Source organism: Hemitrygon akajei, unplaced genomic scaffold (assembly GCF_048418815.1).
Source record: "Hemitrygon akajei unplaced genomic scaffold, sHemAka1.3 Scf000163, whole genome shotgun sequence".
Taxonomy (NCBI): domain Eukaryota; kingdom Metazoa; phylum Chordata; class Chondrichthyes; order Myliobatiformes; family Dasyatidae; genus Hemitrygon; species Hemitrygon akajei.
Window position 1 is genome coordinate 991,158 of NW_027332049.1, and position 72,089 is coordinate 1,063,246.

Consider the following 72,089-nt stretch of genomic DNA (forward strand, 5'->3'; position numbering starts at 1 on the left):
TAGTGTTGCTAGCTAAACAGATGTTCTGTAATTGCCACAGTATGCAGCTAAGAGAGTACAAAGTATCTAGTTAAAACAATACATAGCAAAATGTGTCTAGTAAAATAATACATAGTAATATTCAGTACATAGGAGTGATTACATAGTGATTACATAGTATAGTAAATAGCCAGTACATAGTGATTATATTTCAGGTATATATAGTGATTATGCCAGGTATATTTCTCAATATAATCCCCCCTTTGAGACCCACAGGGTCTCACACAGAAAGAGAACACTAGAGGCCGTGCACAAAAGCCAAAATAAAGTCCAGCATTTTAATCCCAAATCTGGGTCATCTACAATTTCCGTACTCGGAGCTCAAAATGATCTCTCTCTGTTACCCTAGGCTGCTGAGCCAAAAACCTGTCCCTCCGTAGCTGAGACAGGGAAAAAGACTCAGATACCTTTACAGACTAGTGTCCACATCATTAACACCCTCCAGTCCATTTGATGCGTCGCGCAGACTGTAACAGTACATCATTGGTTTTTCTCCTCGTCTGGGGTCAGATGCAACAATTCCCAGGAGCATCAGGAATCGTTTTGCTGTCGCACGCACTATCAAAGTCTTGAGACATGGACGAACACAACACAGAATAAGTGCACAACATATCAGCACAATACCTGCAGTCATTGCCATTTTCGTCAGCCGCACACCCCATCCCCCTTTTTGTTGCTGTCGAATATCTGTCCTCATGTTCCATCTCTTCTCTACCTCCTTATTCTGAGTCTCAACGAAAATTACAGTGCAATGTAACTCAGATTTGGGCGCTACAGCCTCAGGTAATATGGCCTGCACGCCCTGTTTCTACTTTCCCCAGGTATCCCAGATCTGATCTTCTATGTCCCCTATCCAGAAAAATATTGGCTCTCTTGTCTTCTCGCACTATCAATTGAGCCCCTGCTCTTTCCACACTTAACCCATTTCTGGTGCATTCTAATTTTATATTCCAGTTTCAATAGAGCATCTCTGCCTAACAAATTAACCGGAGTTCCTTTAGATACTAGTACTGGCAAAAGAATTTCTTTATTTCCCATTCTCAAATGCACTGAAGCCATGCACTTTGTCAACTGTGTTTTCCCCGAGAACCCTAACTTCTTAATAAACTTTCATGACATGGGAAGGTGAAGGGCATACTGTGGCTCTACGCAAGTGTACGTGGCTCCAGTATCTATCAACATTGGTGTCAGTTGCCCTTCTAACATAACCTGGAACATAGGTTCCTCCTCTGCCTCCCTCGTTACCATTGGGTAATGTCCCTTCCCACTCGAGTTCTCGGGGCACCCCTAATATCTTGCATAGGGGTTCACAGGTCCGCTCGGACCCCCAGGAGCCGGCATGTGGCCAAACAGTGGCTCCCTTGCCATCGGCTCCTGCTGATACGAGACGGGCCATGGTTTAAATGGGCAGTCTCCCTTCATGTGTCCAGGCTGGCTGCATCCCCAGCACAATCTTTCTGCCTCTCTTTCCCCCTGTCTCCTCTCTAACGCTCTTTGCCCACAACTCCTCTGCCCCCCTCCTTGGGACTTCCAGTCCTGTCTGGGCTGTTGCTTAAATCTACTCTGTCCCTGATAGGGCATCTGTGGAAATGCTCCTCCGAAAATATTCATTAGTGGCATGGGGTTTTCTGGCCCTTGACTGACAGAATGACCGGTTCCTCCATCTAGTGGTGCTTCATTCACTTTAGTGGCTGTACTCACACTGGTGGTGGCTGGCAGCATCTTTGTGCTTTTTTCTTTTTCCTTCTTTTTCAGTTCTTCAAGCTGCATTTGCAATAGCTTTCGCAGCACCTCTTCTTGCTGCTCAGCCAGCTTTCGTTTGTCTCTCCGATATTTCTCCACCACGTGGACTACGTAATCGCTGAATGCTCGTGGAGTCAGCGACGACAGCCCAACCACCTCCTCCAATTTAGACTTGACCGGTGGAGGCATTGCATCCAGAATGCTTTGTCGGAACAGTGAGTTCAGAAACAAGCTATTTTCCACCTCTTGCTCAGTCTCCAGTCTCCACTTTTTCAACTGGTTTTCTACAAAGGCTGCTGGGTTTTCAGTGTCTCCCAGTGGTTCCCCATTTAAGGCTTTGGGGTCCACTCTGGGTGGATAAAGCTTCCTGAGGGCCTGCCATACCCTCTGCCTCACTGGATCAAAATTGGCCCCATCAGTCTGTGGGCTGTCCACATTCTGTAAGCCAGCCATTTCCATCAGTTCTTTTAGCTTGGAAGTTTCCATCAAACTTATCAGCAGTACCTTCAAATCTCCCATAGCCAACAATCATCCCGTTGTTTCCTGCTCGAAGACTCTAATCCACTTTCCTGCCCCCTCGTGCAGACTAGGCAGAGTAGTTTCCTGCTCTTCCAGGTCTTGGGATCCCCAGGGGATATACTGTACTTGTCCTGATCCTTTTACCAGCAATGGCAGCATTTCCTTTTCCCCGTTCCATGTAATCAAGCTTCCTTCCTCACTTGGTTCTTCATCTATTTCTGGCCCTAATACTGCTGGTTGCCACTCATACCTTCCTGGGGTATACCTTCTTCCTTGCTCCTTCTCCACTCTAGTCCCCTCTTCCATCTCCAATATCTGCCTCTCCGTCCTCTCTCGTGCTTCCTCCAAATTCTCGTCTCCTACCTTCCTCCAACTTCCTCTCAACTCAGTCCGTTCTTGCCGTCTAGATGATCCCTGTTCTCTTCTAGTCTGTCTCTCTCTACAGTATAACCGATACTCCTCATAATCCCTCTTCTCTCTCTCTCAGCTGCTGTAGCCTTTCCACTTCTCTTACCATCTCCCTTCTTTCCTGTTCCAACCTCATCCTTTCTCCCTCTATCTCGTTGCTCAGCACCTCTCTCACCCTCTCATATTTCCTTCTTTCCTCCTCAGGGTTCCAGATCTCTACTTCCCCCTGCAGGCTTACTGTTCCTGATATCATGGGGCACTGCTTGGGTGTTCCCTGCTCATAATAGGGAGGGGGTCTTTCTACTTCTTTCAAATCCGGGTGTGGAGCTGAAGCCGGGTTTCTGTTAGTTTTTTCCTCTCCCCCACCCGACTGTTTTTCCTGTTCCCTTGCGTCTTTTTCGTTTATTATCAATATCCTGCCAGTCTTTCTCAATCTCTCTCCCTCCATCCTAAAAAGTTTCAATACTTCCATCTCCCGCTCTCTCCTTTCCTCCCTTTTCTTGGACATCGTTTGGTTTATGATTTTTAATTAGTGCTTCCATCTCTTCACACAAGCTTACATCGAATGTCCCTTCTTTTGGCCATTTCGTGCGCAGGTTTTTGGTTCTTTTTTCCCATTTCTCTGAAATTGCAATTATCTCACCTCTGCCTACCTGGAATTTCTTGCACAGTATGTTTACTGCTGTTCCTTTTTCTTCCGCCATGCTATTCTCTACTTCTCTTAGGTATTATTTCTTTTTTTAAAATCTCACAGTTCAAATACCTCCCCGATCCTATCTCCACGCCTGGCCCTACAGTTTATTCTACCAGTGTTCAAGCAAATTATCAAATTCTTCTTACCTTCTATTCCGTTCTGTCCAAGCAGCCCTCAACCTAAGGCAGTACTCACAGAAGTTTCTCTTCACTCTCCCCGCCCGTTCAGCCCGTTCAGTATCCACAGGGATTAACCAACACCACGTGGAATTTTCTTCACTCTCCCTGCCCGTTCAGCACTTCATTTCATACGAAGCGGTATCCACAGGGATTTTCTCTATTTTTCCTTTCCCTGCCCATTCAGCCCTTCGCTTTGTGCGAAGCGGTATCCACAGGGACTTACCAACACCATGTGGAATTTTCTTTACTCAACTTTTTATTACCTTATTCGTACTTACCCCCACTGCAGTGTTCTCGATCAATCCTCTGAGCCTCCTGTCAAACCCCCAATTCTGCCAGATTCTTTGGATTGGAGAGACCCTTCGGCAGTTGCTGCACACCTCTGAGTCCCCGAGACCCCCAAAACCAACAGAATTTTAGTCCAAATTGTCGCAAAAAGTGCTCATCTTTTTTCTGGGTACACCCGTAATTCTGTTAGCTCTGTGAGTGCTCCCGAGGAACTGGGTAGCGGCCCCTACCCGTCGAATCTTTTTCGCGGGTCTCTTTCCGATCCTGTTCGTGACGCCAATTTTGTCGTGGTGACTTGAAATGACCACGAGACGCAGACAATTACTCGAGAAATTTAAACCTTTATTTGCAAACAAAGGCTGAGGCAATCAATGAACCTATCACCGAAAGCCCACCGAGCTCCAGTGTACAGCATTTTTTATAATAATTTTATCTCAGTTACATTTTCGGTTTCATTAGCATACCCAATCAATTTTTAGTTGCATATAATCTAATCATTGATTAGCCATTTGGTTGTACTTTTGTAAGTAATCAGATTGAGTTCAACTGTTGCAGGATCCTGGAATGTGTTGGATTCTGTCTGGTTTCTCCTGGCATTTTCTGCATTTATTGCCTTGTTTGTTTGCATTGTATGTATTCCAACATCCGTAGATTTTCTCCTGTTTTTGATAAAAGCAAAAGCGGTGCCACATAATAGAGCAAGAAAATCGTGGTAAATTAGAGGACTGGAAAGCTTTTACACAACCAACAGAATAAAAAAAAACACACAGGAGAGACAAGATGAAAAATTAAGGTAAGTGAGTCAATAATATCAAGTATCAAAAGTTGTTCAGATATATAAAGAGTAAAAGTGAGGCAACAGTTGATGTACCGCTGGAAGATGATGCTGGCCAGTTAGTAATAGAGCAAAGAAATAGCCAACGTATGTAATAAGCATTTTGTGTCCATCTTCACTGTGTAAGACACGAGCAGTATAAGACCGTAAGACGTAGGAGCAGAATTAGGCCAATCAGCCCATCAACTCTGCTGCACCATTCTATCATGGCTGATCGTGGTTCTCACTCAACCCCATGCACCTGCCTCCTCGGCAGATCCTATAATGCCCTGACTGATCAACAAGCTATTAGCATCTGCCTTAAATGTGCCCACAGACTTGACCCCTGCCGCCATCGGTGTCAGAGAATTTCTCAGATTAACTGCTCTCTGAATAAATAAGATCCTGCTTAACTACTCTAAAAGGTCGCTCCTCAGTTTTGAGTCTGTGTCCTCTTTTATGCTTACCCCCAATATACGAAAAGTCCGCTCCTCATCCACACTATCTAGACCTTCCCACATTCGATGGGTTCAGTGAGATTTAACACCCCACCCACCCGCATTTATTAAGCATAAGTCAGTGCAGGAGTACAGAGTACATCGGATCTCACTAATGTCGAGGAGGCCACACCAGGAAAACTGGAAACAGTAGATGACCCCAACAGTCAGAATGTTGAAAAGATGCCTCATATGGAAGGACTGTTTGGGACCCTGACGAGTGGTGAGGAGAGCAGTTAGAGACAGATCGAGCACTTCATCCACTTGCAGAATTGGCTTCCAGCCCACTACACCCCTCCTTATAGCCGTAAACCTGTCCCTTTGGTGGACCACACTGTCACTTTGTTGTGATATGCCACAATAACAGGACCCCCTGATTTGTGGACTACATTGTCACCAGGTGGCACTCTGCTGCAATAATACTGAGAGACAGAAACGTGACACTGTAGTCTGCTGAAATGTTTATTCAAGATTCAAGGTTGTTTAATTCCATTTCCAGCAGACAAGTGTAAATGAGATCGAAATAATTATTACTTCGTCTCCAATGCAATACAAAACACAATAGTAAAAATGTATATCCACAGCTTCTATACTGTGCACGCATTGATTGTATGTCCATAAAGTGACACTCGTATAGGATGCCTGCGAAGACAGGAATTTATGAAATAGAGGTGTTTGGCAGTATGGAAGGGTGGGCTAGTGGGTAGAGATATTCATCGGCCTTACTGCTTGGGAGAAGTAGCTGTCCCAGAGGCTGGTAGTTCTGGTGAGGATGTTGCACAGTCTACCCCCTGACGGGAGTGGGACAAACAGTCCATGAGCGGGATGAGTGGAGGTAGATTATGAGAATCAGGTTGTTGCTTGATCTCGAGAGAGGGAGTTTAGAAATTATCAATGAGATGCTTTGAGAACAGCTTGTAATTGTGCCCACTACTGAAAAATTAATTCTGTATTGGGTGTTGTGCAAAGAAGCAAATTTGTTTAGGGAGCTTATGGTAAAGGAAACATGTTAACGCAGTGATCACAACAGATTAGAATTCACCCTGCACTTTGAGATGGGAAAGGCTCAACAAGTCATCATTATTAGTGGAGTGAGGGGGACTGCGGAGGTTGGGAGAACACTATCAGGGATGATGGTAGAATAGCAATGGCTGGAGTTGCTCAAATTGACAGCCTCAGGGTTGAAGAGAAACACATCAGATTCCACCTGCGCAGCTTCAACCTGAAGGTACGAATATCGATTTCTCCGTCCAGTAAAAAAAATCACTGCCCATCGCCTCTCCTACTCTCCACTCTGGCCATGCACCTTTAAAGTTATGTAAATGTGATGTCATCATTCATTACGAGAGGACTATTCATAAGGATACAATATTGAGTCACTATCAGGCATTGGTTAAATCACGGGGACTCGTGAGCAGTGTAAGGACTCATTTCAAGAAAAATGTGCTGGAATTGGACAGAGTCCGGGGAGGCTCATAAAAATGATTCCGAGACTGACAGGGTTAACACATGAGGAGCATTAGATATCTCTGGGACTGTATCCGATACCGTTCAGAACAAAAACTGAGGGAGGCTCTCGAATACTGAAAAGCTGAGATAGCGTGCAACAGAGATGATGGAAAGGAAAGGCAGGAGATGAGGCTTAATCACAGTCACTGCGATGAGTTACAGTGTTATAGAAGCGTGGTGCAGTCAAATCAGAAAGCAACAAATACTGTACTGAAAGTGTTGCATTTGAATGGACGAAATAAGAAATAAAATGGACGATCTTGAAATTCAGCTACAGGTTGGCAAGTATGACGATGTGGCCATCTCTGAAACTTGGCTAAATGATGGCTACCGTTGAGAGCTGAGCGCTCAAGGATATAAGGTGTATCGGAATGATAGGTTAGTAGGCGGGGTGGTGTAGCCTGTGTATAAGAAATTATGTTAAATCATTAGAAAGGGATGACATAGGATCGGAAGGTGTAGCGTCTCTATAGGTTGAGTTAAGAAATGGAAAGGGTAAAAGTATCCTAATGGAAGTTGTATACAGGCCTCCAAACAGCAGCCGGGATGTGGATTAAAAATTACAATAGGAGATAGAAAAGGTGTGTCAGAAGGGCAATGTCACGATAATCCTCATGTATTTTAACATGAAAGTGGATTGGGAAAACCAGGCCAATACTGGACCTGAAAAGAGAGAGTCTGTAGAATGTCTAAGGGATGGCTTTTTAGAACAGTTGAATCTACTAGGAGATCGGCTGTGCTAATTAGGTGTTGTGCAATGATCCTGAAGTGATAAGAGAGCTTAAGGTAAGGAACCATTAGGAAACAGTTATCACAATAGGATCGAGTTCACCTTGAAATTTGAGAAGGAGTAACAAACTATTTATGTGTCGGTATTTCAGTGGAATAAAGTAATGACAGCAGAGCAGCAAAGGCTGCAGTTTCCGTGAAAAAATGCGGTAAGTATAAGTCAGATATATTCGAAAAAAATACATTTTTGAATGGAAGACGGACTCTACTGTGGCTGACAAGGGAATTCAGAGCTAAAATAAAAGCAAAAGAGAGGGCAAATAAGTAAGGCAAATCTCGTGGAATATAGACGATTGGGAAGCTTCTAAAAACTTACAGATGCAAACTAAGAAGGTTTTTAGGAAGGAAACGATGAATTATTTAAGGAAGCCGGCGACTAATATCAAAGAAGATACCAAAACGTTCTTCCAACAATAGAATAATAGAGTTGAGGATAGGTATAGCACAAATAGAAAATGACACTGGAGATATTGTAATGAGAGTCGCAGAGATGGCAGAGGAACCGAATGCGTATTTTGCATCAGTCTTCACAGTGGAAGTCATCTACAGTGTAACAGACCTGAAGGAGTGTGTGAGAAGTGAAGTTTGTGCAGTGAAAATTACGACTGAGAAGGTGCTCAGGAAGCTTAATGGTCTGACTGTGAATAAATCTCCTCGAACTGATAGAATGCACCCTCGGGTTCTGAATGCAATAGCTGGAGAGATTGGGGAGGCATTAACAATGTTCGTTCAAGAATCGGTAGATTGTGACATTGTACTTGAAAATTGCAAATATTATGCCACTATTTAAGAAGGGTGGAGACAGCAGAAAGGAATCTATAGACCTGTTAGCCTGACATTAGTGGTTGAGAAGTTGTTTGAATCGATTTTTAGGGATGAGATTACATCCCGGGGCGTCATACAAGATAGGCTGAAGTCAGCACGGTTTCCTGAAGGGAAAATCCTGCCTGACTAACCTACTGCACTTTTTGGAGTAAATTACGAGCAAGGTAGACTAAGGAGATGCAGTAGATGTGGTGCACTTGGATTTTCAGAAGGTCTTTGACAAGGTTCCGCAAATGATTCTGCTTACCAAGATAAGAGCTCATAGAATTACAGGGGAGTTATTAGCACGGGTGGGGCATTAGGTGGTTGGCAGTAAACAAAGGGATACTATGCTGGCTGGCTACCGATTACCAGTGGAATTCCACAGAGGTTGGTATTGGGACCCCGTTTTACAATGTATATCAATAATTTGGACTATGGGATTATTGAATTTGTGGCTGAATCCGCTGATGATACAAAGGTGGAGGAGTGTGTCGTGTTGAGGAAACACAGAGCCTACAGGGAGACTTGGATAGTTTAATGGAATGGCAAAGAAGTGTCAACTTAAATAACATTTTGAGAATTGCATGGTGATGCACTTTAGTGGAAGAAATAAACAGGAAGGCTATTGTTTAGATCAGGAGAGTATTCAAAATGCAGAGATTCAAAGGGACTTGAAAGTCCTTACACAGGGTACCTTAAAGGTTAACCTCTAGATGCTGTTAACAACACTACCAATTCAGTGCATCTGCAAAACAATTGTCAGTGTTGGTACAAATGTAATGAATGCAGAGACTCTGACAGTTTAAGTAGTTGCACCAATGGAATTATTTACTTCTTATCGATGCAAACTTTGAGTGCACCTGGTTTATCACGTGACAGACTACAATCAGTTTTATGCTCACACAAAATGCTGGAGGAATTCATCAGCTCAGGGAGCATGAATCAAAATGAATAAACATTTGACGTTTCAAGATGGAATAAAACGAGGGAAGACGCCAAAATAAGAAAGTTGGGTGGAGCCGGGAAGAGCACAAACGGGAAGGTAGAAGCTGAAGTCAGATGCGTCGGATAGGGGGGTGATGTGTGGCTAGGGGTGATAATGGGACAACGTAAAGAGCTGGACAAGAAGGAATCTGATAGGATAGAGTGGATCACGAGAGAAAGGGAGGTAGCAGCGGACCGGAGGGCGGTGATAGGCAGGTGAAGAGAAGACTAGGGCGCCATGTGGTGAAATGAATAAGAGGGAAAGGGGTGAGGGAAAACACCGGAGAGCCGAGATGTCTCTGTTCATGTCATAAGATTGGAGGCTCCACAGAGGGAATATATATGCAGGTTACTCCTCCAACCTGAGGGTGCTAATGTGGCAGAAAAGGAGACAATGGGCCGACATTTCGGACTGGGAATGGGGATTGGAATTGAAATGGTTGGCCACTGGGAAATTCTGCTTTTTGTTGTTGGAGCTGAGGGACTCGACACAGTGTTAATTAACTTGAAGAAGGCATGTCTGTAGGAAACGTCGACAGTTTATTCATCTCCATAGATATTGGCTGAATCGTTCAGTTCTTTCAGCATGTTGTATGTGTTGTGATTATTGTGATTAACGGTTTTCGTGCGTTCATTATCTTCGTAAGTCTGGATGCGGTATCACTTCAAGGCTCCTCACTATATTACAGGAGCATACAAACAACATATATTTTTTTATATTTCTATTGAAAGATCGATAACTGAGACAATTTCCCAGAGCGGATCTATAATCGAGACAAAGTCTATGGAGTCTGGGAATGGACAAGATCAACAATAAGAATCATGAAACCGAGAGGTGAGACTGAGAGACTTTCACGGCAGCATTCACTGAATTCTCGATTCAGCATTTCTTCGTCTTTGGGATTTTGCAATTTCGTGTGAAGCTCTCCATACCTCATCATACTTGGGATTTTACCTGAATGAAATCATGTTTATTTTTACCCCAGCTGTTGGAAAACACGTCAGCCTTGTGTACAATTGAATACTCAGCGTGCTAGAGTGAGTATAAATGGATGACCGTGGAGATTCATCAGCTCAGAGTTTCTTCAGCGAGACTGCGGGCAGCTCGAATACAGGGTGAATCACACCCGGAATGCCTGAAACTATCTACAGTGTGAGAAAGATATATTACTTGATCGTTGCCGTTATTGGTGTCCCTGGTAGGAACAGACGCAAACTAATATTTGCAGTTTAATGTGCGCGGTCTTTGGACCCGTTCAGTCACCGACAGCGTTGTGATGCCGGTGTATTAGTGAGTGTAGTGCAGTCATTGTGACAGAACTCTTGTGTTCGGTCAGAAGGTTCCTTGCAGTTTAATCAGTAGACAAGGCTGAAAAGAAGAAACAAAAAAACAAACATTAACTGAAACAGATGTAGAGTGGAAGATCGGGGAGATGGATACATTTTGTGGACATGACAGGCAGCTTTGATTTATCAAGGTAAAACCGCTATCAAAGTAAACTCCAATTCTCCAGCGAGCTCGGCACCACCCAGGGCTACGGCGTTTTTTTTTCCCGCACCAATAGTTCAAGATGCTTTAATTTAAAATTGAACGTAATTGCGTTGTGTTTGAAAAAATGCTACAAGGTTGAGGAGAACGCGGAAAGCGAAACCCTGGTGAGATTCACTTGTGTGTTCAATCTCGGACCATCGGGAGTTTTGAAAATTCAAATCGTGTCGCTGTGCGTTTTCGTTTACAAGGGTTTGTTTCCACACCTTATTATCGGTGAAGAGGGGTTTCGCCAACCAGAGGTGTCTGTTAGGTGCCTGACGGGGTAATGTACATGCAATACTCTGGTCGGGAAAAATAAACATCGAACCATTTGGAATAATGCTTCTGTAATTTGGAGCAGGTCAGGAAGAATGTGCTAAAAAAAAAAGAAAATGGGAACTTCCTGATCTGATCCGTTGTCGTAGTTTGAAGGAACCGCATCCAAGTGTATTTGCAGAATTTAAAAACAGCGAGCCCAGCTGGGCCGGCGAGGGCAGGTGACAAACGGGAGTCGAAAAGGAGATGGACGCCTGCGAACAGAGGAAGTAAATGTGCTACGAACTTTGAACGTTGTAAATGGACAACCTCAGAGGCAGCGGGGCGTAGCGACATGCGATGAGTGCCAGGATATGAAGGAAGTGCCGAGGTATCCAAACTTTACACATCGGTCGTAAAGCTCCCTTGGCGATCAGTTGACAGTGCCTCATTCCCAAATCCTGCTCCTCTTGCAGTACCGAGTATGTAACCTTTCTCCCTGCTTGCGCACCATTGCTCAGACTGCGAAGCACGATTTACGCCTTTTAAACCTCCAGTATTGAGCTCCCGCCAGGTTTGATTGTTCTCTCTTTACAGCTTATCTCTGCACAGAGTCTCACAGAGCCTGAGAGAGTAATTCATTGATTCCTTCTGCTGTTACCTCCCCCCCCCCTCCCCCCAAATCAATTTAGTGGCGACTGTGATCCTGTCCCGGGGAATGTGCGGCCACTCCACCTGCACCACTCGCTACCTGGTGGCCATGACAGCGGTGGATCTATTGACCGTTGTCTTGGTGGTGATACTGTGGCCGCTCAGTTATTATTACTTCCCTGGGACTTTCCAGGCCATCACCCCCGTATGCAGTGTGATTGCTGCCCTGACAGAGACAGCCACAGACTCCTCTGTCTGGTCCACTGTCAGCTTTACCTTTAATCGGTTTGTCGTCATCTGTTTCCAGAGGTGGAGAGTAAAGTATTGTACCGGGAAAACTGCGTCTGTGGTTCTGATAACAACCAGTGTTCTGGTCTGTTTGAAACATGTGCCCTACTTCTTATATTGCAACCTGTGAAAGTGATTGACACTATACCCAGAGATTGCATTCCAAAGACGGGATACTATACGGATCCCGGGTGGGTGGGATATGACTGTTCTAACGTCATTATTCCCGTTCGTGTTAATACCATTGTTCAACAACCTGACAGTCAGACACATTTTGGTGACTAGTCATGTCCAAAAGGGTTGAAAGGTCAGGGCAAGGGGGAGAACTGCAGTGACCCGGAGATGGAGAGCAGGAGGATGTCTGTGATCTTACTTCTCACCATCTCCGGGAGCTTCATCATCCTGTGGTCAGTGGATGTTGCCCAATTGTTTATAACACCATTGCTGGACTGGATCAGAATTATTAGAATGATTTGGAATACATTTCTTCAACACACAGGATACATGCTGATCATATTAAGTGCAGCACAGACATGATTATTTATGGCAACTCATTCCAAGTTTAGAGAGCAGTTCGTCAGCGCAGTGAAATATCTGCACACGACAATTATTCAACAAAAATAAAAATATCTAACCTCTTCCGTGATTCCGTTGCCGTGATTTCCATCTGGACACTGCAGAATGGACGGTCACTGAAGAACATGGCAGCGGGGAGATTAAAACTGGTTTAGAGCCCGAGAGAGGACAACACAGGCAAACACACATTCACACCTTCAGCCCGCGACGTCCACCTCCTATCTCACCCTACCTTTTCTGTTTATTTGCCCAGCATATTCCGGCCCTGTCGCCGTCACAACCCTGTCGATAATGATAAAGCGGGAGAGCATTCAAGGGCATTCAAAACCTAATCAGCAAAATTGCATCTCATATGTTACTTAAGTCTTTTGCATCAGGATGAAATAAAAAATAAAGTCAACAGTCTAACGAGCTTACAGTAAACCTCGCACTTGTCCTTGGTATCAGGTAAAGCTGTTGTGGAGAAAGCTTTTGTATTTACTGCAGCACAATCGCATGTTTAATATTTTTAATTTTTTTCTCTCAGGTAAAACATGACACATGGACGTGTACAAAGAACCTATCTCTGAACTACGACGAATTGTCAAACTCTACCAGTGTTGTTCATTATTGTCCTGTAGGTCTAATTGTTTAATGTTAATGTGGAGACACTTGGGATGATACCAGCCGTATATATTACAACTGGGACAATGTATACCTTGTTCATGCATCGCAGACTTTCATTTTCCTCTTTCACATCAGCATATTTTAGGTTTTTTCAATTATTTATTTCAACGTGCTGTGTGTGTCGGAATGCCTGTATCTGTTCAGTAAATCTAATTTGCATGTTTATCCTGTGATATTATATCCGGACGGGATCATGTATTGCCCTATCTCTAATAACAGATCAGTAGTAATGCAATTGTTTGTCTCTGACTCTAAAACTGGATCAGGCTTGTATTTATAGTCATCTATAGTATCTTTCATGATCGTCTCTTAAAGTAAGAGTTTGGTGAATGATGCTTGCCACTTGATGGCGACTGTGTAAGCAATCAAACTGCATATTCTGCTTCAGAGCCCGAGAGAGGCACAACACTTCGTCTTGAGTTTGTTACTCTTTTAAAGTGCATTTTTGTTATTTTTGTGTCAACTGCTTGGTCCTCTGCTTACACAAGGAACCACTCAGCTTCTGAGAAGAGATCTCCAGTTTTGAGCCTGTCCTCAGACGCTTCACATTGACACCTTGTCTGCTCAGATGGTGGATCTCACCCGTGGACGGTTATGCTCATCCATTGGTTAACTCAATCCTCTTTAGCAGAGTTTCCCAACCTACTTTAGCCCCAGTGCCGCGAGTCGAGAACAGTCCAGTACCCCCGTCGCTAATTTATGCATCTGCAACAACATCTGCTAGGGTGGTAAGGTCGGACGAGATCGCCAAGTGTCAGACGCGTTGTGATGACGAATGGTCAAGGCCTGCAGATGCTTCTTCCTGTGTCCCAGCGCCACGACCTTTTTTGGAAGTGCCTGCTCTACTAATGGTCGGTCAGATCTGATGCCTTAAGTTAGAGGCGGCTTATCGCCCCACCAAGATTCTTTAATGTCAGCCTGGCGAGTGTTATTTGCTCCTAAAGCCATCTTAGGCCATGTAACCACCCCAGAGGGAATAACTGTTCTATTGTGATCATTTCTTCATCTTTCTGGTCTGAGCTTTCATTTCCTTCCTCTCTGCTCCTCTCCTCCGTCTTCTCACTCTCCCTTTCCTCCTCTCCCCTCTTATCCTAACACATCCTCTCCCACTTCCTCACCTCCCTCTCCTACTCCAGTCACCCCAACTTCCGCTCACTCTCACCTCTCTTCTCCCCTTTCTGTCTGCAAACCACACACCCACCCCGACACTGAATCTCAGCCCGTGCTCACTGCAGGATAGCAACCCGTCCCTTTCAATATGCGACAGTGACATCGACAAGATAAGTAGCCTTGGTGACATCGGAACATACTGGCGTTTGGAGTTGGATGAAGCAGAGGAGGGAGAGAAAGTGACTGAGAGATAGAGGAAGTGGGAGAGGGAGAGGTAGAGAAAGAGGGGGAGGGAGGGTTGGAGGGAGGAGAGAACAGGATGAGTGGTGGTTGTGAAAAAGAGGGAGAGAGAATCGAGAGACTGTAGGAGTGTTAGTGAGACAGACTGAGGAGAGCTGGCAGGGAAGTGTTATAGACAATAGGTGCAGAAGTAGACCATTCGGCCCTTCGAGCCTGCACCGCTATTTTGAGATCATGGATGATCAATTCCTATTAATACCCGGTTCCTGGCTTGTCCCCATATCCCTTGATTCCCCTATCCATAAGATACCTATCTAGCTCCTTCTTGAAAGCATCCAGAGAATTGGCCTCCACTACCTTCCGAGGCAGTGTATTCCAGACCCCCACAACTCTCTGGGAGAAGACGTTTTTCCTTAACTCTGTCCTAAATGACCTACCCCTTATTCTCAAACCATGCCCTCTGGTACTGGACTCTCCCAGCATCTGGAACATATTTCCTGCCTCTATCTTGTCCAATTCCTTAATAATCTTATATGTTTCAATCAGATCCCCGCTCAATCTCCTTAATTCCAGCATGTACAAGCCCAGTCTCACTAAATCTCTGCGTAAGACAGTCCAGACATCCCAGAAATTAACCTCGTGAATCTACGCTGCACTTCCTCTACAGCCAGGATGTCCTTCCTTAACCCTGGAGACCAATACTGTACACAATACTCCAGGTGTGGTCTCACCAGGGCTCTGTACAAATGCAAGAGGATTTCCTTGCTCTTATACTCAATTCCCTTTGTAATAAAGGCCAACATTCCATTAGCCTTCTTCACTGCCTGCTGCACTTGCTCATTCACCTTCAGTGACTGAAGAACAAGGACTCCGAGATCTCTTTGTATTACTCCCTTACCCAACTCTACACCGTTCAGATAATAATCTGCCATCCTGTTCTTACTCCCAAAGTGGATAACCTCACACTTATTCACATTAAACGCCATCTGCCAAGTATCTGCCCACTCACCCACCCTATCCAAGTCACCCTGAATTCTCCTAACATCCTCATCACATGTCACACTGCCACCCAGCTTAATATCATCAGCAAATTTGCTGATGTTATTTTCTATCCCTTCATCCAAATCGTTAACATAAATGATAAACAGCTGTGGTCCCAATACCGAGCCCTGTGGCACCCCACTAGTCACCACCTGCCATTCTGAGAAACACCAATTCACCGTTACCCTTTGCTTTCTATCTGCCAACCAGTTTTCTATCCATGTCAATGCCTTCCCCCCGATGCCCTGAGCTTTGATTTTACCCACCAGTCTTCTATGTGGGACCTTATCAAATGCCTTCTGAAAATCGAGGTACTCTACATCCACTGGATCTCCCCCGTCTAACTTCCTGGTTACATCCTCGAAAAACTCCAACAGATTAGTCAAGCATGATTTACCCTTGGTAAATCCATGCTGGCTCGGCCCAATCCTATCACTGCTATCTAGATATGCCACTATTTCATCCTTAATAATGGACTCCAGCACCTCTCCCACCACCGATGTCAGGCTGACAGGTCGATAGTTCTGTTTTCTCCCTCCCTCCTTTCTTAAAAAGTGGGATAACATTAGCCATTCTCCAATCCTCAGGAACTGATCCTGAATCCAAGGAACATTGGAAAATGATTACCAATGCATCCGCAATTTCCAGAGCCACCTTCTTAGTACCCTAGGGTGCAGACCATCTGGACCTGGGGATTTGTCAGCCTTCAGTCCCATCAGTCTTCTCATCACCATTTCCTTCCGAATGTCAATCTGTTTCATTTCCTCTGTTACCCTATGTCCTTGGCCCATCCATACATCTGGGAGATTGCTTGTGTCTTCCTTAGTGAAAACAGATCTAAAGTACTCATTAAATTCTTCTGCCATTTCTGTTTCCCATAACAATTTCACCCAATTCATTCTTCAAGGGCCCAATATTGTTCTTAACTATCTTCTTTCTCTTCACATACCTAAAAAAGCTTTTGCTGTCTTCCTTTATATTCCTGGCTAGCTTGCGTTCATACCTCATTTTTTCTCCCCGTATTGTCTTTTTAGTTAAGTTCTGTTGTTCCTTAAAACCTTCCCAATCAGCTGTCCTCCCACTCACCTTAGCTCTGTCATATTTCCTTTTTTTTAATGCTATGCAGTCTCTGACTTCCTTTGTCAACCACTGAGGCCACTTTCTCCCCTTTGAATCCTTCCTTCTCTGGGGGATGAACTGATTTTGCACCTTGTGCATTTGTCCCAAGAATACCTGCCATTGCTATTCCACTGTCTTTTCTGCTAGGCTATCCGTCCAGTCAACTTTGGCCAGCTCCTCCCTCATGGCTCCATAGTTTCCCCTGTTCATCTGCAACACTGACACCTCCGAGCTGCCCTTATCCTTCTCAAATTGCAGATAAAAGCTTATCATATTGTGATCACTACCTCCTAATGGCTCTTTTACTGCGAGATCGCTTATCAAATCCTGTTCATTACATAACACTAAATCCAGAATAGTCTTGCCCCTGGTCGGCTCTCGTACAAGCTGTTCCAAGAATGCATCCCGTAGGCACTCTACAAACTCCCTATCCTGTGGTCCAGCACCAACCTGATTCTCCCAGTTCACCTGCATGTTGAAATCACCCCATAACTACTGCGACATTACCTTTGCCACATGCCAATGTTAACTCCCTATTCAACTTGAACCCAATATCCATGCTACTGTTTGGTGGCCTGTAGACAACACCCATTTGGGTCCTTTTGCCCTTACTGTTCCTCAGTTCTATCCACACAGACTCTACTTCTCCTGACCCTATGTCCCCCCTTGCAAAGGACTGAATCTAATTCCTCACCAACAGGGCCACCCCACCCCCTCTGCCCACATTTCTGTCCCTACGATAGCACGTATACCCTTGTACATTCATTTCCCAGGTCTGATCTCCCTGCAGCCATGTCTCCGTTATCCCAACAACATCATAGTTACCCATTCGCACCTGGGCTTCAAGCTCATCCGCCTTATTCCTGACACTTCGTGCATTCAGATATAGAATTTTTAACCCATTTCTCCTCTCTCTGTTTGAATCGCTGCCTATTGTGCTTAACCCAGCTCCCCAAACTCCCATCGGGCTATACGCCCCTAGAATTTTGTTGTCCTTCCTACATTTACTTATTCTTTCAACACATCTAACTCCATGTTCCGTCAAACCATCCCTGTTTACACGAGTCCTCCTTATCACTTGTTCCGCCCCACCTTCCTCTACTACACACTTAATATTCCGGAACCGTGTAGTCCCCACCTGTCCTTTATTCTTCATCTCGCTATCCTCTCTCACATTCTGGATCCCCGCCCCCTACAAATTTAGTTTAAACCCCCCTCCCCGAAGCTCTAGCAAACTTCCCTGCAAGAATGTTAGTACCACTCCAGTTCAGGTGTAAACCGTCCCTTCGGAACAGATCCCACCTTCCCTGGAACAAGGCCCAATTATCTACAAACATATCTACAAATGTTGGAGGCGAGAAACAGAGGGGAGAGAGACGGTGGCAACAACCAGTGAGGGGAGAGAATGGCGGGAAGAGTGAGATGGATGTGGGTAAGAAATAAACGGGGAGCGAGTGAGGGGGCAGAAGGAGGCGTGGGAGAGAATGACGGAAGAGAGAGACTGGCGGGAATATGGGAGGGAAGTGAGATGGGGAGTTGAACTGGGATAGAAACCAGGGATTGAGAGGGGGGAGATATACAAGGGAAAGGGACATGATGATCAGTGAGAGAGCAACTGACAGGGATCAAAAAGGGCCACTCATTTTAAATGGAGACATATGGAAATTTCTAAAATTCTAAATCTTCCATGTAAATTCATTTAATATCAGTGAAGTGTCTATCGAGCTGAGTGTAGGCAGCTGACTGGGTACATTTGAGGTGGAGATAGAGAGGGATGGGCATAGAAGAATAGATCAGTCATGGCCATGTTGAATAAACATAATATCATAAGACTTCCTCCTCATCTTCCTTATGAATTGATTTCCCTGTAGTCTGAGGGTGTACCCCTAGTCCTGGGCTACGTACTATGGGAAACATCCTCTCCATATCCTCTCTATCTTGGCTTTACAGTATTCAGGAAATCCGCCCATAATTCGAAACTCCAGCGGGAACAGCACAGAGACATCAAATACCATGAGCTGGAGTCTTGTTAAGCAGTTTCAGCTGCAGCACCTTGTTCAGAACCATCTGAAAATCCAAATAAACAACACCCACCACTTTTCTTATTTCACCAAAGAATTCCCAGAGATCTGTCTGGGAAGATTTCTCCTGAGGCCAACTTTGGCTGTACAGGGGAGGATTTAAAAGGACTGTCATGGAACAGAATCACTGGCAGGGTCCAGCTGGCCAGAGTTGACTCTCTACTGTACACTAGGTGTGTTAGAAATTCAGTTAAGTACCAGAGACAGAGTTTAAAATAAACTGATTTATTTGTCTCAGATCCAGAATATTAAACACCAGTCCCATTAAAGGTGAAAGAAGAAACTCCTCCCACTCCCAGTGACCAGGGTGCAGAACTGGGTGTGGTGAGCAGTAGCAATAATTGCAGAGTCCAGCACCGACAGTCACTCTCGAAATTGCATTCAGCAACGGTGATGGACAAATATCCAGCATGCAGCTTATTGAAACTTTCTCCCCAGTGTGAACCCACCAGTGTGTCACAAGTGTAACATGCTGCAATGTTTCACTGCTCATGTAATGGCCTCTCTGTAATGTTTCACTGCTGAGGTAATAGTTTCTCTGCAGCAGCAATGTTTAGGTTAAGACTAGAGATAACAGGGTTTTGGAATGCGGGGCTATCCAACGAGAGAAACGTTCTTTCTTGTGAGTCTGGAAGAGAGAATTTATGGTCTTTCGCTAGGGATAGATGAGAAGACACGAATGGAGAGAGCGGGCCATTTTTCTTTGTTTACTTACCTAATCCTGTAGTCAAAGTCAGAATTATAAAGCTCAATCGTTTAATCGCATATTGTGTACTGTTTGTAATTTTGGGGAACTGATCTGTAACAGGTGACACATCACACAGCATCCACCCAAACAAGATTTCACAAGTTTGGCCGGGCTGTGGGGCTATCACCCCCTACATTAAGCTGCTAGCTGAAGCGAGAGTTACATAAGCCGAGATGACCGAGGGAATCGCTTCCCACAATCGCAGCAGGTGAACAGACTCTCCAGTTTGAAGTCAATGATGCACATTTGGCTGATTTGGCTGAGAGAATCTCTTCCCAAAGTCTGAGCAGGTGATTGGCCTCTACCCACTGTGAACTCGCTGGTGTCTCTGTAGTTGAGATGACCAAGTGAATCCCTTCCCGCATTCCGAGCAGGTGAACGGCTGCTCCCTGGTGTGAACTCGCTGATGTACCTTCAGTTGAGATGACTGAGTGAACCCCTTCCCACAGTCTGAGCAGGTGAACGGCCTCTCCCCAGTGTGAACTCTCTGATGTACCCTCAGTTGGGATGAGCAAGTGAATCCCTTCCCACAGTCTGAGCAGGTGAACGGCCTCTCTCCAGTGTGAACTCGCTGATGTACCTTCAGTTGGGATGAGCAAGTGAATCCCTTCCCACAGTCTGAGCAGGTGAACGGCCTCTCCCCAGTGTGAACTCGCTGATGTACCCTCAGTTGGGATGAGCAAGTGAATCCCTTCCCACAGTCTGAGCAGGTGAATGGCCTCTCGCCAGTGTGAACTCTCTGATGTACCTTCAGTTGAGATGAGCAAGTGAATCCCTTCCCACAGTTTGAGCAGGTGAATGGCCTCTCCCCAGTGTGAACTCGCTGATGTACCTTCAGTTCAGATGACTGAGTGAATCCCTTCCCACAGTCTGAGCAGGTGAACGGCCTCTCGCCAGTGTGACCTCGCTGATGTACCCTCAGTTGGGATGAGCAAGGGAATCCCTTCCCACAGTCTGAGCAGGTGAATGGCCTCTCCCCAGTGTGAACTCGCTGATGTATCTTCAGTTGAGATGAGCAAGGGAATCCCTTCCCACAGTCCGAGCAGGTGAACGGCCTCTCCCCAGTGTGAACTCGCTGATGTATCTTCAGTTGAGATGAGCAAGGGAATCTCTTCCCACAGTCTGAGCAGGTGAACGGCCTCTCCCTTGTGTGAACTCGTTGGTGAGCCATCAGGTAAGATGACCGAATGAATCCCTTCCCACAGTCTGAGCAGGTGAATGGCCTCTCTCCTGTGTGAACTTGCTGATGTGTCTTCAGGTTAGATGAGCAAATAAATCCCTTCCCACAGTCCGAGCAGGTGAACGGCCGCTCCCCGGTGTGAACTCGCTGGTGTTTCATTAGGGAGGATGACTGAGTGAATCCTGTCCCACAGTATGAGCAGGTGAATGGCCTCTCTCCAGTGTGAACTCTCTGATGTACCTTCAGTTGAGATGACCGAGTGAATCCCTTCCCACAGTCTAAGCAGGAGAACGGCCTCTCCCCAGTGTGAACTAGCTGGTGTACCATGAGGTCAGATGACCGAGTGAATCCCTTCCCACAGTCTGAGCAGGTGAACGGCCGCTCTCCAGTGTGAACTCGCTGATGTACCTTCAGGTTAGATGAGGAAGTGAATCCCCTCCCACAGTCTGAGCAGGTGAACGGCCTCTCCCCAGTGTGAACTCGCTGATGTACCGTCAGTTGCAATGAGCAAGGGAATCCCTTCCCACAGTCTGAGCAGATGAATGGCCTCTCCCCAGTGTGAACTCGCTGATGTACCTTCAGTTGAGACAACCGAGTGAATCCCTTCCCACAGTCAGAGCAGGTGAACGGCCTCTCCCCAGTGTGAACTCGCTGATGTACCATCAGTTCGGATGAGCAAGGGAATCCCTTCCCACAGTCCGAGCAAGTGAACGGCCTCTCCCCAGTGTGAACTCGCTGATGTACCATCAGTTCGGATGAGCAAGGGAATCCCTTCCCACAGTCCGAGCAAGTGAACGGCCTCTCCCCAGTGTGAACTCGCTGGTGTGCCATTAGGTCAGATGAGCAAGTGAATCCCTTCCCACAGTCTGAGCAGGTGAACGGCCTCTCCCCAGTGTGAACTCGCTGATGTATTTTCAGTTTAGATGAGCTAGTGAATCCCATCCCACAGTCTGAGCAGGTGAACGGCCGCTCACCAGTGTGAACTCGCTGATGTACCTTCAGTTGGGATGAGCAAGTGAATCCCTTCCCACAGTTTGAGCAGGTGAACGGCCTCTCCCCAGTGTGAACTCGCTGGTGTACCTTCAGATGGGATGACTGAGTGAATCCCCTCCCACAGTCTGAGCAGGAGAACGGCCTCTCCCCAGTGTGAACTCGCTGATGTACATTCAGTTGGGATGACCGAGTGAATCCCTTCCCACAGTCCGAGCAGGTGAACGGCCTGTCCCCAGTATGAACTCGCAGATGAGCCATTAGGTCAGATGGGCAAGTGAATCCCTTCCCACAGTCCGAGCAGGTGAACGGCCTGTCCCCGGTGTGACCTTGCAGATGAGCCATTAGGTCAGATGGGCAAGTGAATCCCCTCCCACAGTCTGAGCAAGTGAACGGCCTGTCCCCGGTGTGAACTCACTGGTGAGCCATTATGTCAGATGACCGAGTGGATTTTTCCCCACAAATTCAGCAGATGACCCGCCTCTGCCCAGTGTGAACTGACTGGTGTGTCCACAGGTGGGATGACTGACTGAATCCCTTCTCACACACAGAACAGGTGAATGGACTTGTCCCAGTGTGAACTCGCTGATGTACCTTCAGTTGAGATGACCAACTGAATCCATTCCCACTGTCTGAGCAGGTGAATGGGTTCCCCCTTGTAAATAACGGGCGCAGAAGTCGGTCAGATGATCGAGTGAATCTCTCCCCACAGTCTGAACAGGAAGGAAGATGAAGTGAATCCCTTGCTCCACTTCGTAAATATCTGGTCAGAGACAGCAAAACTGGCGTGATCTGCTTGAGATTCCAGTCGACAAATTCCTCATCATTTTCAACCTGTAAAAAGATTTACTAAATCCATCAATGGGTGTAGGACAACATTTCAGATGAGATCACTTGACTCGTCAAGGTGTGATATGGCTTCACACCGTTACAGTGAAGTTCAACCCAAATTGAAGAGAGAAGTCATCTTCTAACTGGGCACAGTGCTAGTATCTGGAATGACCATCAAATTCTCTAATGCTCCTCCTGTCTCTATGAGAATGGGGCATTTCTGCCGTTTCCAATCTGTGACCTGGCTCATTTTGACTCTCTCCGTTGGTATTATTCCCTGTTCCCACTGAGCTGCATGGGTGCCTGGCCCCACAGTAACTGAAACACTCTCACACAAATAGCCGGTACTCATTCCACACACCAACCACTCTCTAAAAACTAACCCCTGACATCCCCTCAGTATCTATTTCCAAGCACCTTAAAACTATGCCCCTTGTGTTAGCCACTTTAGACCTGGGGGAAAAAGCCTCTGGCGATACACACGATGAATGCCCCTCATCATCTTTTCACCTAAAATATGCTCTAAACATAAACAAGGGAATCATACATTGCTTTGAGGTTTTGTTAGAAGTATACAAAATTATTAGGGTACAGATAGGGTAAATGCAAGCAGCATTTTCCACTGAGGTTGGATGCGATGATAACCAGAGGATCATGGGTAAGTGGCGAAGGTGAAAATTTAATGGCAGCATGTAGAAAAGCTCTTCACTGAAATAGTTGTGAGAGTGTGGAATGAGATGTCAGCATGAGTGATGAATATGAGCTCAGTTTCACCATTTTAAAGAAGTTTGGATGGGAGCCTGGATGGTAGGGGTATGGAGGGCGATGGTCCCAGTGCAGGTAGTTGCATTAGACAGCTTAAATGCTTTTTCAGCATTGACTAGATGGGCCAAGTAGCCTGTTTCCCTACTGAACTTCTGTAGGTTTCTGTGACAGAGAAACTGGACAAACTTGTTTGGAAGGGAAAAGGTAGGAGTGACAACGGAGCAGCAATGGCTGGAGTTTCTGGGAGCAATTCGGGAGCTGAGTGATCGATACATCCGAGGAAGTGAAAGCATTGGAAAGGCAGGAGGACACAACTGTGGCTAAAATGAGAAGCCAAAGCCAACATAAAAGCCAAAGAGAGGGCAAACAAAAGAGCAAAAACTATTGGGAAGCTTTTGGAAACCAACAAAAGACAACTAGAAAAAGTCAGATGAGCTCAGTGCATGGAATCATGATATTGTAGTCATTAATGAGTCTTGGTAGCACCCAACAGTCTGAGGCATTTAGAGGAACAACATATCCAGGGCCTCAATATCTCTTAAAAACCCAGGTTCCCTGCACCACTTACCATTCAACCTTTATTTTGGCAGGCACATACACGCTCTACATCCTCAAAATTTCACTTCTGAAGGCCTCCCACTTACCAAGTACTCCTTTTCCAGAAAACAGCCTGTCCCAAACCACACTTGTCAGATCTTTTCTGATATCACAGAAATGACCTTTCTCCAATTGAGAATCTCAACCCGTGATCCAGACCTCTCTTTTTCCATATTTACTTTGAATCTCCTGGCATTATGATCACTAACTTCTGTCACCAGCTCTGGATCATTTCCTAACAGCTTCCTGCACACTTCTACGTCGGGAATCCTACCGACTGAGTAAGGGCACATTTGACAAACTCTACCCCATCTAGTCTTTTTACAGCATGGAAGTCACAGACAATATCTGGAAAGTTAAAATCACTTACTGAATCAACCGTTGTTACTTGGCATGGCGTGCGATCTCTCTGGAAATTTGTTCCTCTAAATCCCTCAGACTGTTGGGTGCAACCAAGTCCCAAGAATGGATACAATATCATAATTCCCTGTCCTGAGCTCATCTGGCTTTCCTACGATGCTTCTTGCATTGTGATATACACAGCTCAGCCCTTTCATCGCACCATGTTCAACCATTTGATTGCTGACTCTATCTGAGGTCTGAACAACATCTGACTGGTCTGAACAAACTCTCCCTCATTGGCTCAAAACCAAAGGAGCTGGTTGTGGAGGACAGGAGGAATGGAGGCAGACTAACCCCTATTGACGTCAATGGACCTGGGGTTAAGATGGTGAACAGCTTTAAGTTCCTCAACATAAACATCACCAAGGATCTCAAATGGTCTGTACATACCAGCTGTGTTTTTCACCTCAGATGGTTGAAGAAGTTTGGTATGGGCCCCAAATCCTAAGAGATTTCTACAGGGAGACAATTGAGAGCATCTTGACTGGCTGGATCACTGCCTGGTACGGGAACTGTACTTCCCTCAATCAGAGGAACCTGTAGAAAGTGGTACGGACAGCCCGGCACATTTGCAGATGTGAACTTCCCATGATTCATGGAAAAGAATAAAGTGAACTCGTGAAAAATATAATGAACTGATTGTGGTGTGGTTATTGATCCGGCGAATTGAAGTTTACACCATAAAAAGTTTCCCATGCGGATACATCACACCTTTGTGTGGCTACTCTCTTCTGCTGACTTCAAGAAATAGCAGAGAACTGTGGACTTCGCTGAGCACATCATGGAAACAAGCCTCCCCTCCATGGACTCGCTCTATACTTCCTGCTGCCTCAGTAAATCAGGCAACAGAATTAAAGATTCCCAGAACTCCAGACCAGACATTCTCAATTCTCAACCACCCATCGGGTCGAAGATAAATGAAAACACAAAAACAGAAAACGTACCACCAGGCCTAGGGACATTTTCCATTCTGCTGTTATAAGCAAACTGATTATTCCTCAGGAATTCCTCAGGAATTCCTCAGCTTCCTTCTTGCATTAATAGGGATATATACCTCGAAACATTGGCTGCACTTCGGCAAGTTATAACAGTGGAATGGAGTGAATGAAAAAATGCCCGCCCACAATGAGAGGACGTGACACTGGATCTCACTCCCTTGTCTGAACGGAATAAAGATTAAACTGCACAACCACAAGAAAAACCCACATATGTAAGGTACCACACACATGATGTCAGACCCCGGTGTAGCAAACCCATGCATGACATCAGGCATGTGGAGGGGGGAGGGAAGGGGAGAGGATAGGATTTTTGGTTCTGTGGCTCTCTCCTAGGGAAGGTGGGACCTGTACAGAAGTTACCACAACAAGAGAGAAGGTTCTTTGGAAACTGAAGATCTGAAGGCAGATAAGTCACCTGGACCAGATGGTTTACACCCACAGTTCTGAAAGAGGTGGCTGGAGAGATTGTGGAGGCATTACTAATGATCCTTCAAGAATCACTAAATTGAGGAATGGTTCTGGAAGACTGGAACATTGCAAAAGTGACTCCACTCTTCAAGAAATGAGAGAGCAGAAGAAAGGAAACTATAGGCCACTTAGTCTGACAGTGGTTTGAAAGATGTTGGAGTCGATTGTTAAGGATGTAAGTTCAGGGTACTTGGAGGCACAAGATAAAATAGGCCAGAGTCAGCATTGTTTCCTCAAGGGAAAATCTTGCCCGATGAACTTGGTGGAATGCTTTGAGAAATAATAAGCAGGGTAGACAAATGACAATTGGTTGATATTGTGCACTTGGATTTTCAGACCTTTGACAAGGTGCCACACACGAGCTCTGAGCCTGGTTGGGTGGCGATGAGAAAGGAGCTGATCTTGGGTTTACATTGTTATGTGTGATGAGAAAACCATGGGGAGATGGGGTCCAGAGTTGGCCCCCCGTGAACTATGCTGCTAACGAGAGGAAGAGATAAAGAAGGGGAGAGGCACCATGCTGCACATGCTGATAATGAGAGAGACACAAGGATTTAAAATTATGGCTTCTTCGCTGATTGTTGACTTTACTCCCAAGGACTTTGCCTGCTTGTGTGAATCCTTGCTGACACAGCAGAGTGATGCCAGGTGCCTGCTGAGACAGGAGGGAGTGGCCAGTTTGATGGACATGATCAGCTGATGGATGGCTGGAACCCCGGCTGGGGAGATAAAAGACGAGTCTGCTGAGACACAGGCAGACACGCCACTGGAAACTGAACAAGTGTTGTGCACCCACAGGAAGGTGGGGGCTTGGAGGATCGATTCGGGGGAATCGGTCCAAAGCTCACAGTGTGTGAAGGCAGGCCAGTGGGGGCTTGTGTGTGTGTCCATCCTCGCCTGGGTGACAAGTCCAGCACTGAAGAACGGTCTAGCCGGGAACGGAAGGGTCATAATCGATGACCACAACAGGTCAAAGGAACAAGAAGACAACGGAAGGTTTGCCTGCTGATTCCGCTCATCTCTCGTTCGCTCTCTCTCTCTCTCTCCAACGTCACAACAGCAACTACCTTAACCCAAACTGAACTGAACTGAACTCTGCATTATCCTAAGACTATTCATTTACCCCTTGACTACGATAGAACTCGGTTTTGATTCGTATTCCTACACTTCTACACTTATCATTGCTAACCTGTCGTATATATATATATTTGCATTTTGGATACTGTATTACTTAGTTTACTAATAAACACCTTTAGTTACAGTACCACCAGACTCCAACGTATCATTCCATTTCTGCTGGTTTGGTTACCCGGTTACAGGTTACGTGACAACCTAAATCGAAGGTCGGTTGCGGGGGAAAGGGTCGGGATAGAGACAGACGTCTGGACAGTCTGGGCCTGGAATGCAGGATCAGTTAGTTGTGGTTCCCCAAGCTGTGAGAGAGGATGTTGGTGACATGAATCTGTTGATGTGTACGGGTGTGGGGTAAATGGTGGGAAAGTTGTGGGGCTACTGGCTGGTGGAGGGAGGTTGGGGATGTGGGTTATCGGACACAGTGTGACCCGGGAGGATGGGTCCTAGGGCAGATCACGTTGTGAGCAAGGGAGGATCTGGTCCATTGCATCAGACAGCTTTCAGGAAGTAACAAATCTCTCTTTATATTAATCACTGTCTAATCTTGCTGCTACCATTGTGTTTGTCACAGAGCCCAGAGTCTGGGAACAGCTCGATGGTAGGAAGCAGATGGTGATGATGGGAGGCTGTTTATTGGAGTCAAGGCCCGTGCCGCGTGGAGCTCCCCAGGGTAACACCCATTGCTACTTGTCATCTGTGCTATTAATCTGGTTGAGAATGTACGGGGTATGGGTAGTGAGTTTGCAGCAAGTAATTGCAAACAATTACTTCTTTTTGCAAGATAATAAATATAAACACCCCTCTTTCCCTCTCTACACTCAGAACCAACCAAAAGCTACTTCAGAAGATGCAAGCTCTTCAAATGTGCAAACACTGAGGGAATGTGTGTGAGTTTAAAGAGCCGTGCTACTGACAGCACATTAGCAGATCTGGAGTGATTGCAACTGGGTCTGATAGAGGCATAACTGGTATTTCTGGGCATATTCAGTCTCACTCCAATTATTCCCTACCTTCCTTTGTACTGTTCTGTGATGTCTAAAGGACCAGTATTTGAGTAAATGAGACTCACCAAACTTTCTCCTGACTGAATCAATGGAAACTCTGACTCAGAAGGGTTTCTCTCCAGTTGGTTCTCTCAATCCTCGGGCTGATTCACGTGTTGCTGTTCCCTCATCTTCAGTCGTGGTTTGCTTCCAGTTGTGGGCTTTTCTTCCAATCAATCTCTCACCGCAGGTGTAACTTTAACATGAGAGATAACGAACCATGTTAACAATACAAAGGAGAACAAAATATTTCTGCTCTCTGAAATCTAAACATTGAAGACAAATATAACGATCTCAGTGAACAAATCTGTCCCTGACACGTCACAAAACCTGATATGGGATAGGAAGGAGTCATCATTCAGTCATTGTAAGACATAAGATGTAGGGACAGAATTAGGTGATTCGATCCATCGAGTCTGCTCCACCACTCAACCATGGCTGAGATTTATTCCAACACCATATTCCTGCCTTGCTCCTGTAACCCTGAAGCGACTTAGCAATCATGAGTATATTAATCTCTGTCATAAATATACCCAAATGGCAGCCTCAACCATCCTCTGTGGCAACAAATTCCACAAATCAGCCATCTTTTGGCTGAAGAAATTTTTCTCATCTCAGTTTTAAAGGGAAGCATCTTTACTCTGACACCGTGCTGTCAATCGCAAACTTTCCATGTCCACTGTATCCAGGCTTTTCAGCATTCGGTAGGTTTACTTCACCATACATCCCTCCACTTCCCCCACCATCCCGCATCACCATTCATCCGGAGACTGTGGGCACACACCACGTGACCGTGCGTCACAAAGGGAAAGGCGGAGCAGATCTGCGGCGCACAGCCTCACGTGACCTGTTCGCGGGACGTCCGTTTCAATTCCGCGGAAATAGGCAGCCTGGGCTCCTGGTTTTGGATCGCTCAATGCAGATTCAGTGAAGCCGACACATTTCTGACGAGCCCAGATAACTGGGTACTAAATGAGAAATTGGCCCTCGGTTCGGAGCTCATGGCTAACATCGGATCTCCTCACTCGGGATCGGACTCAGTACTCACCGATGGGAAAGTGATATCTTCGGCCCGCAGACAGTGATCCCGACCCCCGGCTCCCCACCCAGGAGGCGGGAACCCTTTGCCGATCCGGGAGCTGATGTACTTCAGCGCTGTGAAAGCGAGCACACCGCCCGCCTGTAGACTGTGAGCATGCGCGAAGTAATTGTTGCGTCATTAGGAGGGCGGGGCCTCGGACGCAGACGGCCAGATACTGCCCATCTGCGGTTAAATGGGAGGGGCAAACGATATCACGTGACCCGTGGGGTCTCACACCCCCAGAGTAAGATCCAGCTCCTCATCACTCTGTAAAGAAGCAAACTTGCCGTTCACATCGCCTCTCACCCTAAATGTGTCAGACATTTCAACCCGCAGGAAAATTATATCGTCTGTTCACTGTATCTACTCCCCTCGTAATCTTATAAATGTCCATCCAACCTCACCCCAGCCTGCGCCGCTCTGGAGAAAACAACACAAGTTTGTCCAACCTCTCGTTATAGCTCATGCCCTCTAATCCAGGCAATATCCTGGTAAACCTCTTCCACACCCTCTCCAAAGCCCCGACATCCTTCCAAGAATGGGGGCGCCCAGAACTATGAAATATTCCAGATGTGGCCTAACTTGTTTTATAAAGCTGTGTCACGAACTGTAACGTTTGAGAAACGAACCAGCAGCAATAGAGTTCACACTGGAGTCTGGTTTTAATGTTAAACCATTTCTTTTTAGCATCTACTTACAGTAAGTTAACGAAATAAAGGAAAGGTAACAGTGTTTTGTGTAAATATAACTCTCAAACTATCGAGCCTGAGGCAACAAAGCTCAGAGTCTTGAGATGGTAAAGTAGGAAAGTTCAGTAATCCACGGAATAAATGATGGGAGAGAGATATTTGTGATCCAGGGTGAAACGTAGAGAAAAGGCCGTTACTTCAAAATAACCGTCAACGAAGATCTTATCCGTTGAATCCGTCCATATACGAGTTATCAACGAAAGTGACCTGTCACAGGAATACCGTCTACCGGGGTTGCCACACAACATACCCTGGCAATGGTTAACACAAGCGGTCCCCCAAGATATTCCACAATCCACTCCTATGGATTATACGAAGTGACAGCCACACACATTCGTTGTGGTTCCCTGTACCGATGATCAACCCACTCTTGTGGCACAGGAGAGTTCCAAGCCCCAGCTGCGACAAACTGAAGTGATCAACTTTCTCTCTCTCTCTCTCTCTCTCTCTCTCTCTCTCTCTCTCTCTCATGATTAATCCACAGTTAGCGCTGTCAGTCTGTGACTGACGTCATAGTCCCGCCTCCTCACGCCGGCGCTCTTAAAGAAACAGTCACAGTACAACCGCAGGCTCGTAACAGCTGCAACACAACTTCCCGACTTTTGAACTCAAAGCTTCAACTAATAAAGACAACCATGCCATTTGCCTTCTTAACCACCCGATCAATCTGTGCAGTCTCTTTCAGGGAGCGATGAACTTGGAGTCTGAGATCCCTCTGATCATCAACACTGTTCAGGGGTTTGCATTTAACAGTGTACTGTCTCGTACACTCGACCTACCGAGCTGCCAAGATGATCATCACTGATCAAATCTCACTGAGATTTCTCAGGTCCTGTTGAATTTATTGCCAAGTGCGCAAGTACGGGAAGGTACAGGTACAGAGAAACACTGACTTGTGGCAGCATCACAGGCAAGTACATTCGGATAACACACGGAACACAGGTTATACGATTCTCTGTCAGTAACAATCTATAAATATGCTTTATGTCATTAACTGTATATCACATACATTGTGTCATGATCAATATTAAAATGTGCAATAACAGACTTGAAAATGTTCAAATTGGTTCCTGTTTCCATTCCTCCTATAATCCACAACCAGCTCCTTTGTTTTTGTCACAATGAGGGAGAGGTTGTTTTCTTGACACCACAGTGTCGAGGTGATGACTTCTTCTCTGTCGGCTGTCTCGTTATTATTTGAGATTAGGTCAATCAATGTAGTGTCAGCAAATTTAATTATCAGATTGGAGCTGTGAGGGGTGACACAAGTCATGGTGCACAGAGTAAAGGAGGGGGCCAAGGAGACAACTTTGTGGGGTATGTGTGCTGAGGGTCAGAGAGACAGAGGTGAGGGAGCCCACTCTTACCAACTGCCGGCGATCTGACAGGAATTCCAGGATCCAGCTACACAAGGCAGGGTGAAGGCCGAGGTCTCTGAGCTTCTTGTCGATACTTCACGCCTTCGTATGGCTACAGCTCTGCCTATGACTGCAAGGAACTGCAGAGAACTTTGGAGAACAGAGAACATCAGAGAATCAAGCCTCCCCTCCATGGACTCTTCCTACACTTCCCCTGCCTCGGAAAAGCAGGCCATGTACTCAAAGATCCCCACAACTTGGACATTCTTGCTGCAAACCGACTCCCCCATCGGAGACGAGATACAAAAGCCTTAAGGCGCGAACCAGGTTTAAGGAGGGCATTCCGTCCGCGGCTATAAGCCAAATCAATGGTCTCTAGTCCGATAAAATAGACTGGACCTCACAATGTAACTCGATGTGACCCTGTACCATATGTCTATCTACACTGCACTTTCTCATTCAGTGTCCAAAACCATGTATCTGTAGGTCTATCAGCTGACCCACTCTGTATCTCATCAGCCGTCCATCAAATAACACCGCCCTCGGTCACCATGGCGACCCATGAGCTGCTCGTTGCTCTTTCTCTGTAAAAAACTCACAAGCAGGCAGTGTCCTTGTATATTCAAAACAAGCTTGCAGAGAAACCATAACTCACTCTCCCCCCCTCTCTCTCTCTCTCTCTCTCTCTCTCTCTCTCTCTCTCTCTCTCTCTCTCTCTCTCTCTCTCTCTCTCTCTCTCTGCCCCCCTCTCTCTCTCTTCTCCCTCCCCCCCTCCCCTTAATAACAATGTGTCCGGTTTTGAACAACAACTCTCTCTCACTTTTCGAAAACACAGTTCATAGGGGTGATTCAGGACCCCGTCACACATAATAATCAGAAAGTCTCTAGTCGCAGCCGTGTAAATTAAATGTGATCTCAGTAGGTGTGTGGCGCATGCTCAGAATGAGAAGGAGACAGCCAAACTGAGCCAGGTCACAGACTGATGAAGGGGAGGAATGATCCATTTTGATACAGAGACGGAAGCAGAGTGTTTGATATTGTGTCTGATGCCGGAACTGTGGCCAGTTAGAAGATGAAGTCTTGTTCCTCCAAATTGTTTTGAGCTGTGACGGTATTTTTATCAGAAGACACCATGGAGACTAAAATTATCTGAGTTGAAATGTTGTCCTTCTCCCACTGACGTGCTTTGTAATGTTTTAACAGTGTAGAAAAGTCAAAGGATTTGTGTATGGGAATCACAAACACAACAGCTCGTTAGTTCCGCTGTATCTGTCAGCGTTGACAGCAGTGAGATGTCATTGACTGGCTCTCATTTTGGGAGGGATTCAATCGGCCATCGCAGATACACCAACAGCTTCGCACTGGGAAGCGACCGTTCACCTGCTCCGTGTGTGTGAAGAGACTCATTCAGTTAACCCACCTTGTGATGCTCCGGTGAGTTCACAGTAAATAGAGGCCACATTTCTGTCCGGAGTGAGCAAAGAGTTTTACTCAATCATCCCAGCTGCGGCAACACCAGCAACTTCACATCAGGGAGGAAGTTCAAATCAGCTCCGTGTTAAATGTTTAACCTTCACGGTGACTGAAGGCAGCTGCAGGTTCATGAGGGACGGTTACTGTCTTATCCGTTGATTCGTTCCGAAATTCACTTCGAAATATCACCAGGTGACAGTGACAGGAATATCGTCTTCAAGTGGTTACCATAGAACACCCCGATTCCAGGTAAGGGCCAACAGAAGTGATACCACAGGATACTCCAGCAAATTCTCACAAATGGATTATACGAAGTGACAGTCACACATATCCGTTGTGCACGGCGTGCCGATGATCAACCCGATTTTCTGGGTATGGAAGAGTTCCAACCCACAGCAGTGACAAGCTGAAGTTCCAACAGCTTCTCCTTCTCCTTCTCCCTCTCCCTCTAAGTCTGCCACAGCTAGTGTCTGACGTCACAGTCCCGCCTCACTCAGGCACTTAAAGGGACACTCACAGTAAAAGAACCTGCGGTCTCGCAACACAATGCACCTCTAACGTCTGATAGTAGACTCGCCAGTGAATCTTCCATGGTGCAGAGTCAGAAACCAAAGAGTTACCAGCCTGAGTCAGGGCTTTGGGGCTCCAGAGAGAGATGGGGCCTGGAGTTCACGAGGAGGAGGAGGAATCAAACCAGCAGGCTATGGCTACAAAACAAAGATCGGAAACATTTGGAAACAGGTTGTCCGGAAAAAGGTGGTTAATTTCTGCAAAATACTGGTGGAAATCAACAGATCAGGCAGCAAATGTGGAGAGGAATAAATAGACAACGTTTAGGCCGACTCCCTTCAGCATGTCTAGACTGTGTACTCCTCTGCTTCGCTGCTGCCTGAACTGCAGAGTTTCTCCTGCAGTTTGTGTGTGTGCGTCTCTGGTTTTCCAGCAAAAGAAAAATCTCTTGTGTTTTCAATCTGCATTTGTAAGAAGGATCTACTTTCGCATTAGACACTGGGAAGGGTTGCTGATATTAAGTGCATTGTTTATGGTAGCTGCTTTCTGCGTTAAAAGAGCTGCTGAGTTTTCTACACAAAAACAAAACTGAGGTCTGGATATGGAACCGGTGCTTGCAGAAACTTTTAATGGCACCGTGATTACCCAGAATGTTCTGCGTTACAATTTTCGCTGTCGCTGAAGCACCGACCGAACGCGCAGGCGTCAGGGATGCAGATGGTTACAAATATCGCGCATGCGCGCAGTACAGAAAGGCCTCGAGGAATCGGCTCCAGGTAAGAGATGGTTTGCGCTGGTTTTTTCAACACCGAATTCGGGGTAATTGCTGTGACGTTCGGACACCGTGCCCTGAAATCCCGGGATAGTCCTGTTCTCGTCCCCCTCTCTCTCAGCCTCACGATCCGTACACGGGCCCCGGGGAGCTTCCGGCTGATGAGGGAATGGGAACCGATAGATCTCTCAGACAGAGCTGAGCTCCAGCTATCTAAATGCAAGGATTAGGAACTCGGAGAAAGGGAACAACATCTTTTACACCACCAGTTGAGAAAATCACCTTTGTTTTACCTACAATCACAAACCAGAGAAAATGTGCAGAAATTGAAAATCCAAGCAACACACACAAAATGCTGGAGGAACTCAGCATTAGTACTCTTTTCCATAGATGCTGCCTGGCCTGCTGAGTTCCTCCAGTATTTTATGTGTGTTGCTTGTTCTACCTCTTCTTCTGGATTTTCCTACCCGTGAGAACGTGTTTTGACCCATTCTCTCTGGGTACATAATGATATCAAACACCTTTGCCCCGGGCATCAAGTAGCTTTCACATCACAAATGTGCCAGACTCCAGTGAGACAGACTAGTGCCCTTCCCTTCACATTCATTGGCATTGCTGTCAGTGAGTTCGCCACCGTCAGGATTCAGGGTTCAAGGGAAATATTTATGTACAATACAGAAACTGGTGTTACCTGTGAGTATTGTGGCGATGCAGAAGTTGCTGGAGAATTTGCAAGTAGGAGTAAGTGCAGTAATCTGACTTTTTAAAGCATCATTTAGCAAGCAAATCAGACATGGATGATGTGAAAAAGCTGGAGTGAGAAAATCCTTCATAACCCACTACAGGCCTGCTACATAGGTTGTGTGAGAGTGCAGATGAACTTGATCAAACCCAAAAGATATCAAAGTTCTTATTAACAGTGATTACAGTCCAACAGTCCACTCTCTCAACCCCAGATCCATTGATGTCAATAGGGGTTAGCCTGTCTCCATTCCTTCTGTCGTCCACAACCAGTTCCCTTGTTTTTGTGACTTTGAGCGAGAGTTTGGTTTCTTGACACCAGTCAGATGTTGTTCAGACCTCAGATGGAGTCAGCAATCAAATGGTTGAGCATGGTGCGATGAATGTGCTGAGCTGTGTATATCACAATGCAAGAAGCATCGTAGGAAAGCCAGATGAGCTCAGGACAGGGAATTATGATATTGTAGCCATTACTGGGACTTGGTTGCACGTAAGAGTCTGAGGGATTTAGAGGAACAAATGTGTGGAGAGATTGCAGACTGTGCCAAGAAATAAATGTTGATATGGTAAGCGATTTTCACTTTCTAAATATTGACTGTGTCTCCCATACTGTAAAAGGAATAGCTGGGGTAGAATTTTTCAAATGTGTCCTTATTCAGTCCATAGAATTCCTAAAGTAGAAGTGTGCAATAAGTTATTAGGAAATGATCCAGGGCTAGTGACAGAAATTAGTGTATGGGACCACTTTGTATCTAGTGATCATAATGCCATGAGATTGTAAGTAAATATGGAAAAAGAGAGGTCTGGAACAGAGGCTGGGGTTCTAAATTGGAGACAGGACAATTTGGATGTTATCAGAAAAGATCTGAGAAGTGTGGACTGGGTCAGGAAGTTTTCTGTCGAAGGAGTACTTGGGAAATGGGCGTCCTTCAGCAGTGGAATTCTGAATCTGTGGAGTTTGTATGAGCTTGCCAAGTTAAAAGTTGAAAGTGAACTGGTGCAGGGAACATTGGTTTTCAGACAGACAGACATACTTTTTTGATCCCAAGGGAAATTGGGTTTCATTACTGTTGCACCAACTGAGAATAGTGAAGAAATATAGCAAAATAAAGCCATAAATAATTAAATAATAATAAGTAAATTATGCCAAGTGAAAATAAGTCTAGGACCACGCTATTGGCTCAGGGTGTCTGACACTCCGAGGGAGGAGTTGTAAAGTTTGATGGCCACTGGCAGGAATGACTTCCCATGATGCTCAGTGTTGCATCTCGGTGGAATGAGTCTCTGGATGAATGTACTCCTGTGCCTAACCAGTACATTATGGAGTGGATGGGAGACATTGTCCAAGATGGCATGCAACTTGGACAGCATCCTCTTTTCAGACACCAACGTCAGAGAGTCCAGTTCCACCCCCACAGCATCACTGGCCTTACAATTGAGTTTGTTGATTCTGTTGGTGTCTGCTACCCTCAGCCTGCTCCCTCCACTTCTTCATCCAGGTCATTTATAAAAATCAAAGAGTAAGGGTCCAAACAGATACCTGAGGCACTCCACTGGTCACCAACCTCCATGCAGAATATGACCCGTCTACAACCACTTGTGTGATTCATTGAAACATCCAATCCTTTGGTACCTCCCCCTGTCACCAAGCATGATTTAATTATCTGCTCGGAACCCCGATAATTTCTGCACTTGCCTCACGCAGGATCCAAGGGAGCACCTTGTCATGCCCTGGAGATTTATCCACCCTCATCAGCCTCAGGATAACAAACATCTCCGCTTCTTTAATCTGTACAGGGTCCACGATTTTAATGCAGCTTTTCCACTCTCACATAGATCCTGTGTCCATCTCCTGAGTAATTGAGATGATAAAAGTATTTAAGATCTCCTCCATCTGCTTTGGTTCCACACGTGGATTGCCATTCTGGTCTTGCAGAGGACCAACTTTGCTCTTAAATTCTTCAATTCTTTTGCTCTTAATCTATCTCTAGAATCCCTGAAGATTATCCTTCATCTTTTCTGTGAGGGCATCCTCATTCATGCCTTCTTTTAGCAATCCTGATTTATTTCTTATGTCAAACAACACACACAAAATGCTGGTGGAACACAGCTGGCCAGGCAGCATCTATAGGGAGAAGCGCTGTCGACGTTTCGGGCCAAGACATTTCGTCAGGACTTTCTTATGTGTTCTCTTGCATTCCTTAAACTCCGTTAGAACCTACTTGCTATCCCTGTTAGTGCTTCACCAGGTTCACAATATCTCTTGAAAACCAAGGTTCCCTACAGTTTCTATCTTTACCTTTTATTCTGACACGTTGTACTTTCAAAATTTCACTTTGAAGGCCTCCCATTTACCAAGCACACCTTTGCCATAAAGCAGCCTGTCCCAGTCCACAGTTGCCAGATCCTAGTGTCATAATTCCAGGTGTTGATCCATTCCCTGAACACATCCACCTTTCCTATCATGCTCCTTGCATTGAGATATACAGGGCTCAGCACATTCACTGCACCATGCTCAACGTTTTTCATTCCTGACCTTGTCTGAGGTCTGAACAACACCTGTCTCCACAACACCTCCACTATCTGTTCTGTTATTCAGGCATCCATTCCCCCTGAGACGTTAGTTTAACCCCCCCTTACCCCCACCCCCCACCATGCAGCTCTATCACCCCTTTGGTTTTCATCTCCCAGATCAATAAAAAGGAGGTGCATACAGGCAGATAGGAACAAATGGGATACTTATGAGATACAGGAAATTCAAGTGAACACTGATGAAAGAAGGGATGAGGTTGCCCCAGCAGACAAGGTGAAGGAGAATCCTCATGGATTCTGCAGATATGTTAAGTGCAAAAAGATTCCAAGGGGAAAAAATTAATCCTGTGGAAGATCAGAATGGTAATACATATGAGGTAACAAAATAGATGAGGGAGATTATTTTTTTGCATCCCTATTTACACAGGAAACAGACACAGGGTCTATAGAAGTGAGGCAAAGCAGCATCAACTTCATGGACACTGTACAGATTACAGAGGTGGAGGTGTTTGTTGTCCTGAGGCAAATTAGCGTGGATAAATCCCCAGGGCTTGACAGGTTGTTCCCTGGGACTCTGCGGAAGACAAGTGTAGACATTGTCGGGGCACAAGCACAGATATTTAAATTATCCTTAGTGACAGGTGAGGTACTGGAGGATTGGCAGACAGGCAGCATGGCTTTGTGCATAGTAGGTCATGTCTAACCAATCTTATAGAGTCTCTGGAGGAAGTTATCAGGAAAGTGGATGAAGGCAAGGCAGTGGATGTTGTCTACATGGACTTCGGCAAGGCACTTGACAATGTCTCATATGGGAGGTTGGTCAAGAAGGTTCAGTCACTCAGCATTCAAGATGCGATAGTAAATTGGACAAGACACTGTCTTTGGGAGAAGCCAGAGTGTGATAGCAGATGGTTGCCTCTCTGACCAGAGGCCTGTGACTAATGGTTGCCACAGGGATCAGTGCTGGATCTGTTGTTGTTTGTCATCTATATCAGTAATCTGGATGTGAACATGGTTTGCTGGATCAGCAAATTTGTGGATGACACTAAGATTGGGTGTGTAGTGGACAGTGAGGAAGACTACCATGGCTTGCAGTGTGAACTGGACCAGCTGGAAAAATGGGTTCAGAAATGGAAAACGGAATTTAATGCAGACAAGTGTGAGGGGTTACACTTTGGTAGGACCTACCAGTATAGGTCTTACACAGTGACTGGTCGGGCATGGAGGAGTGTTGTAAAGGAAAGGGATCTGGGAATACAGGTCAATATTTCACTGAAAGTGGTGTCACAGTTCGATAGGGATGGAAAGAAAGATTTTGGCACATTGGCCTTCATGAACCAAAGTGGTGAGTACAGGATATGGATGATATGTTGACTTTGTACAAGGCATTGGTGAGGCCTAATTTGGAGTATTGTGTGCAATGTTGGTCACCAACCTACAGGAAAAATTTAAAAGAGGTTGAAAGAGTTCAGAGAAAATTCAGAACGATGTTGCCGGGTCTAGAGGACTTGGGTTTTACGATTGAACAGGTCAGGACGTTATTCCTTGGAACACAGAAGACTGAGGGGAGATTTGATGGAGGTATACCAAAATTATGAGGGGTATAGATAGGGTAAATGCAAGCTGGCTTTTACCACTGAGATGGGGTGGGACTACAACCAGAGGCCATGGGTTAAGGGTGCAAGGTGAAATGTTAAGGGGAACACGAGGGGAAATTTCTTGACGCAATGGGTCATCCGTGTGTGGAATGAGCAGACAGCCCAACTGGTGCGTGCAAGCTCAGTTTCAACATTTAAGAGGTTTGGATGGATGGCAGGTGTATGGGAGTGGGCAGTTTAGATAGTTCAACACAAATCAGATGGGCCAAAAGGTCTGTTTCTGTGTTGTATTTCTCTTTGACTGTGACAAGAACCTGAAATAATACTAATATTTGCTCTAATTCCTTTTAGCAGCTGTGCAGACAGACCAACCATACATCTGAGTAGGAGATATTTACATGGCGTTAAAACTGTGGCACTTTAAATTAACAGTACATAAAAGAAAATCCCAGCTGCACGTCAACAAAGGCTATTTGCGTGAGAGTATTTCAGTTACTGTGGGGCCAGGCACCCATACAGCTCAGTGGGAACAGGGAATAATACCAATGGAGAGAGTCAAACTGAGCCAGGTCACAGATTGGAGATGGCAGAATTGCCCCATTCTTGTACAGACAGGAAGAGCATCAGAGACTTTGGTGGTCATTCCAGATACCAGCAACTGTGCCAAGTTAGAAGATGATTTCTCTCTCCAATTTGGGTTGAACTTCACTGTAACAGTGTGATATCAGATCACACCTCAGCAACTAAAGTGATCTCATCTGAAATGTTGTCCTTCCCCCACTGATGGATTTTGTAAATCTTTTTACAGGTTAAAAATGACAAGGAATTTGTCTACGGGAATCTCAAACAAAACACGCCAGTTTTGCTGTCTCAGTCCAGATATTTAAGAAGTGGAGCAAGGGATTCACTCAATCATCCTTCCTGCTCAGACTGTGGGGAGGGATTCACTCAGTCATCTGAACGACTGGCACACCTGTTATTTTACAAGGGGAGAGGCCATTCACCTGCGCAGACAATGGGAATGGATTCAGTTGGTCATCTCAAATGAAGGTACATCAGCAAGTTCACATTGGGCAGACGCTGGACATCTGCTGAATTTGTGGGGAAGGATTCTCTCGGTCATTTAACCTAATGGCTCACCAGCGAGTTCACACTGGGGAGCGGCCGTTCACCTGCTCGGACTATGGGAAGGGATTCACTGAATCATCTAAATTGAAGGTACATCAACGAGTTCATTCTGGGGAGAGGCCATTCACCTGCTCAGACTGTGGGAAGGGATTCACTCGGTCATCTCACCTACTGCTACATCAGTTTGTTCACACAGCAGAGAGGGATTTCACCTGCTCAGAATGTGGGAAGAGATTCACTCACTCTTCCACCCTACAGAGACACCAGTCAGTTCACACCAGGGAGAGGCCATTCACCTGCTCAGTCTGTGGGAAGAGATTTACTCAGTCATCCCACCTACAGAGACACCAGCAAGTTCACACTGGGGAGAAGCCTTTCACCTGCTCAAACTGTGGGAAGAGATTCACACAGTCATCCACCCTACAGAGACACCAGTCAATTCACACTGGGGAGTGGCGGTTCACCTGCTCAGAATGTGGGAAGGGATTCACACAGTTATCCAAACTACTGGCACACCAGTCAGTTCACAGTGGGGAGTGGCCATTCACCTGCTCAGACTGTGGGAAGGGATTCACTCGGTCATCTGATCTGCTGACACACGAGCGAGTTCACACCGGGGAGAGGCCATTCACCTGCTGTGAATGTGGGAAGGGATTCGCTCGGTCATCTGATCTACAGATACACCAGCGAGTTCACACTGGGGAGAGGCCGTTTACCTGCTCAGTCTGTGGGAAGGGATTCCATCAATCTTCCAACCTCCATAGACACCAGCAATTTCACACTGGGGTGAAGCAGTTCACCTGCTCATTCTGTGGGAAGGGATTCAGTCGGTCATCCTCCCTATTGGCACACCAGTCAGTTCACACTGGGGTGTGGCCATTCACCTGCTCAGAATGTGGGAAAGGATTCACTCAATCATCTGAACTACTGGTACACCAGTCAGTTCACAGTGGGGAGTGGCCGTTCACCTGCTCAGAATGTGGGAAGGGATTCACTCAGTCATCCAACTTACAGAGACACCAGTCAGTTCACACTGGGGAGAAGCCGTTCACCTGCTGTGAATGTGGGAAGGGATTTGCTCGGTTATCCGATCTACAGATACACCAGCGAGTTCACACCGGGGAGAGACCATTCACCTGCTCAGTCTGTGGGAAGGGGTTCCATCAATCATCCAACCTTCATAGACACCAGCGAGTTCACACTGGGGTGAAGCCGTTCACCTGCTCAGACTGTGGAAAGGGATTCACTCGGTCATCCTCACTATTGGCACACCAGCGAGTTCACACTGGGGAGAGGCCGTTCACCTGCTGTGAATGTGGGAAAGGATTCACTCGGTCATCTCATCTGCTGGCACACCAGCGAGTTCACAGTGGGTAGAGACCGTTCACCTGCTCAGAACGTGGGAAGGGATTCACTCGGTCATCCAATCTACAAAGACACCAGCAAGTTCACTTTGGGTAAAGGACGATCTCCTGCTGAGACATTGGGAAGAGTTTTTTTCAGCCATCTCCATCAAATGTGCATCATTGGGTTCACACTGGGGAGAGGCTGTTTACCTGCTGCGAATGTGAGAATGGATTCACTCAGTTATCTAACCTTGTGACACACTACCGGGTTCACACTGGGGAGAAAGTTTCAATGAGCTGCATGCTGGATATTTGTCCATCACCGTTGCTGAATGCAATTTCGAGAGTGACTGTTGGTGCTGAACTCTGCAATTATTGCTGCTGCTCACCACACCCAGTTCTGCACCCTGGTCACTGGGCATGGGAGGAGTTTCTTCTGCTGCACCTTCACCTTTAATGGGACTGGATCAGTGACAAATCAATCAGTTCTATTTTAAACTCTGTCTCCGGTACTTAGTGCATTTATAACACACCTAGTATACAGTAGAGAGTCAACTCAGCCCAGCTGGACCCTGCCAGTGATTCAGTCCCATGACAGTCTATTTCAATCCTCCCCTTTTGTTCATCTCTCACTCTCACTCTGGTGATGGGTACAAATAGTCATCATCTGTGGGTGAAGAGGTTTCCCTTGAATTTTCTGCAGACTGAAGAAGTCGAGCTGATTGCAGTTCTGTCTGTGATGTTCTTCCCCCCTCAAATCTCTGGGCTGAGGAAGAATGACATTGGTAGTTAACCTCCTTAATCAGGACTAATTTCCACATTACGGGTCATTTTCCCTGCTTCTAAAGGGTTGTTAGAGAACATCACTGTCCTCAAAAGTCTGAAGTGAAGGCAGAATGGGAGATCATCAGTTGGATGTTCAACGGAGCAGGGTCAGACACCAGAGGTGGGTCTGCACAGGGCAGAGTTTGGGGCTCTGGGCAATGGTCGGGGTAAGAACGTATGATGAGGAGAAGGGTATCAGCAGCGGGGCGTGGCAACAAATGTCAGAGTAACAACATTTGGAAGCTGATTGACAGAGACGATCAGTTGATTGTCTGACTGATGACACAAACAATGCCTGTGGTGAGGTTCTCCACAGGTTGAGGAACATGTGTGTGTTGGGAATGGTTTTGTCTATTGAGGGAGTTGTTCCTGCTTGTTTATCCTGCAATATGATATCCGGATGGTTATTATGGACTGTCCTATTTGAAAAAATGTATTGATTATCATATAATTTGTAAGATCTTGACTCTAAAACTGGGTCAGGCTTGAATTTATGGTGCCTTCATTCAGTTATGGAGGGCATTCATGAGTTTTTATTTTTAAACAATGTTTTGGTGAATGGTATTTGTTTGTATTTCATGTATTTTTTGTTTTTTTCCCCTTTTGTTGAACACCTTGTCCTGTATTTCTGAAAGGAACCCCTCTGTTTCTGGGAAGAGGTCTCCAACTCTCAGTGGAGTGCTCGATGCTTCCTTGTCACCATCTCATCTGCTCAGATTGTCGGGATGTCTCCCATGGAGGGTCATACTCATTCCACTGGTTAATGTTTTCTTCCAGAGTGGTGATTTATTTTTCTGATTTGGCCTCTCATTTAAGTTTTCTGGTCTGTATTTCAAATCAGATTTGCATATACAAACATGGAGTGCTGAATCCTGTTCATTTTTGATGAAAATATATGTTTAGAAGTTTTATCTGACTGTTGTCTGATTTTTTTCATGTGTGTTGTTCCTCTTCCGCCTTGTATCCAAGGTAGTGTTAATCTAAATGTGTCACTCCTGATGAAGGGTTTCAGCCCGAAACATCGTCACTACCTCCTCCCATAGATGCTGTCTGGCCTGCTGAGTTCTGCCAGCATTTTGTGTTTTTATTTATTTCCAGCATCTGCAGATTCACCCGTATCTGAGTGTGAATAGACTTTTCTAAAGTTCTTATTTATCTTTGTAAATTCTACTGATTGAAATGGGACCAAGATATTTTTATTAAAAAAGTGAAAGTGTTTATTGCCTTTGTTGTATTTGTTAACTATTGAGCTCTGTTTGGCAGAATTTTTAAGTCTTGAACTATATTCTGTCAAAGGCTTTCCCTGTTTCACACTACTTTCTATTGTCTTTGCTTGTTGGTATTCCAGATATTTGGGTATCAAGAGTCTCGATAAAGGGTCTTGGCCCGAAATGTCGATTCCCATCCATAGATGTTGCCTGACATGCTGAGCTCCTCCAGCACTTTGTGTGTAGTTCTCTAGATTTCCAGCATCTGCGGGTCCTCTTGTTTCACAGATAATTATATGTTTCTTGAAAGAACAAGCTGGTAGTGGGGTTGTGTGGCTGTGTTGGTAAAATATTAAATAAAATCATTAGAAAGAGGTGGCATAGTGTTGGCAGGTGTAGAATCTGTGGGTAGAATAAAGGAACTGCAAATGTAAAAAAAAAGTCCCTAATGGGAATTGTATAGAGACCTCCGAACAGTAGCAAGTATGTGGTCCACAAGTTACAATGGGAGATAGAAAATGCGTGCCAAAAGGGCAATGATACAATAGTCATGGGGGACTGTCATGCAGGTGATTAGGAAAATTAGGATGGTGTTGGTTTCAAGAGGAGGAATTCCTAGAATGCCCACAGGATGCTTTTTAGAGCAGCTCGTGGTTGAGCCTACTTGGGGATCAGCTATTCTGGATTGGGTGTTGTAATGATCTGGAAATTCTCAGGGCACTTAAGTTCAAAGAACACTTAGGGGCAAGTGATCTTAATGTGATCAAATTTACCCTGACATAAGAGAATGAGAAGTTAAAGTCAGATGTGGTATTCAGAGAATTAGAGAGACTTGAGAGAAAAAATGGTCAACATTGATTTGAGAAGAACGCAGGCAAGGATGAAAACAGAGCAGCAATGGCTGGAATTTCTGGAAGTAATTCGGAAGGCACAGGATATACACAGTGGCATGCTGAAGTTTGGGCATCCCTGGTCAAAGTTTCTGTTACTGTGAATAGTTAAGTGAGTAAAAGATGACCTGATTTCCAGAAGGCATAAAGTTAAAGATGACACATCTCTTTAATGGTTTAAGCAAGATTGCTTTTCTTATTTCCATCTTTTACAGTTTCAAAATAACAAAAAAGGAAAAGGGCCAGAAGCAAATGTTTGGGCACTCTCATGGTCAGTACTTAGTAACACCCTCTTAGCGAGTTTTATAGTGTGTAAGTGCTTTCTGTAGCCAGCTAAGTGTCTTTCAATTCGTTTTTGTGAATTTCTGGGTTCAGTTATTAGCAGCAAAACACTGACAGCAGAAATTACAGATCAAAATATTATAAGAGTCACAGAGCCCAGCAGTACCAAAACAGGCCCTTCGGCCCTTCTAGTCAATGCTGACCTGTTTTTGGTTGTTACTGCCTGGTTCCAACTATCTGCCCCAGAGCCTACATACACCTCCCATCCATGTCCTCACTCAAATTTCTCTTTCGTGTCTAAATCGAACCCACATCCAACACTTCCACTGGCAGCTCATTCCACTCTGACCAAACTGTGAGTGAAGAATTCCCCTTCAGGTTCCCCGAAAATAATTCACTTTCACCCTGAACTGATGTCCAACGTCAGGGTGAGAGGGCAGACAGTAAGGGCAGGGGGTGGTCAAGTGCGGAGAGGGAAACAGAGCGGAGAATTTATACTTAATATCTTCCAGAAAAACTAATTGTTTGAACTTACTGGCTATAACCCTACTATCCATGTCCTGTACGTTCTCAACCTAATTTTTGATCTAGATGACAAGTAGCAATGTTCAAAGTTCAAATTACATTTTATTATCAGTGTACACATTTGTCACCACATACGACCCTGAGATTTTTTTTTCCTACAGGAACACTTGGCAAATCTATAGAATAGTAACAGGATGACACGATGAAAGATCAAGTAGAGCATAGAATTCAACAAACTGTGCAAATGAAAATATAATTAAATATCAATGAATAATGAAAGCAATGGGTGTAACCCTGGGGAACCTCACTAGGCCCGGGCCTTGAGTCCAATAAACAGCCTCTCACCATCACTCTCTGCTTCCTACCATCAAGCCAACTGTGCATCCCGTTAGCCAGCTCTCCCTGGATCCCGTGTGATCTAACTTTCCACAGCAACTTCCCATGCTGAACCTTAGCAGAGGCCTCATTGATGCCCATATCGGCCTCGATCCTGGGACAGAGGTGTCACAGATCAGAATGCACAGATTTAAGCAGAGGATGAAGAGGTTTAGAGGGATCTGAGGAAGAGATTTTTCACTCAGAGGGTAGTTGAAATCTGGAACGCACTGTCCGAGGTGGTGATGGAGGCAGGTCCCTTCACAACATTAACAAAGTGGATGAGCATTGAAACTGCTGAGATACAGTCGGCTATGAACCAAGTGCTGATAAATGGGACCAGTGTAGACAGTGAGTGGATGGTCAGAACGGGTATGGCCGGCCAAAAGCCTGTTTCCGTACTGTGTGACCCTCTACTCTGGACACACTAAATTAACAATGGTGGCACCACAAGGGATTGATTTCAAAATCCCACACCCCTGTCCAACCTGAAATAAACCAGACTGCACCCCTTTGTCACCACTGCAAGTATCTGTTTCTCTCAAAGTAACATAAATTGGTCACTTCTGCTGAACAACTGGCAATTGATGAAGTTCCTGTGTCTTCTTCCATTAATATTGCTTCCTCACAGCAAAACTAACCCTCTCACTGTGACAGAATCAGTGACTAAATCTGCCCCCAAACACTGTGCTTTCATCCCTGCACATTGTAACTTGAACCATCTCACTGAGGGTCTGATGGAGACACAACCCCTGCCCCTGCTTCTGACATTTTAAATACCCCCAGAATGGTTTTCTGATTCACTCTGAAGGTGATGGTACGTTCAGCCCGTCATCAGACCTGACAAACCATATCTTCCCACAGCTGGTCCCACCTGTTGGTGTGTCCTCTTTCCTCCACCTCCGGTGAAGCTGCATCTCCACACAAACTCCTCACTTGAGTCGACAGTCTGTACCCGTGACACAGGAAATCACATCACTGTCACTATTCCAGCTGCCACCATGCAGGAAGTGGTACCGCAACATAAAAGGCTGGACCGACAGGCTCTGGGACAGCTTCCTCACCAGGACATCAGACTGATGAACACATGCTGATTTGAGTGTACTCTATATTACATTGTCGGTTTTATTTATTATAAACTATTATAAATTACTATGATTGCACGTTGCACATTTCGATGGAGACAACGTAAAGATTTTTACTCTTCATGGATGTAAGAAATAAAGTCAATTCAATTCAATTTCTGATTCTGTGTCTGACCTACTCGCCTCTGGGTATCCTCCGTCAACAAGCCTGTGAGATTACACACAAAAAACAATCAAAACGATCTATTAGACAGCTCCTGTACCCCTCCACCCCTGAACAGGTTCCCCTGTTAAAACTCTCTCCTCAGCCCCTTCCCTATTACCTTTCCCTTTCAGACTCCCGATGTGCCAGCAGATCTCATAGGAGGCTGTACAAACCCGTGACCTTCTCTGATGTACAATTCAGTGACCTCGTTCCCTATCCGCACTCGCAGCCCATGACGACTGTCCTAGATTCTGGGGATCTGTAACACACATTTTTGTAAAATGTAATCTTATTAGCAGTGTTATGATCCCAGCCCCCTCCTTTGTGAGAATCGCCAGAGCCCTAGTGAAGGGGGGGGGGGGGTCAATAACCCAAGAGAAGAAAGAGATACGTGCGGTGTCCCTCGTTTCACGGTGAGGCAAAGCTGGCGACTGTGGTCATTGTCTCGTGGAGACACCTTTGTGAATTGGGAACTGTACTACGTGTATACCCTCAGGGCAACGTGGGTGGAGAGACGGACAGAGATTGCATCATCCCAACCTGATTGACATCTGAGACCCCGTGAGTTCAGATAAAAGAGGGTTTGTAAAGACGGCCCCCCAGACGCACCAGAAGACGCTAGAAATCCTGCGACAGCATTTAATAGCGACAGCCGGTGGGCGGGGGGGGGGGGGGTTCGTGTGCGTCTTTTCCTTGCCTGGGATTGGCGACCTCACCACAAAAGAACGGCTTAGCTACAGGGGAGGCCACAAGTGAGCGTCCATTCCCCAACGAGACTCCGACGAATCGAACTCCTAAAGGTTGGAAAAACCCGCCGGGTAACTGTTTCATTTAATCTCTATCTCTCTCTCTCTTTAACAAAGTGCACCAACGCGACACCACCAAAAGACGGCAGCTGGTGGAACTGCAGTGGCCGCAAGAGACTTTCAGATAAACAGCGGACAATATATACCTTACCCCTAGACAACGATAGAGTTTATTTCTTATTGGTTATTACTATACCTGCGCTTTAGATTGAATATTGACGACTTATGGTATCTGAATGTTTGTATTAACCTTACTTTTGTGCCCCTTTATAGATAAAAACGTTTGAAAATGGTACCATCGGACTTCAGCGGACCTCTCTATCTTTGCTGGTAAGTAATCCAGTTACGGGATACGTAACAGCAGCAAGATTAGACAGTCATTAATATGAAGAGAGAATTGTTTCCCGAAAGGACACGCGAGCTAAGCTGTCTGATCCAATTCACGATATCCTCCCTTGTTTACAACTTAATTCGTCTCGTGACCCAGACCCATACCCACACTCTACTCATAACCTCTACCCACACAGAGACTGAGCAGTCCCTTCACCCCAACCCCCTCGGAGAACCACAAGGGACTGATCCCACAGCCGGGGCTCGGTCGCAAAGTCAAAACCGGGGCTGAGGAGAGCCTGGAGCCTCCAGTCGAGACAAAACCACACTGCCCACTCAGTTAACAGCAGGGCACCGCCGGACACAGGACTTTACGTTACACAGCACCAGATTCAGTGCTGAAATCCTAATTTAATTTTGTTGTTCCACATCGTACGAAACAAAAGGTGTTTTAAAATTGAAGCGCTCCCCCTCACGTGACGTCACACAGGAGCCCCCACGCGCCTGACGTCACCCACTGTCTCCACATATCTGCACCTGCTTTCCGTCACACACGCGCTGCTGTGCTCGAGCTTTTTCGGTTTAACGGCTGAGCAATTAAGCACGAGCCAACGCCCCCCTCCCCGAACAGTCAACAGAGGAATTGAATTGATTGCAGAGCTGCGCTATTCCCATTGGTGCGAAGTGATGTCAATCACTGGTTACACCCAATAGTGAAGGCGGACCAGCCGAGAGGGTGTTGAGCAGTCTCCGGCTGCAGATCAAACTGCACGTTAAAGCGGAACAAATTTCAAATAAAATGTCCCGCTTTTTGATTTATATCTATTTCCATCCAAGGAAAGTTGGGGGCGTTTCTGAAGCGTCTCCGGCAGCCGGAGTCTGAGGAGGTAATAGGAGAGGAGAGGGGGGTATTTTATTGAAAGGATGAAGATGGTGTGAGAGGGGGCGGACAGGATGTTTGTCCCGGTGGGGACAGGAGGGGCTGATCTGTGGAAATGCCTGAGCCCACGGTGGTGGCGACCAGAGGGATTCACCACAGTGGGGGACAAACACCGGCAGAATGTTGCCCTGCAAGCGGGAACAATGGTCCGGGCAAAGTGACAATTATTTGGGATTTGTTGAGACTGTCCCTGGAATATGGTGTAAAATCCCGTTCCCCATACTAACACGGGTTATACAGACCAAAGAACAAACTGCCGGAGGAACTCAGTGGGTCAGGCAGCATCTGTGGAGGGAAATGGACCGTCAACATTTCAGGCCGAGACCATCCCTCTGGACTGAGAGTGGACGGGAAATATTCAGAGAAAGGAGGTGAGGGGTGGGGATGGGTATGAACTAGGGAGTGAGAAGTGGATCCAGCTGAGGGGGGAAGTGGGTTTGGAAATAGTGGCAGGGGTGGGAGTTGAGTGTTTGGCGAAACACGGGGCTACAGAAGATGGAAATTAATTCCATACAGGATTAGCAAAGTTTTTAGAGAGTATTTGTTATAGAGAGTGCAATGAAGGTTCACCAGACTGATCCCTGGAGTGGTGGGTCCTCATATGAAGAAAGATCAAATGTGATAACCCTTTCATTTAGAGAATCGAGGACTGAGAGGTGAACACATTGAAATGCACAACATCATTGCTAGTTGAACCAGGGATCCCAGTCTCTGAAAACAGGGGTGGACTGTCCGGGACTGAGATGAGTCTGTAAATCCCCACCACAGAGGGCGGTAAAGACTTGGTGACTGTCCTCACATAAAACAGAGGCTGGCAGATGTGTGGAGACCGAAGGGATCGAGGAAATGAGGGCCGGGGAGGAACATGTAGCTGAGATGGGAGAGCAGCCGTCATCTTGTTGATGGTTAGAATGTCCTACCTATTTCTCACTTGATGTTTCAGTGTTCCTGTCCAGTGAGGCCAGAGGAATGTGAATAGAAATTAGTGTTTATAAGCATAGAGTGATTTAAATAAAACCAGCACATTTCCTGTGTGGTCTGAATTGTGTGTCTGCCCGGGATGGGAATCGAAACTCTAACTCTGAGAACTCTGTGACCTGGCGGTGGAGGGAAAGGGGTCGGGGAAGATATGGAGGGAAAATGCTAAATACGTACCCGGTGTTCATATGAAAATAGGATAGGGAAATAATGAAATGATGTGGGAAATGTGGCGGTGGACTGGGCAGCGTGTGCGGAGAGGAGCGGAGTCTCCGGGTCATGTGACCATGTCTCACCGCGGATCCGCAACACCTGTGGGTTTGTTTCTGAGGCCCCGCCCACTGCCTGATGACGTTATTCCAGGTCGCGCATGCTCAGTCCGGGATGGGCCCCGTTTTCTCGTTCTTTGTGGAAGCGGGGTGGCGGGGGGATCGGGATCGGGAGGGGTCCTTCCCCCCTAGGGCGGGGAGCCAGGAACGGATTATTCTCTGCGGGACAACACCAACAATTTCCCTTCGGTGAGTACTGAAGCCGGTCCCGAGCGGGGAGGTCTGACGTCGGGCAGTGAGTTAAACTCAAACAAGAGAAAATCTGCAGATGCGGGAAATGCGAGCAACGCGCACAAAATGCTGGGGGAACTCAGCAGGCCGGGTAACAGCTAGGAAAAGAGTACGGTCAACGTTACCGGCCGAAACCCTTCGGCGGGACTGGAGATAAAAAGATGGTGGGTGGGGGGCGGAGAGAAACACAAGGCGATCGGTGAAACCTGAAGGGGGAGGGGATGAACTTTCACCAACTGGCGGCCTCGCCTCGCTTCCTTCACAGAATCTGCCGGGGTCAGTCCGGTTTGTGAGACCCTCACACCGAACCGTCTGAGATGAGTCGCCGCTCAGCGCCTGTTGCTCTGGTCCTGTTAGCAGAATGACGTTAAACATGTTTCTATCTCTTTACTGACGGAGCATTGTATAACTTATGTTCCGTGTTATCTGAATGTACTTGCCTGTGATGCTACTACAAGTCAGTGTTTCTCCGTACTTGTGCACTTGACATCTAATTCAACAGGACCTGAGAAATCTCAGTGAGATTTGATCAGTGATGATCATCTTGGCAGCTCGGTAGGTCGAATGTATGAGACAGTACACTGTTAAATGCAAACCCCTGAACAGTGCTGATGATCAGAGGGATCTCAGACTCCAAGTTCATCGCTCCCTGAAAGAGACTGCACAGATTGATCGGGTGGTTAAGAAGGCAAATGGCGTGGCTGTCTTTATTAGTTGAAGCATTGAGTTCAAAAGTCGGGAAGTTGTGTTGCAGCTTTATAAAACTAGTTAGAACACACTTGGAGTGCCCTCATTTTCGGAAGGACGTCAGGGCTTTGGAGAAGGTGCAGAAGAGGTTTACCAGGATATTCCGTGGATTAGAGGGCATGAGCTATAATAAAAGGTTGGACAAAATTGTGTTGTTTTCTCCGGAGCTGTGCTGGCTGGAGTGAGACTGGATAGACGTTTATAAGGTTACCAGAGGATTAGAAAGGCAGCGTCCATTATTAAGGACCTCCAGCACCCAGGGTTTGCCCTTTTCTCAATGTTAGTATCAGATAGAGAGGTACAGAAGCCTGAAGGTACACACTCAGTGATTCAGGAACAGTTTCTTCTCCTCTGCCATCCGATTGCTAAATGGACGTTGAACCCCTAAACACTACCTCACTTTTAAAATATATAGTTTTTCTGTTTCTTGCACGATTTTTAATCTGTTCACAGAAACATAGAAAACCTACAGCACAATACAGTCCCTTTGGCCCACAAAGTTGTGCCGACATGTCCCGACTGTAGAAATTTCTAAGGTTACCCATAGCCCTCTAGTTTTCTAAGCTAGTTTTTCTCTTTTTTTCTCTGATGTCTCTAGGTATCTATCCAAAAGTCTCTTAAAAGATCCTATCATATCCGCCTCCACCTCCATTGCCGGCAACCCATTCCACACACTCACCACTCTCTGAGTAAAAGACTTGTCCCTGACATCTCCTCTGTACCTACTCCCCAGCACCTTAAACCTGTGCCCTCTTGTGGCAACAATTTCAGCCCTAGGAAAAAGCCCCTGACTACCCACACGATCAATACCACTCATTATCTTATGCACTTCTGTCAGGTCACCTCTCATCCTCTGTCACTCCAAGGAGAAAAGGTCGAGTTCACTCAACCTTTTTCCATCAGGCATGCTCCCCAATCCAGGCAGCATCCTTGTAAATCTCCTCTGCACCCTTTCTAAGGCTTCCACATCATCCCTGTAGTGAGGCAACCTGAACTGAGCACAGCGGAGTGTGTCAAGGGTCCTATATAACTGAGACTTTACCTCTCATCTCCAGAATTCAATCCCACGATTGATGAAGGTCGATACACTGTATACCACAGTGTACCGTGTATCGACCTTAACCACAGTGTCAACCTGCATAGCAGCTTTGAATGTCCTATGGACTCAAACCCCAAGATCCCTCTGATGCTCCGCACTGCTAAGTCTTACCATTAATGCTATATTCTGCCATCATGTTTGACTTAACAAAATGAATCACTTTACACTTAACTGGGTTGAACTCCATTTGCCAGTTCACAGCCCAGCTGTAACCTCTGACAGCCCTCAACACTATCCACAACACCCCCAACCATTGTGTCGTCAGCAGATTTACTAACCATCCCTCACTTCCTCATCCAGGTCATTTATAAACATCACGATGAGCAAGGGTCCCAGATATATGTATACTGTAATTGATTTAGTTACCGTATTTATTTTTATTATTTTATTTTGTGCTTTTTTTCTTCTGTATTATGCATTGCATTGAACTGCTGCTGCAAATTTAACACATTTCATGACACATGCCGGTGATAATAAACCTGATTCTGATTCTGAGAGGCACATTCAGACAGTTCAGAGGTAATGTACTGTAAACAGAGTACAATTTGTCCGTAAATGATTGAAAATGATTTTTTTTTCTGTGCACTTCTCTCACCGAATCACCTACTGCAAGTTCTAATCTGATTAAGACAGTGCCAAATCGTCACATCACGGTATTGTTCCTTGAGAATTGTAGCAACAACAGATTTGACATTACACTCACTCCGTCACTAGCAAAAGCTACAAGGTTCTGTTTCAAGTAAGAGTCATCAAACCCATGGTTATTGAGACAGTTCAATAGATGATTAGCAATAGTTACAGCTTTCTGATCAGGCAGTTCAATTAGATCTAAAAACATAAAATGGGGATCACCTGCCTTATCACTTTCACATTTCAAACCACCTGCCTTATCACTTTCACAGTTCAAATAATCGATTAGGGTGGTCTTAATGCTTGTTGATTCATCCATGAGAACAGAAAATTTGCCGTTTATCTGCTTGATATACTGGCAAATTTTCTTTTTCATGATAATGGCTATAGTTGAGTTCAGAAGTTTACACACACTGTAGCCAATTACATTTAAACTCAGTTTTTCACAATTCCTGACATTTAATCCTAGAAAAACATTCCCTGTCTTAGGTCACTTAGGATCACTACTTTATTTTAAGAATGGTGAAATGTCATAATAATAGTAGAGGGTGTAAAAGAGGTTTACAGGATAATCTCTATATTAGAGGACATGAGCTATAACGAGAGGTTGGACAAACTTGTGTTGTTTTCTCCAGAGCAGCGCAGGCTGGGATGAGACTGGATGGACGTTTATAAGATTATCGGAGGAATAGATAGAGTAGACAGATGTTATGCTTTTCTTGGGGTTGAAATGTTGGATACATTTAATGTGAGAGGAGATGTGAGGGGCAACTTTGTTTCTTTCCACAGAGTTGTGGGTAGCTGGAGTGCTCTGTCAGGGGCGATGGTAGACGTGATCCCATTTCCCCTCCCATTTAATCGCAGATGTAACAATCTCTTTGCGCATGCTCACTGTCTGGATGGGTGGTGTTTTCCTTTCTGGTCAGTGCTGAAGTAGATTATTTTACGGGATCAGGAAAGTGTCCTCGCCTCCTGGGTTGGGATCACTGTCTGCGGGCCGAAGATATCAATTTCCCATCGGTGAGTGTTGAGACCGATCCGGAGCGGGGAGATCTGGTGTTGCCGTGAGCCCCGAACTGAGGGCCAATTAATCATTTAGTACCCAGTTACCCGGGCTCGTCAAAAATGTGTAGACTTCTCTTCATTTGCATTCAATGATCCAAACCAGGAGTCCGGGCTGTCTATTTCTGCAGAATTGAAAAGGAAGTCCCGCCAGCAGGTCACTTGAGGCTTTTTACTGCAGATCTGGCCTGCCCTCTGTTTTGTGATGCAAGATCACGTGGTGTGTTCGCACAGTCCCCGGATGGGTGGTGATGCTTCCTCTGTGTTGTGTTGGGACATCTGATGTTGGCCACTGAGTCCCGTTAACTTCCCTCAACTGGCCTCGCTTCCATCAGCTTTATGGCTGTTGTTTCTCCCCAGTTGTGGTGGGTGAGAAAGAAGAACGTCCCAGGTTGTGGGGATCTTTGATTTCACTGCCTGCTTTACCGAGGGATTGGGAGGCCTAGGGGGGAGAATGGTTTCTGTAATGTGCTGATCTGTATCCAAAGGTCTCTGCAGTTCCTCGCAGTCATGGGCAGAGCAGTTACCATGCAAAACTTGAACTGTTCAGATGGGAAAGTTTCTATGGTGTGTTGATAAAAATGTGGTGAGGATCAAAGTATATGTGGCAAAGTTCTTGTTGTTTGCTCTGACTTTGTCATTTTAGAATCTTTCATACGATAGTGTATGCTGTTAATTCAGTATCTGTGTATTGATCACTGATTGTCCTTGATCCCTTCTCCCACCTGGTTCCATCTGCTCATTCCCTGCCTATCTTGTTCAACCTCTGTCCAGTCTCCTCACTCCTGCTTCAGTGATATACATCAACCATCTGGGTCAACCTCGGTCCACCCTGTATCCCACCTCCGCAATGTTATATATAAGCAATCTTTCTTTTAACCTTTGTCTTCATTGTGAAGTGTTCTTTTGCACCTTTGGCTTTGCTGAGTTATTTCCAGATTGGTTTTTGTTAGCTGGAATGACAGAGGGTCATCAGGTACCAGTTGTGTTGTGCATTGGTGTGGAGGTGCTAGTTTTTGAATAATGACTGGCTGACACACTACAGCATTTTACTGGCAGCAAGGAGTACTGGGAGAGTTGGTGCTTGGGCTATAATCCTGTGATCGGCATTCCAGGCATATGGAACTATTGGTGTTTTGGCTTTGACTTTGGTTAGTGCTTCTACAGATGGGGCTGGATGCTCGTCCTTCTGCAATGAAGAAGATATCTCGAGAAGCTGGGCATTGGTTGTGGGGAAATCCCGGATTGCATACCCAGCCTGAGATGTGCTGACGATGTGTGAGACTCTCAGTGGCAGGTTCAGCTGTGTGACTCTGTGAGGTTGGATATCACAGTTTTAGATCCAAGCCCTTGGGGATCAAGCTGTCAGGCAGTGGGAATCAAACACAAACTCAAGATACTGGGCATCTGTACTAAAAACTGAAAATCTTTGAAGCCATTCTGATGAAACGTTATTAACCTGAATTGCAAGGATTGTTCCTCTCCCTACCGCTGTTCCTTACCTGCTGAGTGTTTCTGGTAATTCCAGCTTCTGTTTATTACATTCACCCTGGAATGGTTTATATTTTCTGAAATGGACCTGTTTGAACCTGGAAATGGAAATGGCTCGTTCTGAGATAGTAGTAGAGTGAAGAAAGCACAACTTTGCCTGCAAATTACCCTGGTACCAATTTGTCTCTTATTCCTGGAAATGTGTGCAGTACATTTATTGCTAAGAAGGTTTGCAAGAATAATATCAGCAATGATTGGCTTTATGTATGAGGAGCACTTGATGGTTCTGGACCTGTGCTCAATGGAGTTCAGAGGGACAGTGGGGGTGGTGGAGGGATGTATGGTTAAGTAAACCTACCGAATGCTGAAAAGCCTGGATACAGTGGACATGGAGAGGATGTTTCCATTAGACAGATAATCTGTGATCTGATAGCACAGTCTCGAAATAAAGATGTTTCTCTTTAAAACTGAGATGTGAAAAAATATTTGACCAAAGAATGTCTGATCTCTGGAATTTGTTGCCGCAGAGGATGGTTGAGGCTGCCATTTGGGTATGTTTATGAGAGAGATTAATATATTGATGATTGCTAAGTCACTTCAGGGTCACAGTGGGAAGGCAGGAATATGATGCTGGAATAAAAATCAGCCACGGTTGAGTGGTGGGGCAGACCAGATGGACTGAATCACCTAATTCTGTTCCTGTGTCTTATGTCTTACCATGACTGAATGATGGCTCCTTCTTATCCCATATCGTTTTGTGACATGTGAGGGACAATAAAAGATTGTTCATTGAGATCATTCTATCTGCCTTCAATGTTTACATTTCAGTGAATTTTGCTCTTAGTAACATTAAGCAGGAATGTTTGGTTCTCCTTTTTATTGTTATTGTTAACTTTATCTTCCATGTTAAAGTTAGACCTGCGGTGAGAGATTTATTGGCAGAAAAACTCCAAATAGAAGCAAAGACTGAAGACAGTGGAACATCAACAAGTGAACAAGCCCGAGGATTGTGAGCATCAGCTGGAGAGAACCCATCTGACTCAGAGATTCCAGTGATTCAGTCAGGATAAAGTTTGGTGAGTCTCATTTACTCAAACACTGGTCCTTTAGACATTACATACCTGTAAAAGGAAGGTAGGAAATAGTTGGAGTGAGACTGAATGTGCCCAGAAGAACCAGTTATGCCTCTGTCAGATCCAGTTGCAATCACTCCAGGTCTGGTAATGTGCTTCCAGCAGCCCAGTCCTTTAAAACCACTCCCATTCTGTGGAAGTCGAATCCAGATAAAGTCACTCAGAAACTGTATAAATACAAACTCTTTACTCCAAGCACCCAAGGCTTACTCAGTTAGACGCTCAAACAGGAACAGTCTATGACTGTTACCGCTCAATCCACTAACTGACTAACAATTCCCCTTACACCACAGATATATCCGTCCGGATACTCCCCACACAAGACAGGCTGGAGCCAAAGTTATTTACTACGTGACAGCCCCTAAAGACTATTTACAAAATAGTCATAATGGCTTACACACACAGACCAGACTGTAGCTGTCCTATCTCTACGCATGTGCTGAAGGAGATAACCATCTTGAACCCCTTGCTAGCTTACCTCAAGAAGAAATATGGCTCAGCATGGCTTAGCACATCTGTTGATCATCAGCAGTTTCTTTCTTGTTTAACAGGCTGCTCTTGTTTAACAAAGTGTTAACCCTTTTACATATATTATCATTCCCTCCGTTTGATCATTATGTACAACTATTGGGCCATAATGCAATATCATGCCCGACATATTACCCAACAGGTCTTCAACCCTTTGGTGAACCCCTGTAAATCCTGCCCTACTTTCTGGATGCTGTCAATCTCCTTGGCAGTGTGCTTGGAGAGGGATGTAATGTTAGTAGACTCATCAGGGATATAGGTGCAGCATTCTGTGTCAATAATAACACAGGTTCCCCCTTTCTCAGCAAAGATAAACTCTAAAGCCAAATGATTCTGTAGGACTGTTTGCCGGATTGCAATAATTTCAGTGGATATTTCTGTTACTTGGGCCTGTGTTTCTGTCAGGGCCCCTGCAGTATTGTGGCCGGCTCCTCAAGTGCTGTAGCCAAATTGATTATCTTTGGTGAATTCCTGGCTACTCCATAGGAGAGAAAAATGATCATCCAAAATCACTCAGTCTCAGTTATTCCTCTCCGCTGCTGGGCACCTGCAAGTCTGGCTAGGATGCATGCTTCCCAGTCTAGAAAGTTGTGTTTGGTGGGGGCCTGAGGTACCATCCCTCAGAACACTGACAGCCACAGTCATCTCTGACTGGACCACAGTTCCTCACCTCACTTCCACGGGTGTTATTTGTGAAAGCCCAGGCTGAGAGTTCCTCACTCTGGTTGAGCGGGATTACTAACATTGGAATCATAGTTTTACCATGCTGTGGAATTTTGACACAAACCCAGCAGGACCCTAGTTCTACCTGTTTGGCATCGGTGTGACAGAGAGACAGAAAGGTGTTAACATGGGGGGCCCCGGATGTTGAGGTGAGCCCTCTCAAAGACATAAACACGAACACCACAATCAACCAATACATTTTCCTTTAGTCTGAGAGAGTCCTTCTACTCAGTTCCTTCAGTAACACATTTGTAGTCTGTTCAATGTATCCACTGAGATTGCTCTTCAGTCTCAGAGCCGTGGACTGGTCAGTAACACCTGATATGGTTGTCTCCACCGAGGTGCGAGTTTCCCACAATCCCAGTTTTTGATCAGGACAATATTCCGAGGTCCTATGGTGGGATAGTCACTCCTCTGTGCAGGGTAGTTCTCTTCCTTGTAAGCCTGTTGTACCTGTGAATGTAATGCTTGGAGAATTTTGGTTGGTTGGCATATATATTTCCCCATCACTTCCCCACGGGTATGCAGATCCAATTTTGCTGGTAGACTTTCTGGGAGCAATGGTACACAATGGTACACAAGTCCCCAGAGTGTCCTCATGGGCTGTCCATAAATGATTTCAGCTGGTGACAACCCTGTTTTCCCTTGTGGGGTAACCCTCATGTAGAATAGACTAGCAGTATGATCTTCAACTGAGTGAGTCCAGTCTCCAGATGTTGGTTTGGCTAATTTACTCTTCAAAGTGCCATTGGTTCTTTCCACTATGCCAGCGGCCCATGGGAGTTGTACACAGTGGAATTGTTGCTCGATAGCTAGTTTGTTACATATCACTTCATTTACTTTCGCCACAAAGCGTGGGCCATTGTCAGAGCTCAGCATCTGCGGCATGCCATACCTGGGAGTTATTTCCCATAATAATACCTTCACAACAGTCTTAGCTGTATTACTGGTAGTTGGAATAGCTACAATCCATCTACTAAACACATCTATAATAACTAAGCAGTATCTATAGCAATGTACTCTAGGCAATTCAATAAAATCAACTTGTAGACACGAAAAAGGTCCACCTGTCAAGGGAGTCATACCCGGTGTGCAGGGTACAGTTTACCAACCATTCCCTGCTTTCCCAGATGTGTACAATTACATATATTATCAACTAATATTGGTAAAAGCTGTGTAGGAACACATACCTATCCTGCTGGGGTGATCCAAAAACCTAGTTCGGGGTCTTTCTGGCACCCCATCTCGGACCACAGTTTGCGCTCCGCCTCAGAGGCGTCCCCTGAAAAGTACGTACCTCCCATATGTCTGGCAAACCCTTTCTGCTTAAGTCACGGAAGGTTGATTGACTGGAACCCTTGTTTCGTCCAGGTGTAAGCGAGGAACCCTAGGGTTTTGGCTTGAACCCAGGACAAACCCAAACGGTGGTATGGGGAACCACCAGTCCTTTCTGTTGCCAAAGGAAATCCGGAACTTTGGCCAGAAATGCACTGCCCTCTCTTCCTTTAACCTCTCCGAACACCGTGACTGGGTTCTAACGGCCCTCGAGGGGTGCATAGTATTGGCTTACCTCAGTTGAGCACCCCATAAGGTCATACCACAGAGTCAAATGATAGTTGGCCGCTGCCAGAAGGGGTTCAAACGCAGTGGAGTCCAGATTAAGTGCCCACCACTGGGTGGTCAGAAACTGGGGAAGATGTCGGGTGTTCGCTAGTTCCAGGGTGATACCCTTGTCCGTGCATAGAATCTCGAGTTTCAAAGGATAGAGCATGCTTTTTCCTGGTGGATTACACCCCCGACTGATGGTGACTGTAAGTGAAACCTCACGTCGGTTCTCCTGGAATTCCACCTGTAGTGGCTGTGTATGTGAATTCGTACGTTCCGTGCCTTCGAACCCAGACAGACTGATTGTAGCGTCTGATACCTGGAATCCCTTTTCCGATACTATTTCCTGATTGAGAGTGTTTGTGGTTGCCCCACATCAATCAGAAACAGAATTGGAATTCCAGCAACTTGCAATATTACATTGGGCTCTTCCTGCGGGGTGGTAATCACGGTAGGAAGCATCATTGATTGTCAATTTCTAAACAGGTTGTTGCCCCCACCTGTCCCTTGGTAGGTTTTTGTTCCCATTTCTGATCCTCAAATATAGCCCGCTCACGTCCTTCTTCCCACTGAACATATTTGCCTTTAATATTAGTTCCCTTCGGGGTTGATCAGGATTCGAAGGTTGTGTCCCAATAATTTGTCCAGGCTCATCACATTTGATTTCAGTCATTGTCTTGACAATCCATATTATTTGTTTCAATCATGTTGGCTAACTTCATTGGTAAGCGTTGGAGCAGTAAGGCATTAAACTGAGGGGACGGATTTCCACCATTAAAGGCTTGATCTCCTGCGAAAGTGCCGTAGCAGGCCACAAGTCACTCCTGATGGTCCTGATTCCCCAGGCTAAAGTTTGCATTCAAGTACTTTAGTGATGTTTACAGGTTGCTGGAGAGCCCTTTTGAAGGCTTGAATAATCTGGTCTGTCTGTTCATTCTCATTATGGTTTCCCATCTGTAACTCCTGATAGGTTTGGTATCTCAATTCTGCCTTCCATTTCCGCCCCTCATCAGCTGAGAGAATCATGCAGCAGAGACCGAATAATTCTTGCGGGGTGGTATTACACATTTGTATAGTACTGTGGACACACTGAACAAACTGTGTTGGTTTTTCTTTTCTATCTGGGGGCTGATTCATGATCATTATCATTTCTTGAGGCTTCCAGGGTGCAAACACAGGAATCACTAAGGGCTGTTCCTCCTTCTCGTGGATTGGAGGTGGGCAATTGTCTTTGTAGAGCCATTAACTCTGGAGTTTTTTTGGATTCTTCCCTCCCTGTCTCGGAGTAATCCTCGGTATTCCCTTTCTGGATTTCAGGGTGTAGGGACCGCCCCTTCCCCATGCCGCTGTTTTACCCGGGTGGCCACCATATCTGAGTACTGGGAGGATTGGGGTTCGGGGGCACTGGCTGCACTTGCCCACTGGCAAGGTGGGGGAGTACGGTGGGTGCCCGCTCCTCATCATGGTCACAGTCCTCAAAGAGGGTCGGTATGCCAGACATGAGGAAATCTGCAGATGCTGGAAATTCAAGAAACACACACAAAATGCTGGTGGAACACAGCAGGCCAGGCAGTATCTATTGGGAGAAGCACTGTTGATGTTTCCGGCCGAGACCCTTCGTCAGGACAGCCAGACATGGGTTCGGGATCCCTTGTTTCCCTATCAGTTTGAACCTCAGACTGACTTTCCAGCCCTGCTGTCCTATCTAGACCGGCTCTGGTTTGCTTATGTTGTTTTTCCTGCTCTTGTTTTTGGTGCCCATCCACCTATTCACGTTCTGCTGTTAGCGTCTCCCAACCTTTGGCCTTCTGCAGTACATACCTCTATCCCTTTGTCACATGCATTATTCCACCAACTTGCTAATAATATACTGTTCCACTTTGCATCTGCCTTTTCTTCCATTCCCTTTTCAACAATTTCCACTTCTTTCCACAGTTCCTTTTTCCATATCAAATTTACTGCCTGTTCTCATGAGGTAATATTGCTGGTTCCTCCGCCACATTTTCCCCCAAATTTCGCAAATCATTTTCCTTGTCTGGTAAACCCTCACACATATTGTGTAGGGCTGCTCCTGGCCCACTCGTATCAATCGACTGCAATTGACCCATGTTCTCTATCTATTTTACCCGGCACAAAGCCTCCTGCTCAATTAGCAATCGGATAAATTTACTTGACTTGCACTTCCTGCCCACTTAATAAATTTACCCAGCTGGAACCTCCTGCACAATTGATACATTTACCTGGCACATCTTCCTCCTGCCCACTTCATAAAATTTACCCAGTACTGCCTCCTGCCCATTTAGTAAAATTTACCTGATACCGTGTCCTTTCCACTTCATAAAATGTTGCCTACTTTATAGGAGTCTTCCAATAGATTCTACCCAATCCTGTCAAGGTATGTGATTAGCCTTGGGCGAGAGACTAACGGAGAGCAACAAAATGTAATATACTTATTGGGTGACAGACAGATGTTCATTCCTGTCCTTATCAGTGAGTCCTCCTCTCTTTATTCAAACGAGGATACAATGTATAATGTTATCAACTCTCAGTGTGTTTCTCTGCAAGTTGCAGAGAACTGGTAGTGAGCCTGTCTTGTTGTTCGTCATCGTCATCATCGATGAAGACCTCGACGCCATTATGATGATGATGGTGTCGAGACTAGAGCATGATTTGGATTTAAGTGAAGGAGAGTTGCGCAGTGTCAGCCTCACTCTGTCTTCCCAATTCCCATCTGGATCCAGTGGCAAGACAAGAGTTGAGACGACTGGAGATGAGAGTAGGCACAGTGGATGACCAGGATGTCTTCTGTGTCTTGTCCTAGTCTACAGGTTCCACAATGTGTGCAGAGACCGCCTTTTTGACTGTTGGACCTTCCATTGGTCTCGTACCCTCAATCCGCCAGAGTCTGTCTTCACTCCCTATCCCACTGTGCATTTGAGACCCGTCGGCTACCCTCACCTGGTTTAGCTGGCTTGTTGTAGCCATTGCCCGGGGTGTAGCCACTGTCGCTTGCAAACAGCTTTGGGGAGCCACAGGTGAGATCTGAGTGCCAGGTGGGGACGAAAGATGGGCTAACCACCTTGAAAAGAACGTGACATGTTCCCCCACCAGAGGTGTTTCCTCTCCCTGAAACCCCATACACCCCAATGATCCTGTCTTAGCTAACTGCTGAAGACAGAGTTTACATCAGTTCAAAAATTCCAATTCAGTCCAATTATTCTTTGTAACCAGAAGATACATTGGTTCAAAATGATTTTGATATATCCTCAATTCCTCAGGAGGGTTCAAGGGAAATATTTATGTCCGTTTAGAAACTGGTGTTACCTGTGTGTATTGTGGCGATGCAAAATTTACTGGAGAATTTGCAAGTGGGAGGAAGAGGAGTGATACTTGGAAATCTGACTTTTGAAAGCATAATTTAGCAAGCAAACCACATGGACAAAGTGCAAAAGCTCTGTTAAGAAAATATTTCATTACCAGTTACAAGCCTGGGGAACAGAACAAGAAGGGGACTAATATCTTAGTGGTAAGGCTTGCTAGAGCTAATGTGGGAGTGGGGGTGATGTGGTTAATATAAGTTGTAGGGGAAATGGGAGCCAGAATGACAGAACAGATAGTGGAGAGGGTGAATTGAATTGACTTTATTACATACATCCTTCATGAACATGAGGGATCGAAACCTTTACATTATGTCTCCGTCTAAATGTGCAATGTGTAAATTATAATAGTTTGTACATAGGACAGTCAATATAACATAGAAATGCAACTGTATCAGCATGAATTAATCAGTCTGATCACCTGGTTGAAGATGATGTCCTGGAGCCTGTTGGTCCTTTTGCTGTGGTACCGTTTCCTGGATGGTGGCAGCAGGAACAGTTTGTGGTTGTGGTGGATTGGGTCCCCCTTATCCTTTGGGCCCTTTTTACACAACTGTCCCTGTAAATGCCCTGAATCATGGGAAGTTCACCTCTACAGATGTGTTGGGCTGTCCGCACCACTCTCTGAGGGGTCCTGAGATTAAGAGAAGTACAGTTCCCATATCAGGCAGTGATGCAGCCAATCAGGATGATCTCAATTGTGTTCCTGTAGAAAACTCTTAGGATTTGGGGCCCCATCCCAGACTACTTCAACTATCTGAGGTGAAAGAAGTGCTGCTGTGCTCTTTCCACAACACAGCCGGTATATACAGACCATGTGAGATCCTTTGTGATGTTTATGATGAGGAACTCAAAGCTGTTCACCCTCTCAACCCCAGATCCATTGATGTCAATATGGGTTATCCTGTCTCCATTCCTCCTGTTGTGCACAATAAGCTCCTTTGTTTTTGTGCCAATGAGGGAGAGTTTGTTTTCTTGACACCAGTCAGATGTTGTTCAGACCTCAGACAGAGTCAGCAATCAAATGGTTGAGCATGGTGCGATGAATGTGCTGAGCTGTGTATATCACAATGCAAGAAGCATCGTAGGAAAGCCAGATGAGCTCAGGGCAGGGAATTATGATATTGCAGCCATTACTGGGACTTGTTTGCACCCAACAGTCTGAGGGATTTAGAGGAACAAATTTGTAGAGAGATCGCAGACTATGCCAAGAAACAAAGATTGATTCAGTAAGTGATTTTAACTTTCCATATATTGACTGGGTCTCCCATAATGTAAAAGGACTAGATGGGGTAGAGTTTGTCAAATGTGCCCTGGATTATTATGTAGAATTCCCGATGTAGGAGCGTGCAATAAGCTGTTAGGAAATGATCCAGGGCTGGTGAAAGAAATTAGTGATCATAGTGACGTAAGATTCAAAGTAAATATGGAAAAAGAGAGGTCTGGCCAACGGAATGAGATTCTAAATTGGAGGAAGGTCAATTGTGTGTTGCAAGGACGTGGCGATGGATTGAACCCAAGTGCTAAACACGGGTGCAGAGGCCGAGGAGGGAGACGCTGTCGTTGTAGCGAGCGTGGAAAGGATTCCAAGGGGGTTTTACCCGGAGTCTTGCTCTTGGTAGATAATTCAGGAACAAGGTTAGACTTAGAACTGATAGTCCTAAACACCATGGAGCGAGGTTACTCGTACACGAGTCGAGCAACGAATTGGCACCTTCTAATAGTGGTCACAGGATTCTTATACTACTCTGGTTGATCGAATGCAGGTGTTTGTAATTATTGGATCCTGGGAATAGATTGGGAACTGAACGAGGTGTTAAAGGCCCAATTTCTGAGTAAGACAGCCAGGTGCCAGAAGGGACCATGACAGTACCCACCCCCTCAATGCGAGCCTCCCGGCAATACTCCATGCCTGTCTGGATGGTCCCGATGGAAGTCCTGGATGAGGGAAGGGTCTAGGATGAAGGAGTGGGGGACCCATGAACACTCTTCAGGACCGTACCCTTCCCAGTCCACCAGGTATTGGAGGCCCCTGCCCCAACGGCACACATCTAGCAGTTGTCGGATGGTGTATGCCGGATGGTTGTCGATGAGCCTGGCAGAGGGAGGAGTCTCAGCTCGGGGAAAGAAATGGCTGACAGATACTGGTTTTAACTGAGACAACATGAAAGGTTGGGCGAATACGCATGGGCTTTGGCAGCCTGAGGTGGAATGCTGTGGGATTGATAATCCTTTCGACCTTGAATGTTCCCAGGAAGCTGGGGGCGAGTTTCCTAGGTTCACGTTTGAGCGGGATGTCCTTGGAGGAAAGCCAGACCATCTGCGCTGATTAGTACTCCGGTGCTGGAGTTCAGTGTCGGTTGGCCGTTCTCTTATTCCTATTGGTTGATCTGAGTAGGGCCGTGCGAGTCTCCTCCCAAACCTTCCGGCACCGATCAACATGGTCCCGAACCAACGGTACAACGATCTCTGAGCGGGGAACAGCGGGGGTTGGTACCCAAGGGAGCGCTCGAACGGGGGCCTCCCAATGGCAGAGCTCACCAGGGAGTTGTGGGCGTACTGAACCCACGGGAGATGGTCGCTCCACGTTGATGGGTGGTTTGCCATTACACAGCGTAACATCGCCTCCAGGTCTTGGTTGACCCGTTCCGTCTGCCCTTTCGTCTGGGGCTGGAAGCCGGATGACAGGCTGACCATTGCACCTAAGGCTTGACAGAAGGCCTTCCATACCTGTGAGATGACTGGGGCCGTCGATCGGAGATGCTGTCTGCAGGGATTCCGTGGAGGCCGAAGACGTGGCGGACGAGCAGATCTGCGGTTTCTTGAGAGGATGGGAGTTTAGGGAGGGCCACAAAGTGCACCGCCTTGGAGAATCGGTCTACCATGGTGAGGACAGTTGTGTTTCTGTAGGAAGGGGGTAGACTGGTGATGAAGTCTAGGGTGATGTGCGACCAGGGACAGGGTGAGGATGAAGTAGACCCGCCGATGGTCGATGAGAGGCCGTTCCCCGGGCACAGATGGGAGGAGCCGAGACATAAGAGTGGGTGTCCCCCTCCATGGACGGCCACCAAAAGTACCTCCTCAGGAGAGCCAGGGTCCGCTCTCTCCCGGGGTGGCAGGCAAACCAGGATGTGTGCCCCCATTGAAGGACCTGGGGCCTGACGGAGGCGGGCACGTACAGGCGATCGCCGGGTTCACTTCCAGGATCGGGGTTGTCCCGCTAGGCTTCTCTTACTTTCTCCTCAATCTCCCAGGAGAGGGTGGCCACCACGCAGGTTGGAGGGAGGATCGGCTTGGGACTGGAGGAGTTCTCCTTGGAGTCATGCTGGCGGGATAGCATGTTCGGCTTCCCGTTGTTGGATCCTGGACGGTACGTGAGGACAAACTGGAACCATCCAGAAAACAATGACCAACGGGCCTGATGGGAGTTCAATCGCTTGGCGGTCTTAATGTACTCCAGGTTCTTATGGTCCGTCCATACCACAAACGAGTGTTCTGCCCCCTCCAACCAGTGCCTCCATTCTTCCAGTGCTAATTTGACCGCCAGTAGTTCCCGATTCCCCACATCGTAATTCCGCTCGGCGGGAGACGGTCGGCGAGAGTAGGAGGCGCAGGGGTGAAGCTTTTCGTCCGAACTTGGGATACGACTGCTGCTGCCCCGGAGTCGGAGGTGTCCACCTCCACGCTGAATTGACAGGATGGGTCTGGATGAACCAGAATGGGGGCAGTGGTGAAATGCCCCTTCAGGTTTGAGAATGCTGAGTCTGCTTCGGAGCCCCAGCAAAACGGTGTGGTAGGTGAGCTAAGCCGGGTAAGGGGAGCCGCCACCTGACTTTAGTTTCTAATGAACCGGCGATAGAAGTTCGCAAACCCCAGGATCCGCTGGAGTTGCTTGCGGTCCATGGGTTTGGGCCACTCCGACACAGCCCGGATCTTCTCGTGATCAGCTCTCACCTGTCCCCTCTCGATGACGTACCCTAGGAAGCTAACTGAGGGGACGTGGAATTCGCATTTCTCCACCTTTATGAATCATTTATTCTCCCACAGCCTCTGCAGGACTTGACGGACGTGGCACACGTGTTGCTGGGGCTTGCTGGAAAAGATCAGGATGTCTTCCAGGTAAACAAACACGAAGCGGTTAATGAAGTCTCTTCGTACATCATTAATCAAGGCTTGAAAAACTGCAGGGGCATTGCTGAGGCCAAAAGGCAGAACTAAGTACTCAAAGTGGTCTAAAGGGGTATTGAAAACCATCTTCCACTCGTCTCCCTCCCTTATCCGGACCAAATGGTAGGCGTTTCAGAGGCGTTTCGAGAAGATGGTGGCTCCGTGAAGTGGCTCGAACGCAGAACTTAGAAGAGGCAGTAGGTACTTGTTCTTAATGGTTATATGATATAGGCCTCGGTAGTCGATGCAGGGACAGAGAGAGCCATCTTTCCCCTGCGCTCCCCTGGGGAGGATGAGGGTCGAATAATGCCCGCCGTGAGAGATTCACTATGTAACATTCCATTGATTGCTTCTCTGGCCGGGGCAAGTTATATAGGCGACTGGTGGGTAGCGGGGCCCCCGGGAGAAGGTCGATTGCACAATCGTATGGGCGATGCCGGGGCAGGGAAAGGGCCCGCTGTTTACTGAACATCTGTCCTAAGTCATGGCACTCCTTGGGGATGCGGGACAAGTCAAGGGGTTCCAAAACAGGTGGTGTCACGGTAGCTTCTTTGGGAGACAGGGCCGACCTCAGACAGTTGGTATGGCAGGATGGGCTCCATTTGGCTATCCTCCCGGTAGACCAGTCAATACAGGGATTGTGTTGGTTCATCCATGGGTATCCTAGGACTACCGGGGCTTGAGGTGATTGAATGAGGCTGAATCGTACTTCCTCCCGATGGTTGCCAGATAGAATGAAGGGCAGTGGTGGCGTACTGTGGGTCACCCGAGGCAGCAGATTTCTGTCCAGAACCCGGGCCTCTGGGGGGTGGTTAATGGCTCGCGGAGTATTCCGGCATGGGCGGCTATCTCTTCGACCAGCAGGTTGCTCTCAGCACCGGAATCCACCAAAGTAGATAGGGATAGGGACAATTGTTGGCAGCTCACGGTTGCTGGAACCTGCATCCGAGTCTGGGAGGCTGAGGGGAGTGTCGTCGGACCCACCAGAACAGTAGGAGCGGGAGCTCTGTGAGCAGCGGTGAGGGAGAGAGGTTAGGGCTGGTTGGAGAAGGTAAGGTGGACCGTGGGGTGGCCCGAGGAACGATAGTGGGAGAGAGGTTAGGGCTGGTTGGAGAAGGTAAGGTGGACCTTGGGGTGGCCCGAGGAACGGAAGTGGGAGAGAGGTTAGGGCTGGTTGGAGAAGGTAAGGTGGACCGTGGGATGGCCCGAGGAACGGAAGTGGGAGAGAGGTTAGGGCTGGTTGGAGAAGGTAAGGTGGACCGTGGGATGGCCCGAGGAACGGAAGTGGGAGAGAGGTTAGGGCTGGTTGGAGAAGGTAAGGTGGACCGTGGGGTGGCCCGACGAACGGGGTAACCGGTCTTCTCTCTCAAACGTTCGATAATCTAATCCGATTGCTAGCAAGATCAGAGAGTCCAGACCGTCCGTGACATCCCTCGTGGCCAACTCATCCTTTATCTGATCTGAGAGGCCCTGTCGAAACACTTCTCGTAGAGCCTCGTCATTCACCCGGAGTCTGCGGTCAACGTCAATGGAATACTTGGCTGCACTTCGGGAAGCCTGGTGAAGAGTATGCAGCCGTCTTGCGGCATCCTTGCCGTGAATGGATTGTTGGAAAACCCTCCTCATTTCTGCAATAGAGGAGGAGTAAGAGGAACAAACTTCCGGCCAGTTATTGTGGTTGCCCAAGCCAGGGCATCCCCTCGTAGCAGCCCCATGATGTACGCGATCTTCGATTTGTCGGAAGCGTGGGTACGTGGCTGCAGCTCGAAAACGAGGGAGCATTGTAGCAGGAAGGCCCGGCACCTCCCTAGGTCCCCGGCGTAGGGTTCAGGCTCGGGCACAGACAGTTCTCGAGGGGATGGGCTTGCGGACTCCGAGGGCGAAGCCATCCCGAGCAGTGCAGTTTGGGTAGCTGGGGTTCTTGGAGGGGGTGGGGAGGCAAAAGCGGAGACCTAGTCCATTCGTTTAGTCACCTTCTGCACATTCATGGTTAGCATCCGAAGGATGTCTGTGGTCTCTCGAAGTAGGTGGTCGTGGGCACCCAACAGGTAGCCCAGGCTGGTCAGGGCCTCTTGTACGGGATCCGTGTCTGCTGGGTTCATCGTGGCCAGTTCGTTCTGTCGCAAGGACGTGGCGCTGGATTCAACCCAAGTGCTGAACACGGGCGCGGAGGCTGAGGAGGGAGACGCTGCCATCGTAGCGAGCATGGGAAGGGTTTCAAGGGAGGTTTTACCCGGAGTCTTGGTCTTGGTAGATAATTCAGGAACAAGGTTAGACTGAGAACTGATAGTCCTAAACACCATGGAGTGAGATTACTCGTACACGAGTCGACCAACGAATTGGCACCTTCTAATAGTGGTCACAGGATTCTGATACTACTCTGGTTGATCGAATGCAGGTGTTTGTAATTATTGGAACCTGGGAATAGATTGGGAACTAAACGAGGTTTTAAAGGCCCAATTCCTGAGTAAGACAGCCAGGTGTCAGGCGGGACCATGACATTGTGATGGTATCAGAAAAGATTTGATGTGTGGTTTGGGACAGGCTGTTTTCTGGCAAAGGAGTACTTGCTAAGTTGAAGGCCTTCAGAAGTGAAATTTTGAGGGTGTAGAGTTTGTATGTGCCTGTCACAATAAAAGTTCAAAGGTGACGGTTGCTGGGTACCTTCATTTTCAAGAGATATTGAGGCCCCAGCTATCTTGTTCCTCTAAATGCCTCAGACTGCTGGGTGCTACCGACTCATTAATGACTACAATATCAGAATTCCATGCCGTGTGCTCATCTGACTTTTTTAAATCATCTTCTATTGGTTTCTGAAAGCTTCCCAATAGCTTTTGCTCTTTTGTTTGCCCTCTCTTTTGCTTTTATGTGGGCTTTGGCTTCTCATTTCAGCCATGACTGTGTCCTCCTGCCTTTCCAATGCTTTCACTTGTTTGGGATGTATCAATCACTCAGGTCCTGAATTGATCCCAGAAACTCCAGCCATTGCTGCTCCATTGTCACTCCTACCTTTTCCCTTCCAAACAAGCTTGGCCAGCTTTGTCATAGAATCATGGAGAAGTTCGGTTTGGAAATAGGCTATTTGGCCCATCTAGTCAATGCTGAAAAAACATTTTAGCTGTCTAATGCATCTACCTGCACTAGGACCATTGCCCACCTAACCCTGCCATCCAGGCTCCCATCCAAACTTCTTTTAAATGGTGTGTTACGGATTCAGCAACAATAAATATATGAGTGAGGCAGGGTTTTTATAACAAACAAAACGTTTATTAAAACACTGAAAAACAAACCCCCAAAAGTAAACAAACAACTAACGTAACCGGAAAACAGCTGTTGTGCGGCAGCTTAAACAGTTCTTAAAGCAATGAAGCTTAAGCAGTTCTTAAAGCGATGTTGCAAAAACAGTTCTTCAAAGTAGTACTGCAAAAGTTCAAAATGCTTGCAGTCCATTTAAGGAGAGACTTTGTAAGACGATTTAAATTCTCTTTCACGTCATGCTGCTGCGATTCCCAGTCGAATTATACTTTTCCCATGAAGAATTTACGAAGATGGAAAATGAAATTGCTTAAAGGTTCTGACCTTTCCTTTACAACACTGTACTCAATCCTTTCTGCTATTTCACAAGGATTAACACGAACACAGTCAACAAATTCCTTCCGAATAAGCATCAAACAAGGTCGAACCTGTTTTACCGTCGAAATCGACTTTCCTTGATCTTTTAACTCCTGAACTCCGATCTTCAGTCTCCACTGATTCTCAACTAGCAGTATTATAAAGAAACTGCTGACAATGACCTTTTAAACTTTAGGCATTAAATAAAACTCCACTTTTCAACTAAACTGCATCATAACATTAAATCACGCAGTGGCATGAAGTCAGCATGGCAAATCTAGCCACGAACTGCCTCTCCTCACAGGGAGGGGTCCTCCTCTTATACCCTGTAAAAAAAAAACACCACCTGTCACATGACCTCTACTGGCAGGAAAATGACGTCACCCCACCATCACAAGACCATTACCTCAAGTCCACTATAGTTTCAACACCAGTCACGTGACAAGTACACCACTGTCACGTGTCATGGGTATGTAACACATCCCTCCAAAACATATTTTTTTGTCTGTCAAGAACAAAAATTTTGACAATTATTTACAGGAAAAACAAATGTATAAATTTTATAACATACACAATATACAATACAGTATCATCATATAACATCTTACAACTCACAATACAGTAGGAGTGTTACAATTGTAAAAAAAAACTCCATAAAAAATTGTTGTACATTCAACATCGAGATAGACAATTAGCTACCACATTATCTTTACCTTTAATATGAGTTATCACAATATTGTACTCTTGTAACATCAAACTCCAATTTAATAACCTGTTTTTGTTTTTCATCCTACTCAGAAAAACTAACAGATTATGATCAGTATAAACAATAAGTGGTTTTTGAGTTGTACCAACATATACGTCAAAATCACTCTCTCACCTCACCTCATATGGCTCATATGGAGCCAATGATCATTAATGGAGAATGTGTGGAGCAGGTTAAGACCTACAAGTATCTGGGAGTACAGTTAGACGAGAAGCTAGACTGGACTGCCAACACAGATGCCTTGTGCAGGAAGGCACAGAGTCGACTGTACTTCCTAAGAAGGTTGGCGTCATTCAATGTCTGTAGTGAGATGCTGAAGATGTTCTATAGGTCAGTTGTGGAGAGCGCCCTCTTCTTTGTGGTGGCGTGTTGGGGAGGAAGCATTAAGAAGAAGGACGCCTCACGTCTTAATAAGCTGGTAAGGAAGGCGGGCTCTGTTGTGGGAAAAGTACTGGAGAGTTTAACATTGGTAGCTGAGCGAAGGGCGCTGAGTAGGCTACGGTCAATTATGGATAACTCTGAACATCCTCTACATAGCACCATCCAGAGACAGAGAAGCAGTTTCAGCGACAGGTTACTATCGATACAATGCTCCTCAGACAGGATGAAGAGGTCAATACTCCCCAATGCCATTAGGCTTTACAATTCTACCGCCAGGACTTAAGAACTTTTTAAAAGCTATTATTAATGCTTTTTGAGATAGTGATTTAGATGCATATCATATTTTTTACTGAGTTAAGTATTGTATGTAATTAGTTTTGCTACAACAAGTGTATGGGACATTGGAAAAAAAGTTGAATTTCCCCATGGGGATGAATAAAGTATCTATCTATCTATCTATCTATCTATCTATCTATCTAAATGTCCT

General features: G+C 46.1%; 2 protein-coding genes and 1 long non-coding RNA gene across 6 annotated transcripts; 2 read left to right on the forward strand and 1 right to left on the reverse strand.

The window, feature by feature from the left end:
* Positions 1-4,411: 4,411 nt before the first annotated feature.
* LOC140724115 (uncharacterized) lies at positions 4,412-29,178 on the reverse strand. 4 transcript variants are annotated; one of them, XR_012098039.1, is made up of 3 exons: positions 29,033-29,178; positions 28,011-28,180; positions 4,412-4,529 (listed from the first exon to the last, which is right to left on the reverse strand). XR_012098039.1 is itself a non-coding variant. In XM_073038599.1 (3 exons), exon 3 carries the CDS (start codon positions 22,089-22,091, stop codon positions 19,878-19,880), a length of 2,214 nt encoding a protein of 737 aa, XP_072894700.1. In that variant the 5' UTR covers positions 22,092-22,580; positions 28,011-28,180; positions 29,033-29,178; the 3' UTR covers positions 19,038-19,877. The 4 variants fall into 4 exon arrangements, 1 of the variants encoding a protein (XP_072894700.1); XR_012098037.1 differs by lacking the exon at positions 4,412-4,529 and adding an exon at positions 9,045-10,639; XR_012098038.1 differs by lacking the exon at positions 4,412-4,529 and adding an exon at positions 12,630-12,687.
* A 4,703-nt stretch (positions 29,179-33,881) lies between these two features.
* LOC140724116 (uncharacterized) lies at positions 33,882-43,288 on the forward strand. Its single transcript, XM_073038600.1, has 2 exons — positions 33,882-33,931; positions 39,607-43,288. The coding sequence occupies exon 2, from the start codon at positions 39,930-39,932 to the stop codon at positions 41,301-41,303; it is 1,374 nt and encodes a 457-aa protein (XP_072894701.1). The 5' UTR covers positions 33,882-33,931; positions 39,607-39,929; the 3' UTR covers positions 41,304-43,288.
* Positions 43,289-49,949: 6,661 nt separating this feature from the next.
* On the forward strand, positions 49,950-66,793 carry LOC140724117 (uncharacterized). Its single transcript, XR_012098040.1, has 3 exons — positions 49,950-50,239; positions 56,223-56,386; positions 66,724-66,793. It is a non-coding gene; the product is annotated as an uncharacterized lncRNA (long non-coding RNA).
* Positions 66,794-72,089: the final 5,296 nt, after the last annotated feature.

Excerpts from the sequence above, each read along its gene's own strand:
- LOC140724115 (XM_073038599.1), bottom strand. The coding sequence starts at position 22,091 with ATGGCTCATCTGCAAGGTCACACCGGGGACAGGCCGTTCACCTGCTCG.
- LOC140724116 (XM_073038600.1), top strand. The coding sequence starts at position 39,930 with ATGGCTCACCAGCGAGTTCACACTGGGGAGCGGCCGTTCACCTGCTCG.